At 39.0% G+C, this 72,089-nt stretch overlaps 1 protein-coding gene and 2 long non-coding RNA genes across 3 annotated transcripts; all 3 read left to right on the forward strand.

Moving 5' to 3' along the window:
* The first annotated feature begins 9,434 nt into the window (after positions 1 to 9,434).
* LOC110882638 lies at positions 9,435 to 12,082 on the forward strand. The gene is made up of 3 exons (XR_002560157.1): positions 9,435 to 9,558; positions 10,745 to 10,844; positions 12,052 to 12,082. It is a non-coding gene; the product is annotated as an uncharacterized LOC110882638 (long non-coding RNA).
* A 12,823-nt stretch (positions 12,083 to 24,905) lies between these two features.
* Positions 24,906 to 27,713, forward strand: LOC110882639. Its single transcript, XR_002560158.1, has 3 exons — positions 24,906 to 25,029; positions 26,216 to 26,315; positions 27,527 to 27,713. It is a non-coding gene; the product is annotated as an uncharacterized LOC110882639 (long non-coding RNA).
* Positions 27,714 to 37,331: 9,618 nt separating this feature from the next.
* Positions 37,332 to 38,195, forward strand: LOC110882597. The gene has a single exon (XM_022130581.1). It carries the CDS (start codon positions 37,332 to 37,334, stop codon positions 38,193 to 38,195), a length of 864 nt encoding a protein of 287 aa, XP_021986273.1.
* The last annotated feature ends 33,894 nt before the right edge of the window (positions 38,196 to 72,089 follow it).

The raw sequence follows: 72,089 nt of genomic DNA on the forward strand, positions 1-72,089 counted from the left end.
ATAACTCATTTTAACATTAGTAATACCCTCCCCGAGACGACATTCCAACGACTACGTCGGGCAGAACCACGACAGCCGTTACGGAACCCTAGATCAATCGGGCAGCGTATTTAATACGTATCCAGGGGTTATGATACTTACAACGGAGCAGAACTTCGTTATTTAGGGGGGTATTTTGCCCGGAAATTATGTTATCTATTCAGAAATTCATTAAGAGAGAAAAAGACTGAGCGATTTGGGACTGAAGCCCGAGCTCCCCATTTATAGGGCCTGAACACGGGTTTCTCGCGGCCCGCGTAGACCTAAGGGTCGTCTTACACGGCCCGCGTAGTAGGGGGTCTAGGACGTAGCTGATCCGAGTCACGAGTATAGGTCCAACACGTGCTGCCACGTGTCAACCCCCGGTGATGCCTCGTATTTGATCGCTCGTGGCCCGCGTAAGCAGTAGCCAAAGGCTACTCGCCCCGTGACAGCCTCAATTTTCTTGTTTTTATTTTATTTTTAATGCTATATCGTGTTTTGGGCTTGGTTTTCACATACGGGCAGGGGCGGACCCACATTGGTGCCACCGGGGTCCACGGACCCCAATCTTTTTAAAAAAATAGTAGATTCGGTATATTAAATTGTATATGGACCTCATAAATACAATTAGGTGGACACCATAGAAATAAAAGAAAGCTGGTGTAGTGGTAAATCTCCCTCTTTTCCACCAAGAGGTCATGGGTTCAATCCTTGATAAGCCCATTTTTCTTATTTTTTTTAAATCTAGTTCAAACCTCACTTTAACTCGACCCGAACGAGGACCGACCCGAAAATGGACCCCATTGAAATAAAATCCTGGGTCCGCCACTGCATACGGGGTGTATTTTAAGACATATTGGGGTATTTTAATATATTTTAGGGTGTCGAAATATTTAGGAGGTTGTTATATCCTCCCCACCTTGTTTTAGAGCTCGTCCTCGAGATCTACTGGAACAAGTGTGGATATTTTCTTTGTATTTCTGATTCAAGCTCCCATGTGTATTTTGGTCCTCTTTTGGAGTTCCATTTCACTTTGACCAGAACTAACCTCTTGTGCTTGAGGTTTTTGACTTTCCTGTCTTCAATCTGTAGAGGCCTTTCTATAAATTTAAGTTGTTCATTTACCTCTATATCCTTGAGAGGTACTACCAGTGATTCATCAGCTAAGCATTTCTTGAGATTAGATACATGAAATACATCATGTATTCCTGCCATTTCCTCTGCCAGTTGTAACTGATAAGCTACATGTCCTATTCTTCTAATAATCTCAAAAGGTCCAACATACCTGGGACTTAGCTTTCCCCTCTTGATGAATCTTACTACTCCTTTCCAAGGAGAGACTTTTAATAACACTTTATCTCCTACCTGAAATTCTAACGGCTTGCGTCTGTTATCAGCGTAGCTCTTTTGTCGATCACGTGCTGCTTTCCGTCGTTCCTTGACTTGAATAATCTTGTCGGTTGTCTCTTGTACTATTTCAGGTCCAGAGAGTTGCTTTTCCCCAATTTATGCCCAACAGACTAGGGTTCGGCACTTTCGTCCATAAAGTGCTTCGAATGGTGCAGCATTGATACTTGTGTTATAACTGTTATTATAAGAAAATTCTATTGATGGTAAGTGTTCATCCCAATTACCTCCGAAATCAATTACACAAGCTCTAAGCATGTCTTCCATTGTCTGGATTGTCCTTCTGCTTTGTCTGTCCGTTTGAGGATGATAAGTTGTGCTTAGATTCAACTTGGTTCCCATTGCCTTTTGGAAACTTGCCCAAAAATAAGAGGTAAAACGACTATCCCTATCAGAAACAATTGATAAAGGAATTCCATGTAATGAAACTATTTCATTTACATATAGCTTGGCTAATTGTTCCATACTGAAAGTTTCCTTCATTGGTAGGAAATGAGCCGACTTAGTTAGCCTGTCTACAATCACCCAGATTGTATCATTGCCTTTCCTTGTTTTGGGCAATTTGGTAACAAAATCCATTGTTATCAATTCCCGTTTCCATACGGGCATCTCTAACTGTTGTAGTAAACCTGAGGGTTTCTGATGTTCAGCTTTGACTTGTGAACAGGTTAAACACTTAGAAACATAAGCTGCTATATCCTTTTTCATTCCTATCCACCAAAAATTCTTTCTTAAATCCTGATACATCTTATCACTTCCAGGATGCATCATGTACTTAGACTTATGGGCTTCTTCTAATATACGGTGACGTAAGTTTCCTAATTTAGGTATCCACATTCTTTTCTTATGGAATCTCCAAATTCCATCGGTTCCTTTTTCTAATTCTTTAATCATTCCTTTTAGCTTTTTAGTATCCTCCTTGATTACTGATTCTTGTGCTTCTCTTATTTGATCATTTAAATCTACTTGCAGATTTAATTTAAGAGAACGTACCCTTTTTGGTTTTTCATGATACTTTCGGCTTAAAGCATCAGCCACTACATTTGCCTTTCCTGCATGATACTGGATATTACAATCATAATCGCCAAGAATTTCCATCCAGCGTCTCTGCTTCATATTCAGCTCTTTTTACCCAAAGACATACCTTAAACTCTTATGATCGGTAAAAATGGTAAACTTACTACCATAAAGGTAATGTCTCCAAATCTTAAGGGCAAAAATTATTGCTCCTAATTCTAGATCATGGGTTGAATAATTCTCTTCATGGTTCTTAAGTTGTCTAGATGCGTAAGCTATAACCTTTTGACGTTGCATCAATACACATCTATAACCTAACTTAGAAGCGTCACAATAGACTACAAAATCTTCAGTTCCTTCTGGTAACACTAGTATGGGTGCGTGGGTTAATCTTTGCTTAAGAATTCTAAAAGCTTCTTCCTGTTTCGGTCCCCATTCAAACTTAACAGATTTACAAGTTAGCTTAGTTAAGGGAATGGCTATTCTAGAAAAATCTCGAATAAACCTTCTATAATAATCGGCCAATCCTAAGAAACTTCTAACCTCGGTTGGTGACTCAGGGGTTTTCCATTTGGTAATTGCCTTGATTTTTGTGGGATCCACATGAATTCCTTCATGAGTGACTAAGTGTCCAAGAAATTGTACCAGTTCTAACCAAAATTTGCACTTTGAAAATTTAGCATAAAGCTTTTTCTTTCTTAATAAACTTAAAAGTGCGTGCAAATGCTTTGCATGATCATCTTTACTTTTAGAATAGATAAGAATATCATCTATAAAGACAATTATGAATTCATCTAAATATGGCTTACATATTCGGTTCATCATGTCCATAAATGCGGCTGGGGCATTGGTTAAACCAAATGGCATGACAGTAAATTCATAATGGCCATACCTTGTTCGGAACGCGGTCTTAGGAATGTCCTCTTCCTGTACCTTCAATTGATGATATCCTGACCTTAAATCGATTTTTGAGAAAAATCGAGCACCTTGCAATTGATCAAACAGATCATCGATTCTTGGTAATGGGTACCGATTTTTAATCGTGAACTTGTTCAATTCGCGGTAATCAATGCACATACGCATCGATCCTTCTATCTTTTCAACGAATAAAATCGGTGCTCCCCATGGCGATGAACTTGGTTGTATGAATCCTTTCTCCAACAATTCGTCTAACTGTTTCTTCAGTTCCTGCATTTCTGCGGGTGCCAATCGGTAGGGTGCTTTGGCAATTGGTGCTGTTCCGTAGCAGATGGATCCTGAATTCGACTTTTGGAAATACATCTGAAAACTGAGATACTACCGGAATATCTTTTAGTTCTTTTCCTTTAGTGTTAGTGATTATGGAAATCAAATATACTATAGATCATTTTCTCATACAACTTGCTGTTTTCATTACAGAGAGGAATTTCGTGGATCTAGAGGGTTTATCTCCTTTTATTGTGATCTTTTCACCCCTTGGTGAATTTACTTGGATTGACTTTTGATCACATAAAATATTGGCTTTATTGGCTATTAACCATTCCATTCCTAATACAACATCAAATCCTACCAGATTCATTGGGTAAAGGTTTGCAATAAATTTTTTGATTTAAAAATTCTATTCTTGCTCCCTGCAAGATTTCAGAAATCCTAATGGTTTCTCCATTCACTGTCTCTACTAGACATTCTTATGGGAGTTTAGTTAATGATTGATTTAGAAGTTTGCAAAATGAAGTATTAATAAAACTTTGGTTCGCACCAGAGTCGAATAATACTTTAGCAAAAACATCATTAACTAAAAACGTACCGGCTATCACGTCTGGAATCATTTTGGCTTCATCTGCAGTCAGAACAAATGCCCTAGCATTTTTAGTGTTCTTGTTGTTTGTAGCAGGAGCTAATTTCGGACAGTTTGGCTTGATGTGGCCTTGTTCTCCACAATTGTAGCATATCCTGTTGTTGGCTTTCTTCCTGCAGTCTTCTTCCTTGTGTCCCGATATTTTGCAGAAATTGCAATATATGGAGCATCTTCCAGAATGCTTTCTTTTGCAATACTTGTAATAAGGTGCAGATGTGGAACCTACATTTTTCCCACGGTTGGAATTTCTAGAACGGAATTCCTGGGTATGCCTCTGAGCTAGGTTCCTCTTTTGATCCTCTTCCCGTGTACGCACTAACTCATATGTCAAGGTATTTGCTAATTCTACGGCTTCTTCTATGGTTTGAGGTCTAGCTGCCTTGACTACATGCCTAATCTCCCCGATTAATCCCCAGATGTATCGGGAGATTAATACTGGTTCAGGTGAGGCAAGGGTTGGTACTATTCTAGCATATTCAAAGAATGTAGTAGTACAACCCTTACTATCTACCCCGGTCATTCTAAGGTTCAGGAATTTGTTTGCTATCTGTTCCTTTTCATTAGGAGGGCAGAATTTCCTTTCTACCATGTTCTTAAATTCTTCCCATTCCATATTGTAAACCCTGTCACTTCCTCTAGACTGGAGGATTGTGTTCCACCATTCTAAGGCTGAGTTCTTAAACAGATTAGAAGCACACATTATTTTATCCTCTTCAGCACATTTGCTTATTTTTAAAACAACCTCAGTCTTTTCTATCCAGCGTAAAGTTGCAATGGGTCCTTCAGTGCCCGAGAATTCTATTGGTTTGCAGGACCAGAATTCTTTGTAAGAACAACCATAAGGCATAGTTCTTCTTCTTTTGGGAATGGGTGCTTGAAGTATAGGCCCATTGTTTACGCTGTGTTCAGGTTCAGTTGGTCGTTTACTGCTATTGTGACTTTTATTTTCAGCTTCCTTAACTTTCTTAATAATAAATGGCATCGCATCTATTATTCCTTGTGCCACTATGTGTTGGATGGCACTATTATCCACTTGATTTCCATTGTTATTGTTGTTCGGATTATCATTATTCGAGTTATTGTCATTCTGGTTTTCCTGGTTCACTTCGTTTTCCATCTGAATTTTAAACATTTACCACATATTAATATCACAAAATAATAGTTGATACAACTATTCACACAACACGCATATTGGTCAAAAACGTCGATCATTGCGACTTACTCTTTTTATATCTATATATGCATCTACTACAAACCAACACTGGAAATTAAAATTACAATACAACTAAATGGAAATTATACTATTAGTAGTAGGCATCCGTAGTAGTTTTTTTTTCATAAACATATTATATATATATATATATATATTATTACTTCCTCCTCCATCACATTCACGGATATGGATTCATTCAGAAATCCATATTGCGCTCGTCGTACTTCCAGACGAGTCGCTCTCCCACCTGTCGCATCCTTTCGCTACTCTCTAAAATTTCCTCACCAAATGTCCTGAGTTCTTGTACATTTTCTGCACTCATTGGGAGTGCAGGTTCTAGGACTAGGTTTGGAATCTGGGGTGCGGGTTCCTGGTACGGGTAAGCATTCTCTAAGATCTCTCTAATGTACTGGTCACTATCGTAGTAGGGATCTAGATGGTCCAATCCTGGGTATGCTCCTAGATTCGGCATGGGCATGTCTTCTGGAATCGGGTAACGTTGCGCATAGTCCCTCTTATCGTCCCACCACGGGTCATAATTTGGGTCTAAGGGATTGGGTGTTGGTACCCTAGGTATCTCCTCCAGGTTAAAATCATGCATTTCTACTTGATTTTCAGGGTTTTCTATCTCCATGGGCTGGTTGGGAAATGGTGGCTATGGTTGGGGTGCTATCAGTTGCTCCAGGTTAGGGTCAGCTGCAGTGGTTGCTAAGATATGAAAGTTGGCTAAACCCCTATTAATCATATCCTGGGCATGGGCGTCTGTTTCTCTTTTGGAGGCTGCTAGGACTCTCTGTTCTTGTAACTTTTTCATTCGCTTCCTACGCTCATGTGCTCCCCTACTGAACCATCCTCTTTTTTCTGAGGGAATGGCTCTTCAGACTAAGCCTTAAACACGAATATTCCTTCTTCAGTATCAGCAGAATACCCTAAGAAGGCAGGTTGTGAAGAAGCGCCTTCGCTTCTAGGCGAACCAGACAACTGACGATACGCGTCGGATGGTCCTTGGTCGCTCATACTGTAAACTAATAAATAGTCAAATAACACATAACATAAAATACAATTATGCACATAGTTCCATAATTTATTTCCTAAAACTTTAGATACCTTTTGTGTCAGCAGAACACTTCTGTGGCTGAATCAGTGGCTTAGCTCTGATATCACCTTCTGTCGCAACCCCCGCCCCCTTATCTGTCCTGAGAACGGGCGGCCGTGAACTCAGTGTTGGTGGTATCGGTGTTTATTAATTTGGCAGCGGAAATTACATCAGGACCGTAGTTAGAAAATATTTTATCAGAGTAAAAGACCCCATTTTATATAAATAAATACATTGGGACAAAACCCAAGTTTTCATTACAAACTGATTTATAGGGATAAATCCCATTTTATTGAAATAAAACGTCTTCTTTATTTAGGTAACTTTTATAGCCACTTTTTTCAAGCCTTCAGTGCTGTCCAGCTGGCTTCTAATTGGCTTTCACATTGTGTTACCTGAAACGCGTTTAAAAATATTTTGTCAGTGGGAAATACTGGTGAGTGAATCCCAGTTCAATCAAGAAAAGTTTTATTAATTTAAACAGTATTGAGAGCGATTACAATGTTTACATCTACACAATTACTCATTCAGTACTGTTAATCCTGACTGGTGGGTCATATTACACATTGGCTAACTCTTTGTCCAATGGTAACGTGTTCCACATTTTATATATAAAACCCCAACATATCGGCAGTAATTGTAGAATTACAAAGACTCAATCACTGCTAAATTGCATTGTAAAACATTTAAGGTTTTGTAAAAACAATTTGTAAAAAGGAGATTACTCACAAAAAGGTTTACAAAAAGAAGGATTACTCACATTGTTGTCTTAGATTTTCTGTAAGGGTTTCTTGGGAATTATCTATAATTTACACAAATGCACACGTGTTAGTATAATAACCCATTTTAACATTAGTAATACCCTCCCCGAGACGGCATTCCAACGACTACGTCGGGCAGAACCACGACAGCCGTTACGGAACCCTAGATCAATCGAGCAGTGAATCTAATACGTATCCAGGGGTTATGATACTTACAACGGAGCAGAACTTCGTTATTTAGGGGGGGTATTTTGCCCGGAAATTATGTTATCTATTCAGAAATTCGTTGAGAGAGAAAGAGACTGAGCGATTTGGGACTAAAGCCCGAGCTCCCTATTTATAGGGCCTGAACAAGGGTTTCTCGCGGCCCACGTAGACCTAAGGGTCGTCTTACGCGGCCCGCGTAGTAGGGGGTCTAGGCCGTAGCTGATCCGGGTCACGAATATAGGTCCAACACGTGCTGCCACGTGTCAACACCGGTGATGCCTCGTATTTGATCGCTCGCGGCCCGCGTAAGCAGTAGCCAAAGGCTACGCGCCCCGCGACAGCCTCAATTTTCTTGTTTTTATTTTATTTTTAATGCTATATCGTATTTTGGGCTCGGTTTTCACATACGGAGTGTATTTTAAGACATATTGGGGTATTTTAATATATTTTAGGGTGTCGAAATATTTAGGAGGGTTGTTATAAATAGGGATCTGGATAATCATTCAACACTTAGAATCGTCGGAACTTAGTGAAACAATCTATTTCAGACAACAGGAAGTCCCCTCTCGCGCGAGAGGTTTATCCTCTCTGGCGAGTGCGCCATCATTTCGGACGACTGGAGATGTTTCAAGGTGAAATCAGTTTGGTTTTGGTTGAACTAATTACCTTCTCGGTTGGAATTGGCTCTAACATGAAACCACAGCTATTGACTTAGCTTGTGAGCTCAGAGATTCTCTAATTTGGCCAAGTTCAAAATAAAAAATTTGTTTGTCAAAAAGTTTGAAAGATTATCTACACTTCCAGCTTGGTCCTCAATGAATTGAGAGTTAGTATCTCTTTTCCATTGCAAATCTAAGAAACCAGGTGAAGGATTTGTGAAGAATCTTGTAAAAGTTTTTAAAATGTGGAAGAAGAAGAAGAAGAAGAAGAAGAAGAAGAGAGTGTTAATGAGTATCAAACTCACTTTGGAAGTGGCTAAGACAAGCTCCAAGAAATGCTCGAAGTCAGCTTTGAGAGAAAAGTTTGGAGTTGTGAAGGTTTGAAATGAAGGAAATGAGCTGGTATTTATAGTGAGGGACAAGTTTGGGACGACTGGGTATTTGGGACGACTGGGTCCTCTCGTGCGAGAAGGACTAGTCCCTTATGCTCGGATTTCAAATTTGCGTACTTTGTCAGTTTTAAGCGTTTTAAACATATATGTGCAATGTATAAGTGTAGCGCATAAATAAATGAATGTATAAACGAATTTTGCATGTATAACAAGTATGAATTTGCGTATAAATAGTATCAAGTATGTTTGTATCACGAATGTTTAACAAGTATTTATGAATAATGAATAACACAAGTGTATAAAAGATCGAATTTTCATTATAATTCAAGTCCCGAGTTAGAATGTTTGAAATGAGATACGATTACAAGGGAATACAAGTTTCTATAAATGGAAAATACAAACAAACTTGCTTAATAAGGAAAGTTACAAAAAGCGAGGCGTTACAGCCACTGACCTCCACTACAAGCTGCTTACGATTTCTGGCGAGGAAGAAGGGACTTTTTGCAGATATATTTCCACCAAAGATAGATCTCGCTTGTACTTCTCTCACTATTGTTTTCGCTTTAGTAGATTTCGCCTAGCTGTAACATCCCAAAACCCGAATGTTTATATTTGTTAAATGTTCTAATATGGTACATCAAGAAACACATAACTAGGTTATTTATCCTAGTTAAAAGTATGGTAGAAACAAATAAGGGATGAAAGTTGTGTCAACTTTAATTAAGTGACAAACTTGAGGGGCTATAGTGGGGCAAAATGAAAGTTGAAATTATAAAAAAAAAATAATATGCCTACATACACACACACAATCGTGTGTTCTGGAAGGAGATCGAGCTCCATGGGAGCCAAAACCCTAACAAGACTAAATCACCAAATTGAAGGGTTTATTATGGCTCAAATTCAAGAAAGAACATGGATTAATGATCACCTAAGTATTTCCTACATCAAGTAAGTTGAATTTTGCAATTTGGTGATGTTTGATTTAGTGGGTTTAGTATAATTCATGAATGTAATGATGAATCTAGTATGAGTGATGGTTGCCATAGATGTGTAAACATCAAGATATGTTGAATTTTGAATATGAACATGGATTTAAGCAAAACCCATTTGCATGTTAAGGAATGACTAGAAATTTTGAGATTTCTACTTGTTAATTAGTTGTTGTGGATGATTTTGTTATGACTAATTGATGTCACAATCATATGTTCCTAGTTAGAATGAAATATTGTTACAACTTGATTGATTGTGAATGAACTATGTGAAGAATTAGTAGGAATCACATTTTAAAAGCTTGTACATAATGCTTTGTTAGTAGTACACCCACCAAGTGTTCGATGAAATGCCCAAGAGAGCAAAATTTGTGAAATTGTATGAAGGCTATGGGTAATTGTGTATAGAAGGTGCTTATTGTGTAGCCGATAACAAATTAATAAGTTGAGTATGCTTATGGTGGTATCGTTATGAGAATTCGGATTTGAATGTATGGTTTGGTAAAATTATGCATTAGGAACTTGCACCTTAAGTTCCAATAATGTAGTGCTCGCCATGTACTTTATGCGTTTGATTCATGGTGATTAAGTGCAAATGTGTACGAATTTGAGATGCGTAGTTTATTGATAAGTGATAATGTTGGAATTATGTCATGTACATAGGTAAGATGATAATTTGATTGTGCGAATATTGAACAATGTGGTTGTTGAATGTAGAGTTATGAAAGCATAAGTAGGTGTATATTGTGTATGTGACTAGATGATCGTATGTTCGTATGTATTTTAGTATATGGGTATGAAATGTTTATGGTGTCATTGGTATAACGACCACATCGGAATGGATATATGTTCCTAAGTTGGAAGTTTGCATACTCAACCGTTAACCTTATGAAAAGTAAATAAATATTAGAATAGCATGGATAGATCATATTATATGATTGTAAGACTAGGAGGATTGAATGATGCATGATGAATCATTATGTTTCATACTTGATGGTATGTTAAAGTGTGTAAATTAGAATGATGCATTGCTATATTATGCCTTGTGCTTGTTGAAATTGACTATTGAAAGTCAAATGCGAGATATGAACTAGACATGATTAGTGACATGTAGATCTCGAATGCTAACAAGAATGTGAATGTAGTGAGGTGTAGATGATAAGCATCATGTCAAGAGGACGCAAGCACAAATGGCAATCGGGTCAAGAGGAGACAAGGAAACGGTCACGAATACGGACGCTTAAGGTAAGTGATTCCGACTCACTTCTTAGTATAAATGTAGAATCCTAATATTTTTATGTGTGGGTAAGAATGATGCAAGGGATATGTAATAATTGTGAGTTTTAAGTTAAGTGTTACTTATAACGAAGGAGTTGTTATAACAAAGGAAATTTTGATGGTACTAAACGGGTCGAATAATCATGTATATGTATAGTAGCAATGATGAAGTTTGTAAAAGATTAAGGACCCGGGGTAAGGATTCTTAGTATAAGATGTAGGGAAATGTTTTACGGACAATTAGAAACAAGTTCCAAGTGATTCGGACGCAAAACGAATGAATTACGCGAGTTTTAGTATTTTAAAGGAAGGCTGATACAGGGGCCACCGTAAGCTACGGTAGCCACCGTAGCTTACGGTGGGTGCTGGGAATGTTGTTTCTGCCGTAAGGCAGGTTAGGGCCGCCGTAAGGAATTGGAGGCCACCGTAAGCTACGGTAGCCACCGTAGCTTACGGTGGAGGTCTGATGTAATTGTTTTGTTTGTGTAGTTTCTTCGTTTTTCTTCAAACGCGGACCCCCGTGAACCCATTCCAAGCCTTGTTAAGCTCTATAATGATCCCTAACCCTACTAAATGGCTTGGTAGGTCATGGATGAGTATGAAGCTCATCTTTAAGATCCGAAAGATATTTTAAAAGCATTCGTGACATGTGATTTAGTTCGAAATATGTGATCGTGTACGCGGGGTAATGGATTAAGTATGTGAGTAGGTATGCTTGTAGGGATTAGGGCATGTATGTATGTATGTATGTAATCACCTAAGTAGGTAAGTCGTATGCCGTAATGTATGCATGTATGTAAGTATGTGAGCAGGTAAGTTTATATGTAGTAATGCGCGTATGTATGTAGGTAAGTATGCGAGTAGGTATTCTTGTATGAAGTAATATATGTATGAATGTGTGTAGGTATGTATGTACGTAGTTATGTATGTAATGCATACGTGGTTTTCAATACTCTTAAGTATTGACAATATTAACATCGTGCCTCGAGAACGAATTGTGGTGCAGGTTCTCCATCGAGGTTCGTTAAGGATTAAGCACCCGGAGGGAATGACTACATCTAGAAAGTTAACGGATGGAGAGAATATGTGGATAGAACGAATCTAGACCACGCAATTAAGAATCTTGTTTGCATGTAATGTGTGCTAATGTTTCGATTGTATGTGTTGGGTGCAGGTAGTACGAATCACAGATTTTTCATTCCAAGAATAGCGATCAAAGACCGAGTCACTAGTCGGATTGTACGGGAATACTTGATTATGTAAAATGATAGTTATAGTGTATGTTTCTGTTATGTAAATGAGTACAAAAGCTAGTCTTGTTGTAAGAAAGTATTTTATAATGAATTTGCAAGTAGGGCAAAAACGTGTTCATCGAAAGAAATTTTTATGGAACGATTTTTCCGCTGCGTCTTTTCAGTTATAACGTGTTAGGGTGTTACAAGTTGGTATCAGAGCCCTGGTTTGAGAGAATCAAGTAGAAGGAGGTAAATACTTGAACTCAAACCGGTGTGCTCTCGTGATTAAGGACCCGTACAACCTAAGACTCGATCAAGATCTAAGGAAAGAAGCCAAGGTAAGTATGTGTTTAAGTATGTATTTGAAGATAACTAACAGTATGTTATGTCTAAGGACAGTATGACTGCTTGGAAAGGATGATTCGTAAATGCGGTCTAGCGCCGGCACCAAAGTATGTAATATGACATATTGATCAAGGTACGTAAAATTAGCTTATGGGAGCATGAAATGGTATAATTGAGTAAGAGAAAGAAAATTTTAAATGAAATATAGTAATAATATGGTAAGGAAGTTTTGAAAATGTTACACGTGCCGAAACTTAAATCTGCGGACATAAGGTGGCGATTACGCGAAGGCACGAAACTAGTATGTGGATTGCGTACCTGGCCAGTACACAAGAAACATATGATGTTCGTGAGACCGTGATAATTGTTACAGGTACGTCCGTTAGAATTAGGTAGTAGGTGGACGTGAGGGGTGAATGAAAAGAAATGTAAGACTTTCAGGAATGAAAGTATGAACGATATGCTGCAATCCGCGAGGCGGACTCGAAGCATGAAAGGAATGAAGTATGAATGATCTGTTGAATCCGCGAGACGGAATCAACACGTGTAAGGAATGAAAAATATGAATGGAATGTTTGAATCCGCGAGACGGATTCAAGGAATGAAAGGCCCGAAGGGAATGTTTGAATCCACAAGACGGATTTGAAACGTATAAAAGGTAAAGTTTGCACACATCAGTATTGTGTCGATAATTGACCATAGTTATGTCAAACGAGTTCTATGAATAAATGTAAAGTAAATGAACAAAAGGATGATCATAATGGGCTCGCAAAGCTAAAATTAAAAATGAAAGAAAGAAGTTTTAAACCCGTTAGATGTTAAATCTGTTAGTAATCGATCCGTAATAGTTGTAATGTAGGGCGGACTATGACCCAGACAATAATGTAAGTATGAATGGAAAGGGTAAGCTTGGTCATGAGTATCGAAATAACGTAATGAATGATTTTGTAAGTAAGTATGAATGGAAGGAAGTACGAACATATACCTCGATGCATATACTACAAATAAGAAATGTTAGTTGGCCTCGAAAGATTAAATTATGAAGGTTGGTGAACTAAGTAACCAGAATGAAAAAGTTTCGTGTAAGAAATGAAAAGTACTAACTGTTAAATTTCTTGAAGGTAATGTTAAAATCCTTGGTGTGATGAAACCAACAGAATTGGTGAAGAGATGTGTTCGAATGGAGGCACATTACATGGATGAATGGAATCTAGCCTGGTCTGGCTAGTACTCGTGAAGAAGGTGGACAGATCTGATTTACAGATCGTTGTGGTATGGAATGAAAACGAGGTAAGTAAAGTGTTTTAATTTATGACGGATAAGTATAAAATGGTAAATTGAAATCGCCCAGCAAATTGAATGGTGAAAGAAGTATGGTATAGTATGTAATGGTTGATTCCTTTATAGTTAACATAAGGAGAGAACCATGTCATTAGGAATTACGTTTTATAAGTTATGAGCGAAATTTTTTGGGTATGGGATTAAACTCGCATATGAAGAACCTGTATCGTGCTCTTGTGTGGGCAACTTTAGCGATGTATGAATTGAGAAGGATAGTAATGTAGGACAAATGAGGTAAGTTGAAGGTAAAGTATGAGAAACATATACATATTAGTAAAGAATGGTGTTGAGATTATGTCAAATCTCTAGTTTTTGAACATAACTGCCAACTATAATCTGTTGTATATGTTAGTATGAGTGAATTGAAGATACATGTGCATATATATATAATTAGTTGATCATGTACTTATGTACATGCGTGTCTTTCGCCATGATTATGAAATGAAAGTGGTATCATTAGTATGGCCGACTAGGTTTAGATGAGTATATGATCATAGGTCGGAAGTATATGAGTAAGATGGTTGACTACTAACCTTGATGCTCGACATGTGGGCCATGTTCATTTGAGCAAGACATTGTAGAAAAGATACACATGGCATAAATAACAATAGTGACCATGAAAGTAATGTTTAGTCTTCATGTAAGTATAACAAGCGAGTTTTAAGGGGGTGATTTCGATTGTAAAAATAAGTCATAGGATGATTATTGTGACACCTCGGATCTTTCCGGATAACCTTTCGATGTATCAAACGTGTACGTAATCGACTAACAGTAAAAATGTATGAAAAACTATTTGTTATTATATGTCGATTTACTTATGTGTATATATATATATATATATATATATGTGTGTTATATATATGTAAACCGAAACCTCGACCTGACTCGAGACCACGGTCTCGAGTGAACAGTAGCAATGGGCCGGTTTAGGCCTTGTGACCGAGGGCCCAACCCGGAACACCCCTAGCCCAATTCGGAACCTTATATAAACCCAACCCCACCTCCCTTATCCATTTTTCACACTCTCCTCTCATCTTCTTCACTAAACCCTAAAACCCTAGCACAACACTACAATCCTTCTTCTTCTTCTTCTCGGGTTCAACCAAATCAAGAACATACTCGGCTTTAGCTCGGAACCACCAACCGGAAGCTCATCCATCGAACCCACACACCTTGAATCTCTACCGGTTAGTGTTTTGTTGATTTATATGGTTCTTGATTATTATTAGTGGTAGGTTAGATAGCATGGGTATTGGTTTGTGCTTGTTGATGTTGATGATTAGAAAGATGCTTGTTGTTTTGCAAATTATTGTTGATTCCGGTTTGTGTGTGTGTCTCAGTTTGTTAAGTAGTTTGGATAGATTGTGGTCATTATAAATGTATGTTTCGGATATGTGCTAATTGCTTGAATGATCATATTAAGGGCTTGATTATGAGGTTTTAAGTGCACAGTTTTGGGTTTTAGTAGTATGTCTTTGTTTGAATGATTTTCAGCTTATTAGGGGGATTGGTTATAGTTATTGCTTGAATATTATGTAAAATGATGATGATGAACATGAAGAACAATTTGAATGCCTTTGAAATATTTTTGAAATGTGTATATTTGATCTGTTTTGGCTATTGATCAGACAAACAAACATGTTTTAGTGGAAATGGTACGTATTGGTTTCATGAAAATGCATTTCTATTGGTTCGTACAAATGACAGGTTCTAGAAGGTCTTCATGCACACGTAACCACGGTTGCGAGTCGGAACCCCTGGTTGCGACTCGAAACCACAACAGGAATTGTCGAGACCTCCCGGTTGCGAGTCGCAATCAACGCGTATCGATCCGATTGCGAGTCGTAACCACAGCTGCTTTGTCGGAACCGCCGGTTGCGAGTCGGAATCTCTGATTACGAGTCGCAACCAAAGCATGACGAACCGAGACCTCGGTTGCGAGTCGCAACCTTGGTTGCGAGTCACCTCCGTCTCGACTGGGCTGTTATTGGGCCAATGTACTTGTTGGATTGTCTGTTAACTGGATTGCTTGTGTAACTGCTTAGGCCCAATAGCCCCACTGTTGTGTGTTGGACTCTCTGTTGACTGGGCTGCATGTATATCTGCTACTGTATGTATATATGTTACTGTTTGTATTTCTGCCTGTTAACTGTTTGTACACGTGCATGCTATACGTGTTTACTTGTACCCGACTTGACCCATACTTGGTAACCATGCTAGGACGTGGTGACCAACATACTTAACCAAGTAACGTATCATACCGAGCAACCCAATGTGAGTTCACAACTTAAAAGCATGCGTCCCGGTGGTTTGGGACACGAGACTAAAACAACCCTATCCCCTTGTAAAGGGGATACCGTCTACATTCCTTCCCTAGTTATTGGGAACAAACTTACTTTATCTTCCCTTGTATCGGGAAACCTTTTTAGTTAATTACTGTTTATACGGAATGCAATCAACGGCACTAAACGCAACTCTATCACTCAAGTCCCTACTACATAATACCGATTAGTCGCCGGTGCCAGGCGAACGGGTTATTAGTTGATAGCGCTATTTAGGTCTTACCAGCCTCACACCGTGCCATGGTATGGGATCGGTCGTGAACTAATGTACTCAGGCATCCGTCAATGATGATAGAACATTGACATCGGGGCATCCTGCGGAAACGCATTCGGTTACCTAGTGTTCGGTATTGGAAAAACAGTTTAGTTGCTAACTTTTGGGGTAGCTCCCCTTGGCATGTATAAACGGATAAATTAACTGGTGAAACAAGTTTTTGGTAATTAAAACTGGACAACTAGTGAACTCACTCAGCATTATTGTTGACCCCTTACTGCATGCTTTGCAGGTGGCCAGTGACTGGAGCAGCTGCTTGGGATGTGTAGTGGTCGTCTGCCCGTGTGTTGGGCATTTATTATGCTTACCTTATGAACACTGTTAAAACTATTTAATTGTGCTTCCGCTACTTGTTACTGTTTTAAACTTGAAACCCTAAACTCTGAACTTGATATTTGCTAATCTTATGGTTAGTAAGTATTACTTTAATATTAACCAATGCTTAGTATAATTGGTGGCTGGATCCTGGTCAGTCACGCCCTCAAAGCGGGTGTCATCCGCGGGTGGATTTTGGGGGTGTGACAGATTGGTATCAGAGCCATTGGTTATAGTGAACTTGGTTTTAAAAAAGGGGAAAAATCTTTTTGAGAAAAACCAGACTATAACCCGTGACTCGTGACGACACTACACTCCAAGTACAAGGCTCGACTTATCTGACCTCATAGCTCGGACCCATAGTCACTTGCTTAATTGTCTTATGCTTCCTGCTTTACTATACGTACTAGTTTGCCTGATTAGATAGATACATCTTCTCTCTTCTATCTTATTCTCGCTATGTTACGACATCGCACTCATACTATGTTTTCTGGTTATGAAGACAATGAGTGGACGCGGACGAGGAAACGTCAACATGACTCAGGCTCAGTTCACTAGCCTGCTCAACACTGTGGCTGCAGCTTTCGCAGCTCACCCTATAGGTCAGCCTGCACCTGTGCAACCACGTGTTTGTACCTTCAAGACCTTCATGGATTGCAAGCCTCTTCCGTTCAGTGGCACTGAGGGTGCCATAGGACTCCTACACTGGATCGAGAAGGTCGAAGCTGTTTTCGCTGTCTGCGAGTGTCCCCCTGCTAATTGGGTGAAGTTTGCTACTGGTACTCTTGAGGGAAGCGCACTTTCATGGTGGAAAGCGCAAATTCAAATGCTTGGTTTGGAGACTGCTAACGCTACTGCGTGGGAAGATTTCAAGAATATGATCAAGGAAGAGTACTGTCACAGGGATGACATCCACAAGCTGGAAAATGAGTACTATGAACTCAAGATGGTTGGGTCAGAGATTGAGACCTACACCAAGCTGTCCAACGACTATGCTGCTCTTTGTCCAAACATGTCTCGACCTATGTATCGAAGGATCGAACTGTACATCAAGGGTCTGGCTCCAGAAAGCCGAAGCCATGTAACTTCAGCCAACCACACTACCATTCAGCCAATCGTTCGACTTGCTCACAAACTCACTGATCAGGCTGTGGAAGAGGGCAGGTTGCCCAAAAGGATCAGTGCTGCGGAAGGAACTTCTAGTGATGGCAAACGAAAGTGGGATGGAAATCAGGGCAAGGATGCGAACCCTACCCAAGCCCCAGCTCAACAAAGGAAAACTGACAACAACAAGGGCACTCAGCAACAGGGTGGCTACCGGGGAAACTACCCTAAGTGCAACAAGTGTAACAGGCACCACAATGGGGCATGCAACAAGGGTCAGTGTCAGCGATGCCACAAGATGGGGCACGAAGCAAAGGATTGTAGAAGTCAGTTCCCGGCAAGACAGAATCAGCAACAACCCCAACAGCAACAGCAACAGGGAAACAACAGAGCATGTTTTAAATGTGGGGCAACAGGGCACATGCGAAAGGATTGCCCTGAACTGAATCAGAATCGCAACAACAATCAGGGAGCTGGGAACAATGAGCAGAACAACAATGCTGGGAATGCAAGAGGAAGAGCTTTCGTGATTGGAGCTGGAGAAGCAAGGAACGATCCCAACGTCGTGGCGGGTAAGTTCCTACTTGATGATCGTTATGTTTCTGTGTTATTTGATTCCGGTGCCGATGCCAGTTATGTATCCCTTCGCATTAGTAAGAAACTTAAGCACTCGCCTGCATTATTAAGTTCTAAGCACATCGTCGAGATAGCTAATGGTAAGAACATCGAGGCCACGCATGTGATCCACGGCTGCACCCTAGAATTGTCTGGCCACACGTTTAGTATCGATCTTTTCCCTGTTAAACTTGGAAGCTTCGACGTCGTCATTGGTATGGACTGGTTATCCAAACATCGCGCTGAAATCCTCTGTCAAGAGAAAGCAGTTCGTATACCTCGCCGTTCTGGTCAACCCCTCATCGTCCAAGGCAACAAAGGTGGAGAAGTCACAGGCATTATCTCGCTTTTAAAAGCCCAGAAGTGTTTACAGAAAGGGCACACCGCTATCTTAGCACTTGTCACCAACGCTCACGAAAAGGAAAAGAGGATTGAAGATTTTCCTGTAGTACGTGATTATCCCGAGGTATTTCCTGAGGAACTACCTGGACTCCCTCCTCACCGTCAGGTCGAATTTCAAATCGAGCTAGCTCCCGGAGCAGCACCCATAGCTCGTGCACCGTACCGTTTAGCCCCTGCAGAACTGAAGGAACTCTCGACGTAACTACAAGAACTATTGGATAAAGGATTTATCCGTCCTAGTTCATCACCCTGGGGAGCCCCAGTACTCTTTGTCAAGAAGAAGGATGGCACATTCCGAATGTGCATCGACTACCGTGAGTTGAACAAGGTTACCATCAAGAATCGTTACCCTCTCCCGCGTATCGACGACCTGTTCGATCAGTTGCAAGGATCGAGCTACTATTCAAAGATTGACCTGCGATCAGGCTATCATCAGCTGAGAGTTCGTAATGAAGATATCTCCAAGACTGCGTTCAGGACTCGTTATGGCCATTACGAGTTCCTCGTCATGCCGTTTGGAATGACTAACGCACCTGCAGTGTTCATGGATCTTATGAACCGCGTATGTAAGCCTTACCTCGACAAATTTGTGATTGTGTTCATCGACGACATTCTGATTTATTCGAAAAGTCGAGGGGAGCACGAACAGCACCTACGCCTCATCCTCGAACTCCTTCGCAACGAGCAACTGTACGCCAAATTCTCTAAATGTGACTTCTGGCTTCGAGAAGTCCATTTCCTCGGCCATGTAGTTAATAAGAACGGAATTCACGTCGACCCCGCTAAGATCGAATCGATAAAGAACTGGCCTACGCCTAAGACTCCCACTGAAGTTCGCCAATTCTTGGGTTTAGCAGGCTACTACCGCAGATTTATTCAGGGATTCTCCAAGATTGCACAACCTCTCACAACTCTTACTCAGAAAGGCGTCGCCTACAAGTGGAATGCAGCACAGGAATCTGCTTTTCAGAGGCTTAAGAATAACCTCTGTAGCGCTCCTATTCTCTCGTTACCTGAAGGCACTGACGACTTTGCGGTTTACTGCGATGCGTCTATTCATGGACTCGGTTGCGTGTTAATGCAACGCGAGAAAGTTATTGCCTACGCCTCTCGACAACTCAAGACGCATGAAAAGAACTACACGACGCACGACTTGGAACTAGGAGCAGTGGTTTTTGCTCTTAAGATATGGAGACATTACCTGTACGGTACCAGGTGCACCATTTACACCGATCACAGGAGTCTCGAGCATATCTTTAGGCAAAAGGAGTTGAACATGAGACAACGTCGATGGGTCGAACTCTTGAATGACTACGAATGCGCCATCAAATACCATCCGGGCAAAGCCAATGTCGTGGCAGACGCCCTCAGCCGAAAGGACACCGTACCAAAGCGCGTGCGAGCACTGCAACTTACCATCCAGTCTAACCTCCCTACCCAGATTCGAAATGCTCAAGTTGAAGCATTGAAGCCGGAAAACATCAGGGCTGAGGCTCTGCGAGGATCGAGACAGCAACTAGAACAGAAAGAAGATGGTGCTTACTATGTAACAGGGCGTATCTGGGTTCCTCTCTTTGGAGATTTACGTGAACTCGTGATGGACGAAGCCCACAAGTCCCGCTACTCAGTACATCCTGGTTCGGACAAGATGTACCACGACTTGAAGACTACATATTGGTGGCCTGGTATGAAGGCCCACATAGCAACATACGTCAGCAAATGCTTGACTTGCGCAAGAGTCAAGACAGAATACCAGAAGCCAGCAGGTCTACTCCAACAACCAGAAATCCCGAAATGGAAATGGGAGCAAATTTCCATGGATTTTGTTACAGGGTTACCTAGATCTCAACGCGGAAACGATGCTATTTGGGTAATAGTAGATCGATTGACCAAGTCCGCGCACTTTCTGGCTATTAAGGAAACAGACAAGTTTTCTACCTTGGCTGAGATTTACTTAAAGGAAGTAGTTTCGAGGCACGGAGTGCCAACCTCAATTATTTCCGACCGAGATGCTCGATTCACTTCGGAATTGTGGCAAGCTATGCACAAATGCTTTGGCTCACGTTTGGATATGAGCACTGCTTATCACCCGCAAACGGATGGACAATCCGAACGCACCATCCAAACTCTCGAAGACATGCTTAGAGCGTGTGTGATCGATTTTGGCAAGAACTGGGAGAAGCATCTACCGTTAGTAGATTCTCTTACAACAACAGCTACCACACCAGTATTCAGGCAGCAACTTTTGAGGCATTGTACGGTCGTAAATGCCGGTCACCTCTCTGCTGGGCGGAAATCGGTGATAGTCAAATCACGGGCCCAGAGATGGTGGTAGATACAACGGAAAAGATTGCCCAGATCAGACAACGCATGGCGGCAGCTCGTGACCGTCAGAAGAGCTACGCTGATAAGCGTAGGAAACCATTGGAATTCCAGGTCGGTGACCGGGTTCTACTTAAAGTCTCACCCTGGAAGGGTGTGGTTCGCTTTGGTAAACGGGGCAAGCTTAATCCGCGATATATCGGACCATTCGAAATTACCGAGAAGATCGGTAAGGTTGCTTATAGATTGAATCTGCCTGAAGAACTGAGTGCGGTACACAACGTTTTCCACGTATCTAACCTGAAGAAGTGTTTGTCGGATGAAACACTTGTAATTCCTTTTAAGGAATTGACTATTGACGAACAGCTACACTTTACTGAGGAACCGATTGAAATCACTGATCGAGAGATCAAAATCCTCAAACGTAGCCAGATACCTCTTGTACGAGTCCGTTGGAACTCGCGACGCGGCCCAGAGTATACCTGGGAGCGGGAAGACCAGATGAAGCACAAGTATCCCCAGCTGTTCCCTAACGAAAATCCCAGCACTGAAGCTACGAACGAATTTCGGGACGAAATTCCAAACTAACGGGGGGATGATGTGACACCCCGTTGAAACGCTTTCACTTACACAAGCTTGACAGTGGCTGCCTTAACTTTCGGGACGAAAGTTCCTAAAACTTGGGGATAATGTGACACCTCGGATCTTTCCGGATAACCTTTCGATGTATCAAACGTGTACGTAATCGACTAACAGTAAAAATGTATGAAAAACTATTTGTTATTATATGCCGATTTACTTATGTGTATATATATATATATATATGTGTTATATATATGTAAACCGAAACCTCGACCTGACTCGAGACCACGGTCTCGAGTGAACAGTAGCAATGGGCCGGTTTAGGCCTTGTGACCGAGGGCCCAACCCGGAACACCCCTAGCCCAATTCGGAACCTTATATAAACCCAACCCCACCTCCCTTATCCATTTTTCACACTCTCCTCTCATCTTCTTCACTAAACCCTAAAACCCTAGCACAACACTACAATCCTTCTTCTTCTTCTTCTCGGGTTCAACCAAATCAAGAACATACTCGGCTTTAGCTCGGAACCACCAACCGGAAGCTCATCCATCGAACCCACACACCTTGAATCTCTACCGGTTAGTGTTTTGTTGATTTATATGGTTCTTGATTATTATTAGTGGTAGGTTAGATAGCATGGGTATTGGTTTGTGCTTGTTGATGTTGATGATTAGAAAGATGCTTGTTGTTTTGCAAATTATTGTTGATTCCGGTTTGTGTGTGTGTCTCAGTTTGTTAAGTAGTTTGGATAGATTGTGGTCATTATAAATGTATGTTTCGGATATGTGCTAATTGCTTGAATGATCATATTAAGGGCTTGATTATGAGGTTTTAAGTGCACAGTTTTGGGTTTTAGTAGTATGTCTTTGTTTGAATGATTTTCAGCTTATTAGGGGGATTGGTTATAGTTATTGCTTGAATATTATGTAAAATGATGATGATGAACATGAAGAACAATTTGAATGCCTTTGAAATATTTTTGAAATGTGTATATTTGATCTGTTTTGGCTATTGATCAGACAAACAAACATGTTTTAGTGGAAATGGTACGTATTGGTTTCATGAAAATGCATTTCTATTGGTTCGTACAAATGACAGGTTCTAGAAGGTCTTCATGCACACGTAACCACGGTTGCGAGTCGGAACCCCTGGTTGCGACTCGAAACCACAACAGGATTTGTCGAGACCTCCCGGTTGCGAGTCGCAATCAACGCGTATCGATCCGATTGCGAGTCGTAACCACAGCTGCTTTGTCGGAACCGCCGGTTGCGAGTCGGAATCTCTGATTACGAGTCGCAACCAAAGCATGACGAACCGAGACCTCGGTTGCGAGTCGCAACCTTGGTTGCGAGTCACCTCCGTCTCGACTGGGCTGTTATTGGGCCAATGTACTTGTTGGATTGTCTGTTAACTGGATTGCTTGTGTAACTGCTTAGGCCCAATAGCCCCACTGTTGTGTGTTGGACTCTCTGTTGACTGGGCTGCATGTATATCTGCTACTGTATGTATATATGTTACTGTTTGTATTTCTGCCTGTTAACTGTTTGTACACGTGCATGCTATACGTGTTTACTTGTACCCGACTTGACCCATACTTGGTAACCATGCTAGGACGTGGTGACCAACATACTTAACCAAGTAACGTATCATACCGAGCAACCCAAGGTGAGTTCACAACTTAAAAGCATGCGTCCCGGTGGTTTGGGACACGAGACTAAAACAACCCTATCCCCTTGTAAAGGGGATACCGTCTACATTCCTTCCCTAGTTATTGGGAACAAACTTACTTTATCTTCCCTTGTATCGGGAAACCTTTTTAGTTAATTACTGTTTATACGGAATGCAATCAACGGCACTAAACGCAACTCTATCACTCAAGTCCCTACTACATAATACCGATTAGTCGCCGGTGCCAGGCGAACGGGTTATTAGTTGATAGCGCTATTTAGGTCTTACCAGCCTCACACCGTGCCATGGTATGGGATCGGTCGTGAACTAATGTACTCAGGCATCCGTCAATGATGATAGAACATTGACATCGGGGCATCCTGCGGAAACGCATTCGGTTACCTAGTGTTCGGTATTGGAAAAACAGTTTAGTTGCTAACTTTTGGGGTAGCTCCCCTTGGCATGTATAAACGGATAAATTAACTGGTGAAACAAGTTTTTGGTAATTAAAACTGGACAACTAGTGAACTCACTCAGCATTATTGTTGACCCCTTACTGCATGCTTTGCAGGTGGCCAGTGACTGGAGCAGCTGCTTGGGATGTGTAGTGGTCGTCTGCCCGTGTGTTGGGCATTTATTATGCTTACCTTATGAACACTGTTAAAACTATTTAATTGTGCTTCCGCTACTTGTTACTGTTTTAAACTTGAAACCCTAAACTCTGAACTTGATATTTGCTAATCTTATGGTTAGTAAGTATTACTTTAATATTAACCAATGCTTAGTATAATTGGTGGCTGGATCCTGGTCAGTCACGCCCTCAAAGCGGGTGTCATCCGCGGGTGGATTTTGGGGGTGTGACAATTATAATACGCGCATAATAATATATCAAACCCTCTTGAAGAGCTTAAAGGTAAACAGTAATAATTGTATACATTTGGAAAAGGGTTCACTGAATGAAATGTTAATTGATAGTATGTACTAGAAACTGGCAATGTAAAATGGAAGACACTAATAAGAGCTCTGGATCAGACCCTGATTTTCGTGTGATTATGGAAGTTAATTACTAATCTAAGAAGATCACAATGCGTACGATCGTAATTATTCATGGCTAAGACTTTTGCCAGAACCCCGCATGAATTATGTTGTAATGTGCCCATTAAATGAGAACGTTAGAAAGGTAAGAGAAGGAACGAGAAAGGTTTCGGGGACGAAACCTTCTTTAAGGGGGGTAGATTTGTAACATCCCAAAACCCGAATGTTTATATTTGTTAAATGTTCTAATATGGTACATCAAGAAACACATAACTAGGTTATTTATCCTAGTTAAAAGTATGGTAGAAACAAATAAGGGATGAAAGTTGTGTCAACTTTAATTAAGTGACAAACTTGAGGGGCTATAGTGGGGCAAAATGAAAGTTGAAATTATAAAAAAAAAATAATATGCCTACATACACACACACAATCGTGTGTTCTGGAAGGAGATCGAGCTCCATGGGAGCCAAAACCCTAACAAGACTAAATCACCAAATTGAAGGGTTTATTATGGCTCAAATTCAAGAAAGAACATGGATTAATGATCACCTAAGTATTTCCTACATCAAGTAAGTTGAATTTTGCAATTTGGTGATGTTTGATTTAGTAGGTTTAGTATAATTCATGAATGTAATGATGAATCTAGTATGAGTGATGGTTGCCATAGATGTGTAAACATCAAGATATGTTGAATTTTGAATATGAACATGGATTTAAGCAAAACCCATTTGCATGTTAAGGAATGACTAGAAATTTTGAGATTTCTACTTGTTAATTAGTTGTTGTGGATGATTTTGTTATGACTAATTGATGTCACAATCATATGTTCCTAGTTAGAATGAAATATTGTTACAACTTGATTGATTGTGAATGAACTATGTGAAGAATTAGTAGGAATCACATTTTAAAAGCTTGTACATAATGCTTTGTTAGTAGTACACCCACCAAGTGTTCGATGAAATGCCCAAGAGAGCAAAATTTGTGAAATTGTATGAAGGCTATGGGTAATTGTGTATAGAAGGTGCTTATTGTGTAGCCGATAACAAATTAATAAGTTGAGTATGCTTATGGTGGTATCGTTATGAGAATTCGGATTTGAATGTATGGTTTGGTAAAATTATGCATTAGGAACTTGCACCTTAAGTTCCAATAATGTAGTGCTCGCCATGTACTTTATGCTTTTGATTCATGGTGATTAAGTGCAAATGTGTACGAATTTGAGATGCGTAGTTTATTGATAAGTGATAATGTTGGAATTATGTCATGTACATAGGTAAGATGATAATTTGATTGTGCGAATATTGAACAATGTGGTTGTTGAATGTAGAGTTATGAAAGCATAAGTAGGTGTATATTGTGTATGTGACTAGATGATCGTATGTTCGTATGTATTTTAGTATATGGGTATGAAATGTTTATGGTGTCATTGGTATAACGACCACATCGGAATGGATATATGTTCCTAAGTTGGAAGTTTGCATACTCAACCGTTAACCTTATGAAAAGTAAATAAATATTAGAATAGCATGGATAGATCATATTATATGATTGTAAGACTAGGAGGATTGAATGATGCATGATGAATCATTATGTTTCATACTTGATGGTATGTTAAAGTGTGTAAATTAGAATGATGCATTGCTATATTATGCCTTGTGCTTGTTGAAATTGACTATTGAAAGTCAAATGCGAGATATGAACTAGACATGATTAGTGACATGTAGATCTCGAATGCTAACAAGAATGTGAATGTAGTGAGGTGTAGATGATAAGCATCATGTCAAGAGGACGCAAGCACAAATGGCAATCGGGTCAAGAGGAGACAAGGAAACGGTCACGAATACGGACGCTTAAGGTAAGTGATTCCGACTCACTTCTTAGTATAAATGTAGAATCCTAATATTTTTATGTGTGGGTAAGAATGATGCAAGGGATATGTAATAATTGTGAGTTTTAAGTTAAGTGTTACTTATAACGAAGGAGTTGTTATAACAAAGGAAATTTTGATGGTACTAAACGGGTCGAATAATCATGTATATGTATAGTAGCAATGATGAAGTTTGTAAAAGATTAAGGACCCGGGGTAAGGATTCTTAGTATAAGATGTAGGGAAATGTTTTACGGACAATTAGAAACAAGTTCCAAGTGATTCGGACGCAAAACGAATGAATTACGCAAGTTTTAGTATTTTAAAGGAAGGCTAATACAGGGGCCACCGTAAGCTACGGTAGCCACCGTAGCTTACGGTGGGTGCTGGGAATGTTGTTTCTGCCGTAAGGCAGGTTAGGGCCGCCGTAAGGAATTGGAGGCCACCGTAAGCTACGGTAGCCACCGTAGCTTACGGTGGAGGTCTGATGTAATTGTTTTGTTTGTGTAGTTTCTTCGTTTTTCTTCAAACGCGGACCCCCGTGAACCCATTCCAAGCCTTGTTAAGCTCTATAATGATCCCTAACCCTACTAAATGGCTTGGTAGGTCATGGATGAGTATGAAGCTCATCTTTAAGATCCGAAAGATATTTTAAAAGCATTCGTGACATGTGATTTAGTTCGAAATATGTGATCGTGTACGCGGGGTAATGGATTAAGTATGTGAGTAGGTATGCTTGTAGGGATTAGGGCATGTATGTATGTATGTATGTATGTAATCACCTAAGTAGGTAAGTCGTATGCCGTAATGTATGCATGTATGTAAGTATGTGAGCAGGTAAGTTTATATGTAGTAATGCGCGTATGTATGTAGGTAAGTATGCGAGTAGGTATTCTTGTATGAAGTAATATATGTATGAATGTGTGTAGGTATGTATGTACGTAGTTATGTATGTAATGCATACGTGGTTTTCAATACTCTTAAGTATTGACAATATTAACATCGTGCCTCGAGAACGAATTGTGGTGCAGGTTCTCCATCGAGGTTCGTTAAGGATTAAGCACCCGGAGGGAATGACTACATCTAGAAAGTTAACGGATGGAGAGAATATGTGGATAGAACGAATCTAGACCACGCAATTAAGAATCTTGTTTGCATGTAATGTGTGCTAATGTTTCGATTGTATGTGTTGGGTGCAGGTAGTACGAATCACAGATTTTTCATTCCAAGAGTAGCGATCAAAGACCGAGTCACTAGTCGGATTGTACGGGAATACTTGATTATGTAAAATGATAGTTATAGTGTATGTTTCTGTTATGTAAATGAGTACAAAAGCTAGTCTTGTTGTAAGAAAGTATTTTATAATGAATTTGCAAGTAGGGCAAAAACGTGTTCATCGAAAGAAATTTTTATGGAACGATTTTTCCGCTGCGTCTTTTCAGTTATAACGTGTTAGGGTGTTACACTAGCCTTACAAATAATTACTTTACGTGCGAATAATTAATGAAATGTATGTATGGAAAGTTGATGCATGCGACTTGTGTAGTATAACTATATATTTATTTGTGAGAAGGGCTGGACCGATAGGCTTAGCATTTTAGGCGAAGGCTAGGGCCTTCAAAACATAGGGGCCTCCGAATTATTATTTTTTGTTTATATATTACATGTGTATGTGTATTTATACGAAATGAACAAACATATTGGCAAAGATATAATGACCCAAACAAATAAAATGTCTACACCCAGAACTCAAAACGTGAAGGATTATTGGCCAAATCCCCTTTTTTCTTGAATCCACAAGTTACCAGGTCCCTTTTTAATGCAATTATGCAACCTCCGCCGACAGTGCCGATAGGGGAGAAATTAGGGGTAATCGATTGTTGTTGATGGTGGGGATTTGCGGTTGACCAGTAACCATTAAAAAATTGTGATATGATATTCACGATTTTATAACTTAGTTTTATGATTCGTTATTGCCAATTGATGTTATTTTTAGGTTCAATTCTCACAGGGGCCTTGACTTTGTAATTCACTTAGAGCCTCTAAAATCGTTGAGCCGGCCCAGTTTTATGAGCAAAAACTTTGTCCACGCAAAAGGGCACCTTTCGCATGAGATGAATATACATGAATACCCTACGTTTCGCACAAATGAATAGTGCGAAAAGTTGACACATTTCACATGCGGATTTTTAACCTACTTTACCTAGCTTCCAAAGGGTCAAGATCAGACAACAAGTTAAGTGTAGATGCAATCGTTCAAGTGAGTTTCCAGAATCCCCTTACTAAAATGTTTTGGGTCTTAAAGAACCTTAAGTAAAGTGTGCTTTAACAAAAAAAAAAGAAGTTTCAGTTGTTAGCCGTAACGATTAAGAGTAGTGTTTTCTAATGATCAATGTAATGATTTAATGAAAGTATTAATAAAGTTCAAACGTAAATTATGTAATTGTAACCGTAACGGTAACGTACATAATGTTCACGTGAATGAACGGGAATTAGTGACATGTGTCTTACGGGCTGTAATGCCGCATGCACTCCTTTATCTTCACACCGTATAACTAGACGCCAACATGTCCATGGTTTAGCCATTATAGGCCATAATGGGTTTGTCTTCTGGTCCTTAATCGACCTATAATAGTTCAGCGATAGGGAGGCTGCTGCAAGTGTCGTGGCTGTCGATTCTATGTTGTGCCACCATGATTTCTCCATGACTAATTACTCCTTCGAAATCTGATCAATGTTGGTGCAGTTGTCTGTCGACTACATCTTCGTTCGAGTCTTAGGTTAGGGCTGATTGTATCATGCATGGAAATCGAGAAATCATGTTTTAATGATGGTTTCGCTTATATGTCAAACATGTAGGTTTGCTTATATGGTCATTGAAGGTTTCGCTCATATGGCAGTGTACATTGGAGCGAAACCTCAACCCTATATAAAGGGGTCACATGAGCGAAACCATATAGAAGTTAGGGTTGTGATCTTGTATGGTACGGCGAAGCCCTGCCGGTTTGTCTCCAGCGCTTGTACATTGTTAACAGATCAATAAAAGAGACGTTAAATAGTGAAATCAAGCTAAACAAAGACTGAATCAATGAATTCCGCCTCTGATTCAGTCTAAGCACTCTTCTGATCGACTCGTTAGGTCGTCTCGCGATCCTACAAGTGGTATCAGAGCTCAGGAAGAAGGGTTCTTACCGTTTAGCTCGTTTTCGCTCAAAATTCTGATTTCTACACTTTCTTTCATCATTTCAAGAAGTTTTAACGGTCAAAATTGGATCAAAATTTCACAGACTGTGTGTTATTGGACATTAACAAACCCTGGAAAGTTTCAAACCAAAATACGGACTAGAAATGGGTCAAACTACCTTCGGACTAGGTTTCGCTTATACGGACTTTGTATAGTTTCGCTTATTTGATCACCTAGTTTCGCTCCAGTGTCACATCATTTGGTAGTTTCGCTCCAAAAGTCACATAGTTCCGCTCTTGTGTCACCAAAATCCAGGGGTTTCGCTCGAAAGGTTTCGCTCCAAAGGTCTTCAGGAGGTTTCGCTCTTGTGAACAGAGTAGTTTCGCTCTTGTGGACTTAACTTGTTTCGCTCATTTTGACTTGACTAGTTTCGCTTTTGTGGACTTGACTAGTTTCGCTCTTGTGGACTTGACTGGTTTCGCTCATTTGAACTTGATTAGTTTCGCTCATTTGGACATTACCTGTTTCGCTTTTGTGAGCAACTAAGTTTTGTCGGGATTATTTGAAAGATGGTAGAAATGTTTGATAACTAGGAAAACAATGATCTTAAAAGGTTAAATGATTAGTATCGAGGATATTTCAGTAGTTCTTATCAGAAATTGCGCAAAGAGGTTTAGAGTAAATGTTTCGAATACTTTCTGTGTAAGAAAGATGAAAAATTGGTTGATTTGGAGAAGCGTTTTGATCGTTTGATTGACTATTTGAAAGAAAATCAAATAGTAATATCAGAAGCTGAAATGGTATCAAAGTTTGCTAATGGATTACCAGCTGAATGGAATGATTTTTTGAAAAATCTGAAAGAAAATTCTAGTTTTTCAAAATTACCTCTGAATAAATTCATCAGCAAACTTAAAAATCATGATTATGAACTTTATCAAAAGAAGAGAGATGTGTTGGATAAAATAAAAATGAATTTGGATGGTTTGAATTTAGATGTGATAAATGAAATAAACAAAAGAATCAATGTTTGTTGGGCAGCAAAAAGAAATTTGATATATGATATGAAAAGGGGTTGTTATATAGATGATAATAGAAATCCTCTTGATTTTGTTACAATCTTTGGTGCAGGTACATATAAGATAGAGAAAGGGCAAGTCCCAAAGAATGAAGAATCTGTGAAGAATGAATTCTCAAGTTCTGAATCAGTGTGCTTCAAATGTGACAACTTTAAGACTGACAATGACAAACTCGTGAAAGATGCGGAAAGTTTGGCATTGGAGATCAAGAAGTTGAACGATGAGAAACAAGCTGATAATAAGCAGATTTGTATTTTGAAAGGAAATTGTGAGAAGTTGAAAACTGAAAATGACAAACTGTTGGGTAGTTTGAACAGTTGGACATCAGAAAAGAAGAGGGAGAAAGAAAAGGCAAAAGTTTTTGAAGAAAAGATTAAAAGTTTTGAAATTGAAAAATCAAGAATTGAAAAAGAATTTCAAAATCAAATAAAAAATTTTGAAGATGGGAGAAATGTTTTTAGTCAAAACAATATTGAAAAGCAAAAAATGATAAATTCCCATCTTCAGAAAATTATTAAACTTGAAAAGGAAAGTGAATGTGCTCGAAAGAAAATCGAAGAATTAGAAAAAGACTTTGAAAGCAAAAAGAAATCTTCAGAAAATGAAGATTTCTGGATAAAGCTTGAGAACAAAAACTTGAAAGCAAATGAAACGAAATTTCAAGAACAGATAAAAGTTTTGGAACATGAAAAGTCTGTTCTTGAAAACATGAAGAATGAGAATGAAAAATCAGTCAAGTCTCATCTTGGAAAGAATATCTCAGCTTGAAAATGAAGCTGAAAATTCAAGAAACAAAATTGATGAACTTGAAAAGAAATTGATAGGTTTTGTGACTGCATTAGACAATTTGAATTTTCCCTGTCCGAAACCGATCAATTTAGTTCCAATAAGTGACGATGTCACAAACTTTGACAATGTCAAAGTTGAAGATTGCTATGAGGAATCTGATGATGAAAATGAAAAAATTGAAAAACAAAAATTGTTTTTGAAATTAAAGGAAAAGTTTCAGAAAACTGTTCTGCAATCAACTGAAAAAGGTGAATGCTCTAAGCAAAAACCTTTGAAGAAGAAAGTGGAACAGAAACAAAAAATTAAAAATGAGAAAAATGTTCAAAAAGAAAATAAAAGCTCATCAGATCGATTATCCAATCGAAATCAAAAACCACAAAAATTGAAAAATGAAAACTCAAAAATTGTCGGTAATAAGTGGTGCAGGTCGGACCACAGTGCTCAAAAGCCAAATCCAGCAAACATGAGGAAGGACTATCACCAAGCCAAACAATGCTATGATCTGAGTGTTTGGTGTGAAGGTGGTACATGGTACGATAATAGAGTGTGTTACCGATGCGGTTATCAGGGACACATTGCTGTTAACTGCCAAAGCTGGAATTATGAGACGAGAAGATGCTATAATTGTCAAATCAAAGGTCATATTGCCAGAGATTGCCCAAGGAGATCAAATGACAGATTGAGGGCTAAGTCTCAGAAATTGTAAAAGATTCCAGTCAAAGTCAAGCCCCATGAACATAAGGTTTTAAAACCTAAAGTTCAAGAACAGACAATTCAAGAAAAGAAAGTTAAACATTCACAGGGGCAGAAAGACAGACTGAGAAAAAAGAGGAAGAAGGCAAGAGAGTATCTCGAGAAGATTTTGTCCTCGGGTTCATCTGTTGGTAAAAATAAGAGTTCTGATGAATCGACTCCCTCAATTGCAAAGTCAAGCAAGACGAATTCATCGGATACAAATCTGAGGACGAAAGAAGAGAAGAAGAAGAAGAAAATGGTCGGCGATGAATCTGACAGGTCAAAGTCAGACAAGCCATGTGAAGGCAATGATTCTGGTTCGTCAAAGCCAGAAGAGCCATTGGTTGAGGTAAAAATGGAGAATTCAGGTTTAACAAAGGATGATGCAAATTTTCCACCATTGTTGAACAAGAATTCAAAATCACCCAAGGATCGTCAGGCTTGGGTGAATCTATTCAAATAGAAAAACCTGACTTGCCGGAGTTCCCAGGTTGGTAAGCGTGGAATATGAATCGGCACATTTCTTGAGAAATTTCACTTTGGTGATTTTTCGCCTTACATGTGGTAAATCAGGGACATTAAATTGTACTTGATTTTCTGCAAGTGATGTTTGAGAACTAAAACTGAAATTGTAAAATCTGTCATGTGGATGAAGAAAACAATGTGATGAAGTGACCCCGAACCTACAAATGATTGGTAAACAAACTAATTTTTCCAGAAAAACCATTTTGATTAAAACAAACTTAAGTGTTTTGAGATCATAATGGGAAAATAATTTGTTGTAAGGGGGAGTTCTGATTGTTTACGCCAAGTGGATGGCGAATTGAAGTGATTTAATATCAAGTTGTCAAGTTTGTACAGTTTCTTTCAAATTTTACCAGAAAATCAAAATTGAAACATATTTTGATTTTAGGGGGAGAAAAATTTTAAAAAATTAGAAAATTTGAAAATGTCAAAAACATCGGAAAAAAATTAAAAATGAGTTTTTGATTGCATATAAGAGGAAATGATAATGTACATCAGTAGAATATCACGACATGCTAAAGAAATGTAAAGATAAAATGTGATAAACAATCTTACTGTGGATATGTCAGTAGGTTTTCGCACATTTAGTAAACTGAGACGAGATATAAACCTGAATTCAAACTTGCTTATTCTGTGGGTTAACAAAACTGCTTGGATATATAGGTAACCCCTGAAATCTTGTTTGAAAGGTCCCTTATTCTGAGATACTAGGTCTTTATACTCAGTGATATCTGGGGTATTATCCCGGGACTTCTGCTGTATGGAAATACAAACCTAGTCCCCGGATAATGCTTTCTGCAAAAGCTTGAAACATAGCTTCGCCCTCAGCATGCTGATGAAACAATAAAATTGATAGTCGTTGCTGTTGAAATCTAAAAGATCCTCTAAAGGGGACCCACCGTAAAGTCGAAGCCGTCATCTCTCTGCGTATACAGAAGTATCGACCTGAGCTCTCATGGCCCTCGCACATAACCCCTTTACAGATATCATCTGTGGTATACTCACCTGTAAGACTGAATATTAGGATCTGGATACGGGAGTATATTCAAGTAGTGGGACACACAAATAAGTTTAAGTATTTAAGACACTAATTGCGTATTTCGAAACAGTTGAACGTTGTGTGAAAATTTAAGTGGACCAACATACTGACAATCTAGGTAAATTGTTTAAAACTTAAAATGTAATCAAGCTTAACGGTGTTGGTGATATGCTTCATAAACTGATATGATCCTCTTGCACGAACTCACAAAAATAATGTTTGTACATATTTCATTTCTGCATTTAATTTTTGTTATTGTTTTTATGTTTCATATTTTGAAAAATCCAAAAATATTTTCGACAACTGATATTGGAAAGCTGATATTCAAAATCTCAAAGGCTAAATGTGATGAACAGATGGTTTGGTTAATTGTTTTAAAATGTTGAATCAGAGTTTGAAATGTTTCAAATTTTGATAAATTTTAAATGTGAAAAATTCTCGAATGTTTAGTTGATTCATTAAGTTGAATCACAACTTTGTTGGTTTGTAATAGAGTGTTTGAGTTGTGTAGGTTTCTGATCCTGTTGCTATGGAAAGCCAGGAGATACATCAGAATCTGAGAAGAGTTTAAACTGATAAAGCCAGGATTTGATTTCAATGGTGATAACAAATTCCAGACGGCGATCCCAGCTTGATGATAGGGGGAGTCTGATGAGAGTTAGAGCCAGAGAAAGATCCGGGTATATGATTCCAAGAAGAGTTCCTGAAGAAGACCGATCAAGATTTAAGAGTTGTCATGTCTGAAGACTCTCACTGAAGATTCCGTCAACATTCAAGGGGGAGTCTGTTGGTGTAGTTGTCTGTCGACTACATCTTCGTTCGAGTCTTAGGTTAGGGCTGATTGTATCATGCACGGAAATCGAGAAGTCATGTTTTAATGATGGTTTCACTTATATGTCAAACATGTAGGTTCGCTTATATGTTCATTGAAGGTTTCGCTCATATGGCAGTGTACATTAGAGCGAAACCTCAACCCTATATAAAGGGGTCACATGAGCGAAACCATATAGAAATTAGGGTTGTGATCTTGTATGGTACGACGAAGCCCTCCGGTTTGTCTCCAGCGCTTGTACATTGTTAACAGATCAATAAAAGAGACGTTAAATAGTGAAATCAAGCTAAACAAAGACTGAATCAATGAATTCCGCCTCTGATTCAGTCTAAGCACTCTTCTGATCGACTCGTTAGGTCGTCTCGCGATCCTACAATCAAGTTCTCAGTTCAATGCACTCAAATTCATTAATCAAGCAAGTTTGTGTATTCTTGTTCTCGTGGTTTGAAACTCAATTTCAACTCTACTTTGGTAACAATTGTTGTAACAAGAAGCTTTAACAAGCTATAAACATTCAATATTATTAATCTCAGTTGGTAATTTGGATCCTAGCTTATTCTATATGTTTAATTTAATTTTATATGTTAGGGTTTATTACTAATCGCGTTGGAAATTCACCTCTGGACACCAACATTTATTGTCTCTATTAATGTATACCCTATTAGTTCATTCATTGTTCGTCAAATCAATCTAGTTAATTGATACGCTTCAAATAAGAAGTTAATATGCTGGTTTAACATTGGTTTACGGACCATAACGTATATATCTTTACCGTTGGTACTCAAACTAACTTGTTCAAGGGAATAGAAAAACTCTCTCTCTTCTCTCTAAGCCGGTGGCATGGCTGCTCGACGATAATGTTTTAATTCAGATTAGCGTGGGGGGGTATTTCGATCTGCTCTGAGTGGCAATCTTGAATAATCCGTTCACTCTAATAGGTTTAGAGCTTATCCATTCGCTCCTTGAACCGGTCTTAGATCTCGTTCCGTCAATATGAACGTGGGGGAAGACGGAGGGGTTTGGCATGATGTTCCAAGCAAGAAAGGTCTTAAGAAGAAGGAAGGTGCTCGCGATAAGTTTAACAAAGAAAGTATCACAAAGTTTTTTATCACTAATCTTCCTCCTGGATGTAACCCGTGGGATGTGGCGGATTTCGTTAGAGTGTTTAGAGAAGTGTCTGGTGTTTATATTGCAAGGAAAGCGGATAAACTTGGCAGGAAATTTGGTTTTGTTAGTTTTTCCAACGTCCGGGATGTTAAAGATATGGAACGAGCACTTAATGGTACTAAGATGGGGGGCTTCAAACTTCATGCAAACCTTGCCAGATTTGCGAAAGAAAATCAAGGAATGATGGAAGGTCACAATTTTAATGGAGGTGCAGCCGGAAAAGGTAAGAAGGTGCAGGTTCCACTTCAGAATAATATAGGTAAACCTCAACAAAACTCTTCTCGGAATCTTAACTGTGGCGTCAACACACCCTACACTCCGGGGAATGGGAGGTTGTTTAGTGATTTGTTCAAGGATGATTCTAGGAAGCCTTTTAATGCCAGTGGCCCAGTTTCGGGGGAAGGGCTGGTTATCAAAATTTCTGATGAAACTGTGGTGTTAAACGAATTGATCGGGAAAGCATTGGTAGGTAGATGTAAAAATCTTACTGTGCTGAGAAAACTCAACTCTTTGCTCTTGGAATCTGGATCGTCGGGATTATCGTTAAGTTACATGGGTGGATTGTCGATGTTACTGAATTTTGCGGAAGAAGAGCTGTGTGCTAAGTTTTTATTGGATCATCACACATGGAAGGACTGGTTTACCAGTTTAGACCACTGGAACTGCCAATCCCTTCCGTTCGAACGTCTGGCATGGGTCAAGATTCAGGGGGTCCCTATGCATTTGGCGGCAAACGATGTCCTTAACAATATTGCAGAGCACTTTGGGAAGATTGTACATGGTTCGCAGCTGGAAGTGGGTGATAATAACTTATCGGTAAGTTGGATTGGTCTGTTGGTCGGTGACGGGAACAGGATACAGGGTCATGTAACGCTGAAATGGAAGAACATGCAATTCCGAGTTTAGGTGGAGGAAGGATCCAGTGATTGGGTCCCGGACTCTGTTGGTCCAGTTGAATTTTCGGATGTCAGCCGGCCAGGAAGAAAACCGGGTTCCGACCCGGAGCCGTTCAATGTTTCGGAGGAAGAAGATGGATCGGTAGGGGAATTTAATGTGGGGGAAACTCAAGAGTTTGATAATCAAGACATTACCACAAGCGTGGGTGACGTTTCAATCCCCAAGGGTGCTGATCCGCCACACTTTTGTGATGGGGCCATAGACAAGTCGACCAAGGAAGGTTCTAACGATAAAGACATTTATTATTTTAATTCTAGGGATTCTGGGAGGCCCACTAAAGAAGGATTGAAATTAGGCCCAGGAGTAAGAGAACTGGGACTAAAGAAAAATTAAGCCCATCATCAGACATTAGGCCCAAAAATAGGTTGAGGGACGAAGGTGAATTTGTGTTCGATCTAAATCTGCAAGCAGAGGATGTCCAGCAAGATCTTTCAAATGGGAATATTACAGAGGTGGAACCGGTTCACAACGACGATCAGCAACATCAGGAACGTCAAGAAGGAGCGGACTCAGGTGATCCGGTCAACAGGATCGAAGAGAATGAAGTCAATCGAGAGGACCTGGTCGGCGAATTTTATGGTGACAAAATCAATGACGAAATCAGGGCCACTATGGAAATTGGGAATTTGGTTGGTGTCGATCTTAGCAACCACAATATCCTCGTCGAAGAAGCAATCAAAGGTAATAATGTTGTTGATCAATGAATTTTATGTCATATAACATCAGAGGCATTCTAGGGGAGGGTAAGGCGTCTCAGGTTAGAGAGATAAGGTTTGCCAATAAAATCTCTGCTTTAGCTTTGCAAGAGACTAAGGTTTCTATGATTTCGAATTTGGCTGCTTTTAATTTTTGGGGAAACAGAAACTGTGAACATGCGTTTTCGGCTTCGGAAGGTCTTTCAGGAGGGTTGGTTTGGATTTGGGACCCTAAGGTCTTCAAAGCCAATACTGTTATCCAGAAGAGGTATTATTTGGTGGTTAAAGGTATCATTGTGGGTTGTGGTGAACCAATTAACTTGGTTAATATATACGCCCCTCAAAACACTTCGGCTAAGCTGGCTTTATGGGATGAGCTTTCCTCGGTGATCGACCAAGCTATCGGAAAGTGGGTTTTAGTCGGGGATTTCAATGCGGTTCGATCTCAGGAGGAGAGGAGGAATTCGAAGTTTAAACCGGCGTGTTCTGAAAACTTTAATAATTTTATTTTTAATAACGGTTTGCTAGAGTATCTGATGCAGGGTAGGAAGTTTACTTGTATAAGGGATAACGGAAAAAATTTGAGTAAGCTTGACCGGTTTCTCGTCTGTCCGGAATTCTTTAATAAGTGGCCTTCGGTTTGTGTAAGAGTATTGCCTCCTCGGCATTCTGATCATTGTCCAATTATTTTGGAGACAGTGGAATTGAATTTTGGTCCTCGTCCGTTCCGGGTATACAACTCTTGGATTGGGAAACTGGGGTTTGAGGAATCTGTGAGGAAGGCGGTAGAGGGCTTTCAATATTTTGATCCTCCGGACCTTTGTCTTTCTTCTAAATTCGCTTGTATCAGATCGGCCATTAAGAACTAGAGAGATGAATTTTTGTCCATCGAGAAAGAATCCGAAAACTTGGCCTTGTCGGAATTTGAGGAGATAGAGTTAGAAATGGAAATAAGGGACTTATCGGAAGAGGAAGAATGGTCGATTGGGGAAAATAGAAAAATTCTGAAAGACATTGAAGATAGGAAGATTTTGGATGTTAAACAGAGATCTCGTATTAAGTGGGCGGTAGAGAGTGATGAGAACTCAAAATTTTTTCATGCTCTTGTTAAAAACAGGAAAGCAGCGAATACCATTCATGGCCTTACAATTGACGGGGAGTGGTGTAGCAAACCGACGAACATAAAAAAACAGGTTTTCGCTTTCTTTCGTGACAAGTTCAAAGATCCTCACAAGATCAGGCCGAATCTCCATTGTCCCAATATTAAAAGGATTTCGGATGGGGATTCGAATTTGTTAGTAGAGCCTTTCTCGGAGTTAGAGCCAGAGAAAGATCCGGGTATATGATTCCAAGAAGAGTTTCTGAAGAAGACCGATCAAGATTGAAGAGTTGTCATGTTTGAAGACTCTCACTGAAGATTCCGTCAACATTCAAGGGGGAGTCTGTTGGTGTAGTTGTCTGTCGACTACATCTTCGTTCGAGTCTTAGGTTAGGGCTGATTGTATCATGCACGGAAATCGAGAAGTCATGTTTTAATGATGGTTTCGCTTATATGTCAAACATGTAGGTTCGCTTATATGTTCATTGATGGTTTCGCTCATATGGCAGTGTACATTGGAGCGAAACCTCAACCCTATATAAAGGGGTCACATGAGCGAAACCATATAGAAATTAGGGTTGTGATCTTGTATGGTACGACGAAGCCCTGCCGGTTTGTCTCCAGCGCTTGTACATTGTTAACAGATCAATAAAAGAGACGTTAAATAGTGAAATCAAGCTAAACAAAGACTGAATCAATGAATTCCGCCTCTGATTCAGTCTAAGCACTCTTCTGATCGACTCGTTAGGTCGTCTCGCGATCCTACAATCAAGTTCTCAGTTCAATGCACTCAAATTCATTAATCAAGCAAGTTTGTGTATTCTTGTTCTTGTGGTTTGAAACTCAATTTCAACTCTACTTTGGTAACAATTGTTGTAACAAGAAGCTTTAACAAGCTATAAACATTCAATATTATTAATCTCAGTTGGTAATTTGGATCCTAGCTTATTCTATATGTTTAATTTAATTTTATATGTTAGGGTTTATTACTAATCGCGTTGGAAATTCACCTCTGGACCCCAACATTTATTGTCTCTATTAATGTATACCCTATTAGTTCATTCATTGTTCGTCAAATCAATCTAGTTAATTGATACGCTTCAAATAAGAAGTTGATATGCTGGTTTAACATTGGTTTACGGACCATAACGTATATATCTTTACCGTTGGTACTCAAACTAACTTGTTCAAGGGAATAGAAAAACTCTCTCTCTTCTCTCTAAGCTGGTGGCCTGGCTGCTCGACGATAATGTTTTAATTCAGATTAGCGTGGGGGGGTATTTCGATCTGCTCTGAGTGGCAATCTTGAATAATCCGTTCACTCTAATAGGTTTAGAGCTTATCCATTCGCTCCTTGAACCGGTCTTAGATCTCGTTCCGTCAATATGAACGTGGGGGAAGACGGAGGGGTTTGGCATGATGTTCCAAGCAAGAAAGGTCTTAAGAAGAAGGAAGGTGCTCGCGATAAGTTTAAGAAAGAAAGTATCACAAAGTTTTTTATCACTAATCTTCCTCCTGGATGTAACCCGTGGGATGTGGCGGATTTCGTTAGAGTGTTTAGAGAAGTGTCTGGTGTTTATATTGCAAGGAAAGCGGATAAACTTGGCAGGAAATTTGGTTTTGTTAGTTTTTCCAACGTCCGGGATGTTAAAGATATGGAACGAGCACTTAATGGTACTAAGATGGGGGGCTTCAAACTTCATGCAAACCTTGCCAGATTTGCGAAAGAAAATCAAGGAATGATGGAAGGTCACAATTTTAATGGAGGTGCAGCCGGAAAAGGTAAGAAGGTGCAGGTTCCACTTCAGAATAATATAGGTAAACCTCAACAAAACTCTTCTCGGAATCTTAACTGTGGCGTCAACACACCCTACACTCCGGGGAATGGGAGGTTGTTTAGTGATTTGTTCAAGGATGATTCTAGGAAGCCTTTTAATGCCAGTGGCCCAGTTTCGGGGGAAGGGCTGGTTATCAAAATTTCTGATGAAACTGTGGTGTTAAACGAATTGATCGGGAAAGCATTGGTAGGTAGATGTAAAAATCTTACTGTGCTGAGAAAACTCAACTCTTTGCTCTTGGAATCTGGATCGTCGGGATTATGGTTAAGTTACATGGGTGGATTGTCGATGTTACTGAATTTTGCGAAAGAAGAGCTGTGTGCTAAGTTTTTATTGGATCATCACACATGGAAGGACTGGTTTACCAGTTTAGACCACTGGAACTGCCAATCCCTTCCGTTCGAACGTCTGGCATGGGTCAAGATTCAGGGGGTCCCTATGCATTTGGCGGCAAACGATGTCCTTAACAATATTGCAGAGCACTTTGGTAAGATTGTGCATGGTTCGCAGCTGGAAGTGGGTGATAATAACTTATCGGTAAGTTGGATTGGTCTGTTGGTCGGTGACGGGAACAGGATACAGGGTCATGTAACGCTGAAATGGAAGAACATGCAATTCCGAGTTTGGGTGGAGGAAGGATCCAGTGATTGGGTCCCGGACTCTGTTGGTCCAGTTGAATTTTCGGATGTCAGCCGGCCAGGAAGAAAACCGGGTTCCGACCCGGAGCCGTTCAATGTTTCGGAGGAAGAAGATGGATCGGTAGGGGAATTTAATTTGGGGGAAACTCAAGAGTTTGATAATCAAGACATTACCACAAGCGTGGGTGACGTTTCAATCCCCAAGGGTGCTGATCCGCCACACTTTTGTGATGGGGCCATAGACAAGTCGACCAAGGAAGGTTCTAACGATAAAGACATTTATTATTTTAATTCTAGGGATTCTGGGAGGCCCACTAAAGAAGGATTGAAATTAGGCCCAGGAGTAAGAGAACTGGGACTAAAGAAAAATTAAGCCCATCATCAGACATTAGGCCCAAAAATAGGTTGAGGGACGAAGGTGAATTTGTGTTCGATCTAAATCTGCAAGCAGAGGATGTCCAACAAGATCTTTCAAATGGGAATATTACAGAGGTGGAACCGGTTCACAACGACGATCAGCAACATCAGGAACGTCAAGAAGGAGCGGACTCAGGTGATCCGGTCAACAGGATCGAAGAGAATGAAGTCAATCGAGAGGACCTGGTCGGCGAATTTTATGGTGACAAAATCAATGACGAAATCAGGGCCACTATAGAAATTGGGAATTTGGTTGGTGTCGATCTTAGCAACCACAATATCCTCGTCGAAGAAGCAATCAAAGGTAACAATGTTGTTGATCAATGAATTTTATGTCATATAACATCAGAGGCATTCTAGGGGAGGGTAAGGCGTCTCAGGTTAGAGAGATAAGGTTTGCCAATAAAATCTCTGCTTTAGCTTTGCAAGAGACTAAGGTTTCTATGATTTCGAATTTGGCTGCTTTTAATTTTTGGGGAAACAGAAACTGTGAACATGCGTTTTCGGCTTCGGAAGGTCTTTCAGGAGGGTTGGTTTGGATTTGGGACCCTAAGGTCTTCAAAGCCAATACTGTTATCCAGAAGAGGTATTATTTGGTGGTTAAAGGTATCATTGTGGGTTGTGGTGAACCAATTAACTTGGTTAATATATACGCCCCTCAAAACACTTCGGCTAAGCTGGCTTTATGGGATGAGCTTTCCTCGGTGATCGACCAAGCTATCGGAAAGTGGGTTTTAGTCGGGGATTTCAATGCGGTTCGATCTCAGGAGGAGAGGAGGAATTCGAAGTTTAAACCGGCGTGTTCTGAAAACTTTAATAATTTTATTTTTAATAACGGTTTGCTAGAGTATCCGATGCAGGGTAGGAAGTTTACTTGTATAAGGGATAACGGAAAAAATTTGAGTAAGCTTGACCGGTTTCTCGTCTGTCCGGAATTCTTTAATAAGTGGCCTTCGGTTTGTGTGAGAGTATTGCCTCCTCGGCATTCTGATCATTGTCCAATTATTTTGGAGAGAGTGGAATTGAATTTTGGTCCTCGTCCGTTCCGGGTATACAACTCTTGGATTGGGAAACTGGGGTTTGAGGAATCTGTGAGGAAGGCGGTAGAGGGCTTTCAATATTTTGATCCTCCGGACCTTTGTCTTTCTTCTAAATTCGCTTGTATCAGATCGGCCATTAAGAACTGGAGAGATGAATTTTTGTCCATCGAGAAAGAATCCGAAAACTTGGCCTTGTCGGAATTTGAGGAGATAGAGTTAGAAATGGAAATAAGGGACTTATCGGAAGAGGAAGAATGGTCGATTGGGGAAAATAGAAAAATTCTGAAAGACATTGAAGATAGGAAGATTTTGGATGTTAAACAGAGATCTCGTATTAAGTGGGCGGTAGAGAGTGATGAGAACTCAAAAATTTTTCATGCTCTTGTTAACAACAGGAAAGCAGCGAATACCATTCATGGCCTTACAATTGACGGGGAGTGGTGTAGCAAACCGACGAACATAAAAAAACAGGTTTTCGCTTTCTTTCGTGACAAGTTCAAAGATCCTTACAAGATCAGGCCGAATCTCCATTGTCCCAATATTATAAGGATTTCGGATGGGGATTCGAATTTGTTAGTAGAGCCTTTCTCGGAGTTAGAGATAAAAAAACGCAGTTTTTGAGTGTGGAGATGATCGGTCGCCTGGCCCCGATGGTTTTAACTTTAGATTTATAAAGCATTTTTGGGAGTTTTTTTAAAGAAGATTTTTCGAGAATTTTCGTCGGGTTTCATAATAACGGTAAGATCAGTGATGGCAGTGGGGCTTCTTTCATTGCACTTATTCCTAAAATTCACGATCCGGTTTCTCTAAATAATTATAGGCCAATTAATTTGGTGGGGGTCATTAGTAAGACAATATCAAAAGTGTTGGCTAATCGAATAAGAAAAGTTTTGGATGGAGTGATTTCTGATTCTCAGTCGGCTTTTCTTAATGGTAGATTTATCTTAGATGGTCCTCTCATGGTGAATGAGATTATCTCCTGGATAAAAAAAGGAAATCGAAAGCTTTTTTTTCTCAAAAATGACTTCGAAAAGGCATATGATAACGTGAACCTGAGGTTTGTGACTGATATTGTCTCTCAAATGGGATTCCCTCATAAGTGGTGCGATTGGATGATGGGTGTTCTTTCCTCAGCGAGCTCCTCGGTCATGGTGAACGGGGCTCCGACTTTCAAATTTAAATGTGAGAAAGGTATGAGGCAAGGAGATCCGCTTTCCCCTTTTCTGTTCTTGATAGTCATGGAAGCTTTATCCTGCATGCTTAATAGTGCTAAAGAGGCGGGAGTGACTAAAGGCATCGTCACTCCTAACAATGGGCCTGTCATTAGTCATCTCTTGTACGCAGACGATGCTATCGTTATGGGCGAATGGTCCAAAAATGAAGTTGTTAATATCGTGTGGATTCTTAGATGCTTTTATTTGTGTTCGGGTCTCAAGATTAACATTGAGAAATAGAATTTATATGGCATAGGGGTTGGCATGGAAGAAATTGGGGATATGGCTAACGAAGTGGGTTGTAAACTGGATATGCCTCCTTTTAATTATCTCGGTTTAATTGTGGGTGCTAACATGAATCGGATAAGCAACTGGCAATCGGTGTATAGGGGTGCAAACGAGCCGAGCCGAGCCCGAGCTTGACCAGGCTCGAGCTCGATTAACTTATGTGAGCTCGGCTCGATTCGAGATTTGGTTTCAAGGCTCGAGCTCGGCTCGTTTGTATTTTCTCAAGCGCGAGCTCGGCTCTTTTATTATCTATTAATTAATATATTAAATAAGAATAATATAAATAATAGACTTTTTAGGCTCGCGAGCTCGATAAGTGAAGCTCGGGCTCGGGCTCGTTTACTAAATAAGCTTATTTTTAGGTTCGAGGTCGGCTTGTAAACAATTTGAATAAGCTCGGCTCGACTCGTCTCGTTTACACTAAGGCTTGATAAGGCTCGACGAGCCTAACGAGCTTCACATGCGTGGCTCGAGCTCGATAAACAAACGAGCTTTATTTGAGGCTCAAGCTCGGCTCGGGCTCGATAAGGCTCGGCTCGTTTTGAGCTTTTTCTCGAGCCGATCTCGAGTAGCTCGCGAGCCGCTCAGCTCGTTTGCACCCCTAGGTGGTTATCATAAAGTCGGTCATGGAAAGCCTTCCTAATTATTATTTTTCTTTATACAAAGCCCCGAAAAAGGTGATTTTGGATTTGGAAGCTATGATTGAAAAATTTTTATGGGGAGGTTCGATAGAGGAAAGAAAAATGCACTGGGTGGCATGGGATCGGGTTGCTCGTCATAAGAAGGATGGTGGCTTAGGCTTGAACAAACTCAGTGAGGTGAATACGGCCCTTTTAACTAAGTGGGGATGGCGGTACAAATTTGAAGAAAACAACTTGTGGAAAAAAACAATTGATGCGATTCATTTTTGTCGGGTCAGGTGGGAATGTATTCCTTTTAAGAAATCTTTAAGTAGAGTCTGGTCCAATATTGCCAAGGTGTTTATCAACACTAAGGTTAACGGGATTCCACTTCGAGCATTCTTGAAAGGAGAGGTTGGCGATGGTAACAATATTTCCTTCTGGCTTGACGTTTGGGCCGCTGATGTGCCGCTTAAACAGAAGTTCCCGAATCTTTTCAGACTTGAAGCTGAGAAGTGATGTCTCGTGTCTAAGCGGATCAAGAGAACCGGAGAAGAGATCGAGTTTCAATGGAACTGGAAGTCTACACTGTCTGATCCGGAGCTCATTTCTGAACATCAGCAGCTTCGGGACATGCTGATTTCGGTTCAGATGTCGGAAAATGGTGATAAGTGGAAATGGACTTTTGATTCGGAAGGTATTTTTTCAGTTAAGAGTGTGAAAAGGCTCCTTTATTCTGATATCCCGAGAGGTAACATATCTGCTTATAATTGGTGTAAATGGGTTCCCGCGAAGTGTAATATTCTGGCGTGGAGATTGGGTATGGATCGGATCGCCACCGCTTTAGCCTTAAGGAATAGAAATGTTCACGTCGGAGATATTACGTGTCGGCTGTGCCAATCAGATGAGGAATCAGCTGATCATTTGTTTCTGGCTTGTTCGGTTACGTCTAATGTGTGGCAAGGTATTAGTTCATGGTGCAAAATCCCTCAAATCTTCGCTTTTGAAGTCAAGGATTTGTTTGGCATTTTTAAGGACATCGGGGCCTCGGAAAGGAAGAAAGATGCGGTTCAAGGTATCATTATTATTACGTGCGGGAGTTTGTGGCGTGCTAGGAACAATTTGGTCTTCTCTAATTCTCCGGTTAGGATAGATAGAATTCTTAGTGAAGTCAAAGCGATCGGTTTCTTGTGGTTTGTAAATAGGTCTAAACATAAAGCGATAGGTTGGGAGGATTGGTGCTCTTTTGTAAATATGTAATTTTGTTGTTGTGTTGGCCGGCCCGGTTTGGGCTGGCTCGGTGTTAATGAAGTTTACTTTTCAAAAAAAAAAAAACCTAACTTGTTCAAACCCTAATATTTGGGTTACGGATCGTAACGCTATAACAATATGCTCCTTAATGCTAGAACATTGACCAGAACATTAAATTTGGGTCTGTAAATTTGGGTCACAGATCATGATGTGTATATCTAGTTAAGTCCTAGCAAATCACCAATGTACGTAATTTGAATGTATAAACAATAAATCTGGTAAATTATAATACTTAGCTCTTGGAAAATTTATTATTTTAAAAATGATTTTGTTAACTATATTTATCATTGCTTATGTATTTTAAGGGGGCGTTTGGTTCATGTATTTCAAAGGAATTAGAATTGCAATTGAAAAACATTCCATTAAAAATCATATTTGGTTAGTTTTTAATAAAAATGAAATTGAAAAACATTCCACTAAACATTCTTTCTATTTGAGAAGGAATTCTAAACATTCCATTAGAATGTTTTTTATTACCAAAATATCCTCATATTTCCATATTCTTTACTACTTCAAATAAAAGAAATGATGACACATTTGTTAGAATTACTCACGTGTACCCCATACCAAACTCAATATAAAATTATATTGGAATTAATTCTAATTCCATCAAAGTTCAATTCACATTATGACTTCCAATTCCTTTAGACTCAGGTGCTCGTTAAGGTAGCGACTGGAATGATCCGGTTCAAGTTGTCTTCGGAATTTGCAACGATAGCACTCAAGAGTCTTTTAGGAAGCTTTTATACTTTTGACCTTTTTTTTTGGCATTGTTTAGCCTTAGTCTAAGCCTTATGTATTTTTATTTTGACTATGTAAACTTTGTTGACTTTAATAATTTAAACCTTCCACTTCATATAAATTTTGTTACAATCACTCACGTGTACCCCATACCAGGTCCACCGAAATTGAGGTGTGACATGTGTTATGATATGTTATTTGTTACAGTTTTTGTTTGTAAATATTAGAACTCACTTAGCATAGTTGACTCTGTTCATATAAATATTTGGTTAAAGTTTAAGGCATGTTAGATAATGGGGTGGCATGGATGGCAAGAGCTAAGACCTCCAATTTAAAGAAGTGCTAAGGACCTACAATTTAAAGAAGTTTATTATCAAGAAAATTGTTATGTTTTGTTAAGACTATTATAGTGTTTGGATTAGCTTATTTTGAAGCAACTTATATCTTATTGACTTATAAAAGTTAATAAGTTGTTTTTATAGTGTTTGGATTAGCTTATTTAAGATGGTTTTATGTCGTGAGAAGTTGTTTTTGAGAAGTTAGTATTTGTAACTTCTCACTTATGACTTATATAAGTTAATAAGTCCTTTTGAGAAGGAATCCCAAAGACCCCCTATGTTTGATGTTTCAAACAATTATGACATGTATGAAATGTTTCTGTTACATGTTAAAAGGAATTTATTCATCTTAATGTGAACCTAACCATTGAGACACCAATTTTAGGGGAATTCAAGTCGGTATCAGAGCATAATTTTGAGAGATTTAGGGATTCCATGATGCATGGACTTAAACTGTGAATTGGAGGAAGAAAGGATGTCGGTATGGGTAGCTTGATGCCATGGTAGGATAGATGAGAGTTAGTGTGTAGTATGCCTATGTAATATGATAGAGGCCTGGGTACTGATGTTTTTAATGGCAGGGAACGTTTAGAACTAGAAAGAAAATTTGAAACTTTAATAGCAACTGGCCACTAGTATTAGCTACTTACTTTACTCGTATCGTTCTGAATTATTACCAAACATGATAACATTAGTGTTCCACTTTCACAAGAGTTTTAGCATGGCTAGTCGAAGGGGTGGTAGCCAAGGTGATGGTTGCATGAGGTATGGTGGTTGGCCGACGAGCAATAGAAGACAAGCTGAAGAAGTGAATGATAGCACAATTAATCTAAAAAACGATAATGAGAACAATGTTCATGAGAACAGTAAGACTCCAACGATGGAGGAGCGTGGCGATCCAATCAATCTGAAGTCGGATATCAGGGAGACAATTGTTGATGAGGTTGCTTTTTTAAAATCATATATTTATTAGACTATGAGCCCACGGGCTTAGTTAGTTTTCTAGGGTTACTCATAATCCCTATATATTGTAACTTACTCATTCAATCAATTCAGAAAATTACACCGTATCAGAACCCCAAAGATCCTAAAACCCTAAGCCGCCGTCGCCGACTCTCTCCTTCCCTTCACCTTGCGCCGACGTGATCATGACTGGAAAAGACAAAGAAGATTCAGGATCCAAATCGGTTACGACCGATCAGAAGGCTCTTCACCCGGTTTATTCGGTGACGAATATTCAAAACAAAGTTCGAACCCTAACGGTGTCAAGGTTACATACACTTCGTGGTTAAAGTTGTTCAAGCTTCATGCTAAAGGCTATGAAGTGCTCGACCACATCGACGGTACGGAACCCCCATCAAAAGATGATGAGAGTTACGACTCTTGGATCAAGATCGACGCGATTGTGTTGCAGTGGATCTATGGTACGTTGTCCGATGATCTTTTGGTTCGAATCCTCGACTATGAAACCACAGCCCAGCAAGCTTGGAACAAGATTCAAACGATTTTTCAAAACAATAAAAACTCACGGGCATCGTCTCTTATGCATGCATTTACAACAACCACGTTGGCCTCCTGTTCGTCGCTAAATGATTACTTTCAAAAGCTCAAAGACATCGCTGAACAACTCGGCGATGTAGACCAACCCGTCACAGAATCAAGACTTATGCTTCAGATGGTTCAAGGCCATCCACCGGAGTTTGATACCACTGCCCAGTTCATCAATCAGTCCAACACTACGTGGGATAATGCTCGGGATATGATCGATCGGGAACAGCGCAGACAAGCGGCTCGACAACAACACTCTGCTTTCGCCGCTCCACGCATGGGTCAGACACCAAGTACTACCACTGCCCCTCCTCCGCCGCCTCCTGTTGACGGTATCGCCGCCCCTCTTCCGCCGGTTCACTCAAGTCAGCAGTTTGAACCATATGGCTATCGTCAAAACACCAGGGGGCGCGGACGTGGTGGTCGTGGTTACCGTGGTGGCCGTGGTCGCGGTCGTTACAATCAAGGAGGATACCAGCAATGGCAGTAGCCGCAGGCAACGTATCAGCAAGACCCTACGGCCCAGCCGCAGGCAGCGGGCTCCTCGCCGGGCTATGGCTGGTGGCCCACACCGTCACCTTGCCATTACCCGGCCCAATCCTTTTGGCACTCCAACTGGGCCAGACCTGCTGCCCTGGCCCAACCGAACCAGCCTCCTGCTTACGGCCCTTATACCCCTCAACCGAACCAGTCACCAGCTGCTCCCGGATATGGTCTAGTAGCCCAACAACAACAGCAGGCTCCTTATGCCCCTCCATATGGGCCACCTCCGGTCGACCCACTCAATCCCACTGCACTTGGAGCTGCTCTTAGCACGCTTTCTCTAAATCAGTATTGATACTCAATGGACTATGGACACCGGCGCCTCATCTCATGTCACACCGGACTCGGGTAAAATCATTGCTCACTCGCCTCGTTCCATTAATGCTAATATATTTGTTGGTAATGGCCAAACGTTGCCAATCACGGGTTCGGGTAACGGCACTCACACTTTGCCTAACAAAACCTTTAAACTTAACAACATACTCCTTGCACCCACTGTTATCAAAAATTTACTTTATGTTCGCAAATTTACTAGTAATAACCAACTTTCTATTGTATTTGACCCTTACTGTTTTACTTTGAAGGATCTCAAGAGTGGACAACCCCTTTCCCGCCATGATAGCACCGGTGATCTCTACCCATTTACCGCACCAACTCAAATTCACCTCATCTTCTGGCAAGTGGCACAATCGTCTGGGACACCCTGGCACCCAAGTTTTACAATTGCTTTCTAGTCGTCAATTAATTTCTTGCAATAAAGACTGTTTTGATTTTTGCAATTCTTGTCATTTATCGAATAGTAAAAGACTTCCTTTTGTTGAATCTAATTCGTTTACTTATGCTCCTTTCGATATTATTCATTGCGATTTATGGACATCTCCCGTCTTAAGCAAAACGTTGTATAAATATTATATGGTGTTGATTGACAACTTTTCTCATTTTGTTTGGATGTACCCCTTAAAATTTAAATCCGAAGTATTTTCCACATTTGTTAAATTTCATAAACTTGTTCAAACACAATTTCACAAACACATCAAAGCTTTCCAATGCGATCTAGGGGAAGAATTCGATAACCACGCTTTTCATAACTTCGCCTCCACTAACGGGCTTGTTTTCCGTTTCTCATGCCCTCAAACATCCTCACAAAACGGTAGGTCCAAGCGTATGATACGCCGCCTTAATGATATTATACGGGCCCTACTTATTCATGCTCACTTACCACCCACTCTTTGGGTGGAAGCCCTTCACACTGCAGCCTATTTGCATAATATTTTGCCCACTAAGAGACTAAACTATAACACCCCCACCTATGTCTTATATTGGTGCCATCCTACCTATGACCACTTACGTGTATTTGGGTGTGCATGTTACCCCAACATGTCAGCTACCCAACCCCACAAATTACACACCCGGTCGACCCGATGCATCTTTCTTGGCTACCCCGAAAACTTTCGTGGGTACCGTTGCCTGGAACCCATCACTGGCCGGGTATATATCTCTCGCCATGTGGATTTCGATGAATCCGCATTCCCTTTCGCCCACCCGATGCCATCCACTACCTACGACTTCCTAACCACTGATGACCAATTGCCTACCACATCATTCCAATTCCCTCATACACACCCGTGTTCTTACAGTCTCTTACCACAAAGATGATGTTATGGCTCATCCTGTTGATTTCGCATCTCCATCAAGCCACCCCTTGTCGCCGTGCCGCCGCCGCTTATTAGACTACGGTATTCGCCGTGCCGCCTGCAGGATTACGATCTGCAGCCGCGCCGTTACCAGCCGCCGTTGCATTGTCGTATTGGCTTCCTCTTATAGGATTACGAGATTATTCAAAACTGTGTATCGAAGATTATGGATTGAAGATTGCAAGATTATGGAACTTTGACCGAAATTGAAGATAGTTTTTTAGGGTTTATTATTGTTCTTTTTTTCAGTCTAAGCTTCTAGTTCCATCCGCTACGACTGCGGGGGAGTATTAGACTATGAGCCCACGGGCTTAGTTAGGTTTCTAGGGTTACTCGTAATCCCTATATATTTTAACCTACTCATTCAATCAGTTCAGAAAATTACAATATTTCCTTTACTATACGAGGAAGTCGGAGATCAGGGATCAAGATGTTGCTTCACTCTCGTTCGTGTCCAAAGCTTAATTCTAGTGGAGACTATCAAACAGACCATACCAGATTGACAACTTAAGGAGATGAAGTGGTATTATTCAAGAAACCTAGAAGTTTTACACCCGAAAATGAAATGGATCGTGTAGAAACTGATGGCACCAAAAAGAGAGGGGATGGTGACCCATGCAATCAGTGGCATCAAATGTTTATCATCATCAAAGTGGTGCAAAATGGGTATTATATGGATTTATAAAGTAAATTTTAAAGTGATGTGTGTTTACCATTAAAAAATATCTCCAGTGGTTTTTTTGGGAACAAGATTTCTAGAGTCTCCTTTTATTTTTATTTTTACTTTTACTTTTTAACAACAGAAGAATGATATAAAAAGATCAAAAACCTAGTAAGGGGCTAGATAACAAGTGGGTGACATAAAATGAAATAAAAATAAAACAATACATCGACACCCACGACCAACCCCTATGTTTTATCCACAAATAAGAGGACGCCTTTATTATTTGACTATTTGAGCGCATCAGGACTTTTGTTATTAAATTGTTTCCCATTCCCATTTCTTTCCTTCCTTTTCTTAAAATGATTCTGACTTTTCAATATCACACTATTATTATGTATTATATATATATATATATATATATTGTTATCGAAGGAACATGAATATTAGCTCTATTTTTATAATAATAATATATAGCTTCTTTATTTAATATTATATATATATATATATAGAGAGAGAGAGAGAGAGTAGGGTTCCTGCGCAAAGTATGTTTTTTTAGAAAGTGTAGAAAGCGATCTGAGCCATCTGATGAGTGTGTTTAATGGTTGAGATCAAGTCAGTGGTATTTTTGTAATATTTATGTGTCATTAATTAATTGTCATAATAGGTTAGGGGTAGTCTTGTCATTTTACGTGTTTTAAATCAATCAAATAACTGTCATAAATAACACACCCCCAACAATCTCGTGATTTTCCCTCTCTCTCTAAAACCAATTATAGAAAACCCTCTTTCATACAAAAATAGGTAGAATAACGGATGAAGATAACATATTCGGATTGAAATATAAGCACGATTGATACCATGTTTATCATTCAATTCACAATTCATCATCTTCTTCTAAAGCACATTCAATTCGTATTTCATCTGGTTCGTCACATTGTGTTTTATCACTAAAACACACTACTATGAAACACATATTGTGTCCAACTTCAAGTGTAATAAAACACAACACTATGATAAAATACAATGTGAAGAAACTAGAAACTGATAAAACACAGCGTCAAGGCAGTGTATTTCATCTGGTTCGTTACATTGTATTTTATCTGGTAAAACATGTCAATGTTTCTCAGTGAACTGCGTTTATTAACTGTTAACTACTAAAACACAATACAAATATCTCTCAGTGAGCTGCGTTTCAATAACTAAAACAACATTTAATACCAAGGGAATTATAACACATTAACTTTAATCTTTTAACCGGTAAAACACATCGTCAAGAACTTGTTGAAGAAGCCATTATTTTTTATCAGGCAATTGAATTACGAAGAAGATATGAAAATCGCATGAAATGATAACCTCCTGTAATTTTGATAACCTCGAATATGAAATGAAGGAGATATTAAGTTTCCATAAAATTCTCATGAGTTAGTTAATAATAAAATAAATTCCATAAATAAAATAATTATCAAATTACCTTAATGCGTTTTTTATTAAAAAAACACTAATTGTCACATGTCACTCTCCTATGACTTCCTACACTTTGTAGGAAATATTGGTTGTTGCTAAAGAAACATGAATAGTAACTCTATTTTTATAATAATACTAGTAGTACGACCCGTGTGCAAACACGGGTGGCTTTTAGAAACCATGCATAACATATATAAATGGTGAATGCGGTTATAGTTATAAATAGATAAGTCAGTCGGTAAATACTTAAAGCGTAGAGTATAAAAAATACAAAAATATACGATTTATTAATGTTTGTGAACGAAATATCATGAACGATGTACCCATAAGATAAGATCTGATGTGGCTCCGATGAGAAGGAAAAGCTCTCCGTACGAAATCCCTAGCATCATTTATTGTTATTATTGAAGCTTTTTGGAGGTGAAAATAGAGGTTTGATACGGAATTGCTATAGATTGAATGTTGGATTTGGAGAGAGAGAGAAAGAGTATTAAAACTTACCTGGTTCTTTTCAATAGTTGTTGTAGATATATTTAGGGTTAGATAACTCCAATGGAAGCTCTGAGTTTGAGAGAGATGAATTGAAAGTGTGGTTTAAATTTTGAATGTGGAGCCGGAATGATTTATCTTATATATGTGGAGCCAGAATTTTGAATTTTGCACGTTACAGAGGTTTTGAATTTTGTATGTGGGCAGAGCTTTGCCCTTTTGTATGTGGGCAGACCTTTGGCCTTTTGTATGTGGACAGACCTTCAAAATTTGAATGTGGGGCAGAGCATTGAATTTTAATGTGATTTTATATATTAAGACTTATAATGCAATAATGACATAAGAAAAGTATCGTTGGACAGCCTCTATGGCTGTCACATCAGCTTTTCTTATGTCAGTGGGATTTCTCCTTTTATAGAAAGTATAGATATAGCTTCTTTTTTTAATATATTATAATAGTTTATTATTATATTAACTTTTAATAACATTTTTTTCCTTTTTTAAAATTATATTTCCTTTATTATTTTTTAAATAATTCTTTTTTTCTTTAGAATATATATTGATTTATCAATTAATTTGATACTTCTTTAATAATTTACGTTTATAACTTTTTTCTAAAAACTTAAGTACGTAGTTGTGTTTGATTTTTTTCCCTTGACTTTCTGTTGTAAGTTTTGTTAAAAAGGAAGTTGTACTCAAAATAAAGTATTTATTTGGTATCATAAAACGGCACGATAATAAACTAAACCATTTTAATGGTTTGGCTTTCTAAACAACATGTTTTATTTTCAAATCACGTTTGCTTTACATTATAATTTGCTCGACTTCGCCGCAACGCGCGACGCCAAAAAAACTAGTTCACCTTTATATACCAACGATGTTTAATTGTTTAGTTTGTATACCACAATGTTCGAGTTTAGAGAGAGAAAGACCGATAGATACATAGATTAGTTTTAATTTATTTTTAGCGTTAAACTATCCATATACCTTTTGCGCCTATCTGCACACTTTTGCAGCCTTATATGCCTCGTAAAGACCTCTACGTGTCGTATAGGGTTACATCAAACTCAGCGTCAGACACATATTTTGAGGTTGTCTATACGCATGGTATAGGGCTATACGATGCGTATAGATGAATTTTTTAAATCTAAACTTGGGTATAAGCCTATACGAGGGTTGTACGAAGCAAATCTTTTTTATTTAGAGTTAATTACTGTTTTCGTCCCTGTGGTTTGTCAAAAATCACTATTTCAGTCCATTAGTTTAAAAATTGCGATTTCAGCTAGTCCCTGTTGTTTCACTTTCAAAACCATTTCAGTCCCTTTGGTTTCACTTTCGTAACCATTTCAATCCATTTATTCTATTACTACAGGGACTAAAATGGTTTTGAGGGGTTACGAAAGTGAAACTACAGGGACTGAAATCGCAATTTTTAAACTAATGGACTGAAATAGTGATTTTTGACAAACCACATGGACGAAAACAGTAATTAACTCTTTTATATATAAACTTTTGTCCGCTTTGAACTTTCAATATATAAAGTTATATCGATTATACCATTTCAATATTGTTGTTTCAACATATTTTGTCATTTCTATATTTGGCGTTTAAACATATTATATAATTTCAAATATTATATCGTTTCAACATTATGACGTTCCAATGTTACCGTTTCAAACATTATATCTTTCAACGTTATATGGTTTCACATATTATATCATCTCAACATTATATACTTTCAAATATTATATTGTTTTCAACATTATGTTGTTTCTGTATTACCATTTCAACATTATATCGTTTCAACATTATGTAATACAAACAGACATCATGTAACCGAACAAGTTAAATAGAACTATATATGATATATATAACATAAGGTTGTACATATGTATGTAGGGGAATGTTCATTTAAGAAGAAATTTAATGTGAGAAGAAAAAGAAGAAAGGGCATATTAGTAAAATACTATTTCATTTATAAGTTATATCATTGATTTTTAAGTCTTTAATTAATTAGTCAACTAATAATTAATTATCCTACATATAATCTACAAAACCTACACATATCAAAATTTTCCTACATATATCGTACACATTATAAAATTTTATACTACACAGTCGAAATTTATCCTACACACTTCGAAATATATATACTATACAACTCGTAATTTATCCTACACAAGTAGTAATTTATTTTACACTTTAAATTAAGTTGTTTTTTAAATTTGAAAAAAGTACATATTTTGAAAAGCAGTTACAAATTTAACTTAGTTAGTTATTAAAGGGGAAGAATACAAATTAATGATTTTTGTAAGTTTACCAATATACCCTTATATTAAAATTAAATGCAAATATTAAATGAAGTAAAATGAAGCATTCGTATTGGTTGAAACTTCTTTTTTTTTTGTTTTTACAAAAAAATTCTTCTCATTTGAACCCTCCACTATGTAACAGAACTATAACTGAATACCAAATACAAAAAAAAAAAAGAATAACCGACTAGTCTATGGTTGCGGATTCGGATCTAGATGTGGGTTCCTCTTCTTCAGTCGTACCCGAGGCGGTGGGAGCAGTATGGCAGGTAAATGGTCAGGCTCTCGTGGTTCCTGTGTGTCCTAAACAAACCACCTCACCAAAGCATTAACCGAGCTGACCATATCAGTAAGCATGTCAACATTCACTACGTCAAAAGTGGGCTACGACCACACTTTTAGAAAAACTGCCATGTCACACATTTGAAAAATTGTGTGGCTAAAGGTCATTTATAACATTTTAAAACACTTTTAGCCACACATTTTACTATTAATGTGACAATTCTATACCAATTTAAAACATTTAGCCACACTTTTAGAAAATTACGTGACATTTATTAGCCACAACTCGAAATGTGTGGCCAAATGTGATCCATAGCTACATATTTTTGTGTCATGTGACCAAAAGTACATGTATTTGACACCTTTAGTCACACTTTAAGAAAAAAAAAACTATGACAATTATTAGCCACGCTAGCAAAGTGTGGCCAAATACGATCACAATATTTGTTTTCATGTGACCAATAACACATGTATTCAAAACATTTAGGCACACTTTAAGGAAAAAACTGTGACTTTTATTAGGTAGACTAGTAATGTGTGGCCAAATGTGATCTACGACCACAATATTTGTTTCATGTGACTAAAAACAGATGTATTCGAAACATTTAGCCACACGTTAAGAAAAAACAGTCACACTAGAAAAGTGTAATCTACGGCCGTAGTACATGTTTGATAATGTGGATAAAAACTAATACAAATGACCACATATATTATTGTGTGTGACCAAAGATAGACAATAGCCACACTTAAAATTACAAAATTTCATGTAGCTTTACATAAACATTCGTCACACCATAATCACTTTCTTTACTGTGTGTGACGAAATAATATCAAATGTCATGGAAAAAAAGTGTGATCAAATGTTAAACTTACTACATCTTTAAAAATTTCCCCCAAAATATTTCATCCTAAAATTTAAACTTCCCCCCTAAAATATTTCATTATAAAACTTCCCTAAAATATTTCATCCTAAAATTTCCTCTCAAAATATTTCATACTAAAACTTCCCTCTCAAATAATATTCTCATTTAAAAAATTACATTATTTATTTAGTAGTAAAAAAAAAAATCTTACTACGTATTTAAAAATTCAAACTATTATTAAATAATATATATTTTAAACCATATTTTTATTACTCGTTTTCTTCTAAATAATACATTAATATGCATATTAGTACCTGTACTGAATTTCCCGTACAAAATGTTTTCGGTACCGATTCGGTTCACATTTTGGTGTTTTCGGTACAGGTAGTTTTAGTTCGATACGGTATCGGTATTTTACGGAATTTTACTTTCAAATACTCGTACCATCTCGGTACCTGTATCGTGTATATCGAACATTTTTGGTACCTAACGTATCCCTAATCATAGTGAATCGTATATTTCTAATGAACTAGATTGGGCCTTAATGGATCACAATGAACAATACTAGAACATACATGTGATCTTAAAGGAGCTCAATGAATTATAGTAGATCATACATGTGTTAATGGACCATATTGGGCCTTAATGGATCACAGTGGCTAGATCATGTATCTGTTAATGGACCATATTGGGTCTTAATGGATTACGATGAACAATAATATATCGTATATGTGTTAAGGGGCCATATTGGGCAAAAATAGATCACAATGGCCAATTGTGGATCATACATGTCTGACTATATTGGGCCTAAATGAATCACGATGAACAATAGTAGATCATACATGTTTTAATAGACCATATTGGACCTTAATAGATCACAATGGACAATCGTAGATCATACACGTGTTAATAGACCATATTGGGCCTTAATGGATCACAGTGCACAATAGTAGATCAAAATATCTCAATGGACTATATTGGACCTTAATGGATCATAATGAACAAGGTTAGATCATACATATCTTAATGGATCACAATGAACAGTAGTAGATCATACATTTCTTAATGGAGATATTGGGCCTTAATGGATCAAGATGAACAGTAGTAGACCATACATCTCTTAATGGAGAATATCGGGGCTTAATGGATCACGATGAATAATAGTAGATCATACATATGTTAATGGACCATATTGGGACTTAATGGATCACAATGAACAATAGTAGAACAAACATGTCTTAATGGACGATATTCGGCTTTAATGGATCACAATGGACAATGTTAGATCATACATATCTTAATGGATCACAATGAACAATAGTAGATCATACATGTCTTATGGACAATATTAGGTCTTAATGGATCGGCTCATAACTGTTGATTTGTTGCCACTCCCGGGCCAGCACTTGGATCAATGTGTCGTAGAAACTTAGGCGGCTCGGGTTATGGTGGCGGCTGTGGTGGCTTTGGAATGTCAATATCGATCAGATGCTCCTACACGGCGCCTGGCAGGGGTGGCGATAGACTGTTGCGAAGTCTATCAACAACTGAACCGACGCGAAGAGTTGTCCGCCTCGAGTGCGGAACCGCTCGTCGAGGACGGGGTACTTCTTAATAAGTTTTATCCCCCACATCGAGCACTTCCCCAACCTCGCTCGCTCTATCACCGGCTAAAAAAGTGCTTCACCATTTGGGAAATGGAAAAACGAACGAACAATCACAATGAAGTATGCGCACCCGTACAAGTGTATCTTTAACAGATGAAATGACCATTATAGCCTTTGTCTAGCTATAATAATGGTAATTTGGTTTTAGGTTTAAAAATCCTTTTCTAGTTTGGGATGGGGGTGAATGCCAACCCGACATGTACACATGATATAGCTTTGTACGATGCGTATATAAAATTACTAAATGACCAATTTAGCCCTAAATTGGGGTTGTACGTGTGGCAATCTAGAGCTATAATGGTAATTATGTTTTCACAGACGCCTCTTACAGGTCTATACGCGGCGTATACTTGTGTTTTTTTAAGGCTTTTATTGGTTAACTTTTATAATAATAATAATAATATTAATAGCAATAACAAATTTCTTTTTAATCAATATAGTTTACACTCTGGTGTGGGTCTGGTTCGGGATTCATTATGGATGCATACCATTCTAGAAGCAACCTATACATATCTTCCCATTGTTCCGCAATCTTTTTTCGGTGCATCAACCATAGATTATTCGCTGAAAGCATGGGATAGTCCTCTTCCAACTTAACATGTATGAAGTGTTCCCATTAACATGTACGAGGGTTATCACTTGAGGTTACGTATCATCAAGACGATCCAATATCTGGAAGAAAGTAGAACTCCCAATGATGGTTAACTCGTGAATGACGACAACAAACTTTTGGGCAATAAGAACCCCTACGTGGGGCATGTCCATCTAGTGATTTGGCGGATAAGATTATACTGATTGCCAAGTTAGTCTCCTACGTAGCCGGTAAAACTGTCCGGTGCTCCATGAAGTCGTTGTTACACAACATGGTTTCCAGTGTCTACTATCTGAATGGGAGTCTTTTCGTCTCTCTATGAGGCTCTAATCTTCTGCACCGCATTTTTTACGTCTTTCTGAATATGGAAGCTGTTGGGGTCATGCTTCCTTATTTTTTGAAAAAATATTGCGTGGCTCCATGTTTTGAGTTGTCTGCTACTCCATCAACTTGTATTTGCTGAAAGAAATCTTTGCACAAACGTGTGCCCAGACAGATGCTCAACAAGTTCATGGTTATGTTCCAAGTTTCCCACTACTATCACCCAAATGTCATGCGCGTGTCTTCCCACACCGCGATCACTGAAAACGGGCAATTGATTTTTTTTGCTTCCAGCTTTTCTAACCTTGGCTGTACTACAGTGCTCACCACCACGGTCGCATACAAGCCATACCCTCCCGACACTATCGCTAACTTTATTCGATCGATCGCCCAATATAACGAAACCATTCTTATTTTCCCTTTTTGTATCCATTACTTCCGCTCTTTTAGAAACATGAAAAGCTGAAACACTGATACGGGTAACTAATTTTATCATATAACATTAAACTAAGAAATATACGCATATCACTGTCTCACGTAACTAAATGAATAGTATTAGGCCACGCGTGCGGATCTATTCTTGTCGTAAAACGTAGCGAAATCGATCAGTGACGAGGTGCGGAATCCCTCGTCACCGTCTGAGAATCACGAACAATAGTTTCAACGCTTAACATGTCTGATTTCATTGAATGATGGTGAAAATACAGAAGTTCCGGTAGAAAGTCAGACAGACAGAGCTTTGCTACAATGATCAGCCAAAAGGTTCTAAACAACTACCACTAGCCTACTATTTATAGGCAATCAGGGAAGGGAGAAGTGTCACCCGGTCGGATGGTCATCCGATCGGATGGCCATCCGTTCGGATGGCCATCCGTTCGGATGGCCATCCGTTCGGATGGCCATCCGTTCGAATGATACTAGTCGTCCGACGGATTTCATTTTAACAATTACGCGCCGTTCCCTGAATTGTCTAGACACAAACATACATATACATACATATACAAAATACATACACAGCACAAAATACATAAGACTCGATGCAGACGGAAGCTACAGACATATGTACTAACAGACTCCCCCTTGGATGTAGCTGTAGTTCCTACCTGCATATTCTTCAATCCGTCTTCCTGCTGCGTCTTCTCGCCTTAGCTTTCGGTCTTCTCTTTTCATCATGTTCCGCAATCATCTTTCGCCTAAGAGGCCTACCAACTTCATTCCACCACTTTCTATATTCAGGATCACTGTCTCGCTTTCTATCCCATCTTGGGATCTTGTTCTCTTCCTTTTCGATCGGTGTCTGGTCTGTTGGTGGAGCTCTCATCAGCTTATATCTTCCAAGCTTTCCAGCTCTATCAGAAATCTCTTTAAATCTTTCACTGCGCTTATACTTCTTTAAGAACTCATCAATCTCCAAATCTCTGAACTTTGACTTCCAGTATCTGCCTGAGTTGATGTCTTTTGCATAGCACAAGTTCACTAACTTCTGATATTGTTGAGCTTGAACTTTGTCTGGATTTTTATACACAATCTTGTTGTAAAATAGACAATCAATATCTTTCTTGGAGTAGTTTACTAGCCACATCGGATCCAACACACTGATCCTCCTCAATTCTCCAGTTTTCTTGTCATATAAAGAAATTACCGCTTCCGCTGTGCTCTGGTTGTATATCCAACCTTGAAAGTCTTCATAGAAATCTTGCTCCATAGCACGTAGCGGCATGTTTTTCAAACATCTCGGTGGCTTTATATTCAAAGTGATGTCTTTCTCCCCTGTGACTGGATCAATCTTTATATCTTGTTCTGAAAATTGTGGCTTCCAGTCTGGAAATCTCTCCTTTGCCTGCAACTTTATGTAGTTCCACAAATGTTGATCATGCTGCTTCACATCTAACCCATGATAAAATTGCTTGATGTTCTTCGTCTGAACTAACTCCTCAACATCCCACCACGAGAGTGTTTTAATGTCTTATAAGAACTCAAAGTACTGTACTCCCTGTTCACGACGAATAGCATACACTTTCAAATCTTCAAGATAGCCCCATGAGAGAATATCTCCCAAAGATAAATCAGCATTATGCGTGAAGTACTGAAGAGGTCTCCTAAACTTCCTCTCCTTGGGCATGACTTTGAACCATTTCTTTCTTTCTTCTGCCAATGTTTCTCATGGAATTGTTCTCGGAATACCTTCTGTGCTTATTTTCTCCACAACTTTCCTTCTAATCTCATCTTCATTCAATTCCTTGAACATTTCAGCAAGAGTTGGAAATGACTCATTAATTCCTGAGTAATGGAATGGAGTATCTTCCTCAGAACTATCTGAACAATCTTCAACTTCGACATGATGAAAATTATCAGCTTCATGTGCATATTTGAACTCATACTCCTTTTCTTGTGATGAAAGAATCTCATCCTCAATATCAAATTTAAACTTCCCATCATCTAACCCCAATTTTTCCAATATCTCAGCCCTAGACCTAGGTACTTCCATCTCCCCCTCAAATGGAGCATTCAAATATATAACAGTTGGTTGTGTGAGGAATACCTGGTCAGCATGTTGTTTCCAGAAGTAGAAGACTCCTGGTGTTGATCCTACTCTTGCTCGTTGATCTCATCATTCATAAAATCATCCAACGATTGTTGGACTGAGGGCATAACAATCAACACTCCTGTCGACCCTTGATCATCATCATCATCATCATAATCATTCGTTGGATCAAAGATGTCGATGTCATCAAAGATATCTTTTAACTCTTCATCATCTGTCTTTTCTTCTTCCTCTACTTCTTTCACTTCTGGTTCTCTCGCCTTTCGTTTACGTTGTTCTACTCTCACTAAATGAATAATATCATCAAAGCTATAAGAGAGAGAGGGTGATTCATCAACCAGAACAAAACTTTGAGGATCCACTTCAGCATCTACCATTTCAACTTCATCACTTGCAGGTTGACTCGAAGACCCACCAGCTTCTTGACTTCCTATAATCAATTCTTTCTTCTTTTGGGTTGCTGCCTTAGCCAACTCCTTTTCTCTTTGAGCTCTTCTTTCTTCAGCCCTTTGGATCTCCAAGTTGTTGTAAATAGCTTGAACATCAATGCCAAGATGATGTTCCATCACAGTGTACAACATGTTAAGTTGCTCATCTTTTACTGCCTTATCAGCCCTAAGTGCTTCAATTTCCAGCTTCAACACTTTGATTTCGCTTGCAGACGCTTCATGAAGATCACTTAACATTTGATGTAGTGTCTGATTTGTTTCATTCAAGTTCTTATTCTTCACATGTAGATCAGAAATCTCTACTGATAGTTGCTCAAATAACTTTGCATTATCATCCACATCTTCTTCCAAAGTCTTTATCTTCTTCGCATGTTTGATCATAATAGACTTTATTTCTTCATTCACTTTAATAATCTCTTCAAGCTGCTTCTTCAATTCATCACGATCAGCTTCAGCTTTTGCCTTTTCTTTCTCTAGAATACTTACTTTCCTTTTTAGATCTTTGACTGTTGCATCATGAAACATATCATATTCTTCATCAAGAATAATATCATCTTTGAATTCACCTTGAATGTTTGGAAAACCTTCAAATTGATCAGGAAGAACAATTTTCTTCGGATTTGACGTTTCTGGATTTTCTAGTGGTGGTGGTGGTGCTGTAGAAACCTTTTCATCAGTAATAACAACATCATCATCATCATCACCTGCTTTCTTCTCAACATTTTGAACCTTAACTTCAGGAATACTTTGAGTTTGAACTTCTGGAGCTTGAATATGTTGATCTTTTACAACTTCAGGACCCTTTTAAGATATCACATGCTTTTCACATTTGCCGCTTTTGGATTCTGGCATAGTAGCACCTCCTTTCTTCGCCCTGACATTTCTTGGAATAACGGTAGTTTGAACTACTTTGCACTTTATTCGTAGTTTCTTTTTCTCTTCAGCTGTTGGAGTATAAGTAGAATCCTCTTCATCAGAACCCTTGACTTTCTTTTTCTAAGGTTTCTTCTTCAACTGAACCTTCCCAACACCTATCTTTTCAATCTATGATTCTGTTTCTTTTGATTCATCATCAGCATCACTAGAATCAGTATGTGCAACACCTTTTAGTTCCTTTTCTTTAACACTTTCAGCTTGAACAACCAACCTTGGTGGTGATTGCTTTGAAGGCCCTGCAAAACAAGCATTGAACATTCATTAGCATAATATAACATTAATGATCTAACTTCTCCTATGACTCCCCCTTTCAACTATACCTTTAACAACTATCTTCGGTGTAGAACCTTTAGGAGCAGTCACATTTGGAGAGGCCTTTGGTGTTCTCTTCCTCTTATCGTCCTTCAAAAACCAGTATCTTAACTTCTTTTCATGCATGTCCCTTAGACTATTTGTTTCATCTTCGGAATTACTATTTTCGTGTCTCCAAACATCATTTTTAGGTGCCACATATCCTGGATTAGCAATCTTACAGATCATATGCTTGGCCCTTGGCTCTGTTTCATCTTTCTTCATCTTATATTGACCTAATCTGCTCAAGGTCTCGACTTTCATGTTCTGTAAATTCATTACATCAGCAGGATCCTTTGGAAGATCTGTCACTTGATCGTCTATCATCATTTGTATAAACCCGGGGTACATTGTCACACCCCAACCGATGGCAGAATCATCGGGACATGGCACTGAGCAAAACAGATTGTCCAGAAGTTTCCATAACAATTATTATTACTATTCAATTTATATAATACGTCCCATACCGTACCTTAAATAGCAAACAAATTATTACAGATAACATCAAGTCAAATATTCTATTCCGACGACTCAGATTTAAATATAAGAATTGTTCAAATCCTTCTAGAGACTCGATCTGCAAGATCTACAGACAACTATGCTCTAGACGCTTATTCTAAGCTCGCCTTCCTAGCAGATAAGCATCCTAATTGCCTGTCACGTACGTTAAAGTAAATTCAATACATAAAATGTAAAGGTGAGCATACAAGTTTGATAATAACATAATAGAGTTCGAAATAGTTTACGCATAACCAGCACGTACACAGAGGAAAACAAAGCATGTTAATTATCGACATGGATCTATCAATACCAATGACTGCGGGTTGACTGCCCGAGGCAGTTCGCAATACATGATTACCACCGTAATCCATGCAAGTAATTGTCATTAACAACCCCTGTGTGAACAGGTGCTGAGTCCAAACTATAGTACTATCGTCGTTAAGGCAGGTAGACAGCATTTCACGTGTAAACATAACAACAAGCATTCATTTAGTCACGTAATACATGCGTTAACGGTTAGCGCTTGAAACAATTGAGTAGTATGTTCGATTGTGATTTAGAATAAGGAACGTAAGTAACACCCAAAAGTGCTAAAGCAAAAAGGGTTCGAGTATACTCACAGTGATTGATGGATTGAAGGGGGCACTTGAGAGTAGGGTTAGCCTGAATAGTTCGATAGTATAACGATAAGCAACGCGTAAAACGTAAACAAGTATTGGAGGGTCGGACAGTCTGGTTGATCAGACGACTTGATCGTTCGGTTAACCAGTCCGTTCGGACAGTCTGTCCGGTCGGTCAGTAGGCCGATCGGATGGACTGTTCGAGTGGATTGTTTCTTCCATTAAGAAGGATGTGTTTGTGTATGATGGCTTGCCCTTTTGAGGTTTTCGTTGTAGTATTTGAAAACATTGAAGTATCCTTACCTTTCAGGTCAATCGATCGAACGGACCGTTCGGTTGGTCGGCTTAACCGATCGGTTAGGTACTTCAACAACAACTTCTTATCAGGGTGTCACCTGGTCGGTCGGCTCGACCGATCGGGTGGCACTCCAACGTGTTGAACAATTTGAAAATCGATCAAGTGTTGAAGCATAGTATCTCATGATCCGAAGAGTAATTCAAATCAGACCGTAATCCGATCGAACATCATTTCGTTCAATACTAGGCTTCATGAAATTGTCAATGTGTGGGGCCATGTGCTAGCCGATCGGTTGGCCTGGTCGATCGGCTGGCTTATCCGATCGGCTGGGCTGTCCGTTCGGACAGTCAGCCCGATCGGTCAGCTTCCTGACCTGGTTGACTTGTTCGTCTAACACTTGGCTGTTTTGATTGTTTGACGTTATATCAAGGTACTTTGACAACGAGTTGAACCATAGAACCCTCGTTCTTACTTGTTTCTCCTGCTCGGACAGGAATCACCCAAGTCCGGCCGGTCCACTGTTCGGAACGGAGCTTTAACGTTTAACCCAAAATCGGTGAACCTCGTGGATAGAACCCGAATCTTGAACCGCACAACTACTAGGATGATAAGTGAGTCGGTTCAAACTCCGTTTCTACCGGTTTGAAGGCATTGAGTGTAAAAGAGTTGAAAGAAAGTTGGAAAAACATTCTTTCAATCCTTTTCACCGTGTAAAGGTTTAGATCTGTTGGGATTGAAACCTAACAGAGAAATAAATAATGTAAAGCCAAAACCGGATCTCATCAGTGGACCATCAATAAGCATCAGTTTATCCTATGCTCTCCCCTTGACAGTGGTTATCTAACAGCTGATGGATCTTAAGCGCTGCTCAACTACAACAACTGATAAACCAAACTCTGATGATTATCCAATGACTGCTGAAGACAAACACTGATGCTCTATCTACTGCTGTTTCCTAAGTACTGCTGAAGACTCAAGCACTGCTCTCTCAAAGACTTATCACCTTTGAAGAATGCACTGAAGATTCAACATCTGTGCTCAGGCTACAACAGTGGAACGTGAAGCAGTAGTTTTCCCTAGTTTTGCTTTTTACTACTTATCAGATGTTACATGTCAGTAGTTTGTATAGAACAGTGTTTATAGTTTGTTAGGTCGTTAGATGTCACTATCATGGTAACGTCAGCTGAAGCTCATCAGTAGTTTGGTTTGCCTATAAATATGACAGTATTTTGTACTGTTATACTTGATTCGTTTTGAGTGAGTTCGCCTCCTCAATTCAATCCTTTCATCTTGTGCAACCAACTCTGGTGTATCAGGCTGAGGGGGAGTTTACATTGTAAGCTTGCATTGTAATCTTTTGCTTTTATGTAAATCTTTTGACTCAATGGAAAACAATTGTTTATCAATCTATACTTTCCTTTGATTGTGTTTACAAAGTTTGCTACTCATTTCCGCTGCACTTAATCGTTTTATGCAAACAAACACAATCATGATGGCCCCAGATCCCAACAATTGGTATCAGATTGGACAGTCAAATTCGATCTAACAATCAATTTGACATAACAGTTCAGCTCAAAAGTTATTGATACTAAAGGATTGGTTGTATTCAGTTGAAAAACAGAGTAACGAGTAAATCATGGTCAAAATGGTTATTCAAAATCTCTGTAAATCAACCAAGATGTCATATGACACACAAATCTCACACAACAAGTGTTTTCATGCATATGTCACTCATAGTTTTCAGATCTGTAAAATATCTGATAAACTATGGGATCGTTCGATGTTTTCAAAATTGATTTCAATTGTTGTTTTGATATTCGTGATGTTTTCAATAAACACTAAAGTATGGACCTCAGTTCAGCAAAATTTGTGTTCATCTAAAACACTAGAATACTGCTGACATAGAAAAGAGGGAATAAAACTTTAGTCAAAATCTCTCATGTGCTCAAACGCAAGTTGAGTACCTTCAAAAGGACCAAATCGACTTTGTCTAAAACACATTGAGAAAATAAGGTGTCAAAACTGTCCTAATCATCGGCAATATGAGATCTGTAATAAAACATGATCGAATATGGTCAGATCTCTCAAAACATTGCTTCAAAGTGATTATGGACAAAGTATGTTCAAAATATAATCTCCTAGTGAGTATTTCTGAACATATGAATAAAAAGGGTAAAACGGGAAAAAGAAAATGAGCAAATCTCAAAGTGTGGCTATCTCAAAACTTTTGAAATCAAAAGAAAAGAGTATAAGCATAAAACACTGTTAAGGTTAAAATTAGATCATCAGTGGTCATCATTATGCAACTATGTGCATTCATCAATACAGGAATTGTTCTGGTAACAATGGCATCTCCAGTGATTGTGCTTAAAATGAATTTTCAATCAATTGACAAGAAAATGACCCAAACAATGGTCAAAATAACTTGAGAATAATATGATCTTGAATTTACTGGAAAATTGTCGGATCCTTTTGATTATTTTCAAAACTTCCTTTGATTTTTGTTAAGGTGTTTTCCTCTAAAATAAAAACCAGATGTATTTTATTTTTTTTAAAATATATTATGATCTTTTACTCATTTTTTATAGTAAAAGTTCATATCTGGTCTGGATGTAATTACCTTATTTTTGTGTGTAATTACTATCCCTAAAACTGGTCAAAAGGAAATGACACACATATCAAGGTCATGTTAAGCTCAAGTTTAGTAGTAATAGATTAAAAATTGATTGCAAATTAATTTTGAACTACAGAGACACTCATGTTCTAGTTCAAGTAATTAGAAGCAAAATGAGTTGTTTAGTAGTAAAAATGACTCATCATCTGGGATGCTAAACCATTGTCTGAATAATGGACACTTGGCAAAACCTTGAACAAAATTCCTGTAGATAACTGCTGGCAATTTAATCTTGATAATTTACATCTAAAATGTATTTTGTTAAGAATAGCATCTCAAATGCTCAACAGATGTTAGATAAGATACTGTGCCTTCACAAAGCAAAATCAAGTTCTACATCTGAACAAGCAGATGCTAAGATTGTTTGTCAAAAGTTGAAATACTGTTGCACTATCAGTTGTTGAAACAATTTTATTTTTTATCCACTGTTGTATCTAAAATGCTGTTGTGCCTTAACATCTGCTCTCTAAAGTCTGTCCACTGCTAAAGTGCCAACCTCTGTTCTTCAAAAACACTGATGTTTAAAATCATTGTTTCATCCACTGATACATCCACTGTTTCATTTTTTTTACCGTTGTAACTACTGATGCTTGATCCATCAGTAGTTGTTAAAAAAACTGTCTTCCATCATTTACCATTTCATCAGGTGTTTGACACGTGGTCAGTTTTTAGCCTTCAGATCAAAATAACCGCTGCCACATCAGCAATCACTTTTTCCCTAAATAAAACCCTGATTAAATCCAAACAGAGGATTACACTGTCGAATTGAATTCCAAACATTCTCTTCACAAAGCAGTTTCCCTCTCATAACTCCAAAAATCTTCTTCGATCTTCTTCATAATAATGACGAAACCAAAATCGAAGCCATCTGCAAAATCAAAATCAAAACCATCATCGTCTTCCACAACAGCAGAGGCCACTCAAATGGCTGCTGTAACCACGGAGATTCGTTACAAAGCTCCACACAACTATGTAGGTATTCTCACAAAACCTACCGATAACCACACTTTCGACTCCATCCTTGACATCCTTTCTGCATCAAAGTACAAAACTTTGATAACAGCAGACGCTCCAATTTACCTTGATACCCAGAGAGAGTTCTGGAAAAATGCCACCCTTGAAAAACAAGGAGATATCATCGCTGCCATCAACTCCTCGATACAGGGTAAGAAGGTACAAATCTCACCAAAATCCATTTCTAAAACTTTTAAACTCAATGATTTGAAAGGAAAAACCTCATTTACTAAAGACGAGTTGGTAAAGGATTTCATGAACAGGGGCTATGCAGAACAACCAAATAGGGATACCCTACAAAAGGGTTACTTCCCTTCTGCACCCAGATTTTTATTCCACACACTGCTCATGTGTGTATCTAATAAAACAGCGTCTTTTAATGAGATACCAACAAAAATCCAATGCCTGGGGTATGCTATTTTAAACGATAAAAACTATAACTACTCCCAGGAAATATTTGATGATTTGGTAAAGAACGTTGATAATAAAGCATTTCTGCTCTTTCCAAGATTTCTAAGCTACTATTTTGAACAAAAATTTGTAGAGAAAGATGCAGAATTGCCCAAACAAGGTGTCTTATTCAAAATAAACTGTTTAACAATTGAAACATTTTCAAGAATGATGGCACCAATAAAATTAAAAACAAAGGAGGCTGAGCAGGTTCTAGAAACTGCTACTGATCCTCAAGCAACCACTACTGAGCCCACTGCTCCAGGTGATCAAAGTAGCACACCCACTGCTTTGAAACCAACACCTGCCACCAAAAAGACCAAAAGAAAAACATCCAGAAAACCCACCAAACCCACATCAAAGGCAACTCTGGAAGATGAGATCCCAGAGTCAATGCCAGTGACAACACAAAAGTCACAAGAAACCACTGCTGCTACTTCCTCACAGCAGTTGGAAGAAAGATCTCAACCCCAACCTAAAACTCCTCCTGCATCCTCCCAAAAGGATCAGGTTGTAAGCACAGGGACACCAAATTATGAAGCTCTGTATCCACTCGGATCCATCTTCCACAGTCCTGATCCCAAGGACATGTCTCTTTCAACACCCATACCCTCACCAATCATATTGCCACAATCAATAATACCCCTGTTGCATGTAGTTGATATGGCACAGACACAAACCAGTTCCTCTCTATCACCTATTACTGAGAGTATACCTCCACAAGTGACTGGGTCTGATGCTCATACCTCTGCTAACCCAGCAACAGCTGAGGAGGTTACACCCCCTGAGTTACAAGTAACTCTTGGTGGTAGTTCAAGTAGAGCAGCAACTACAACTGATGGATCAACAGATCTTCAGTTGGACAGTTGTTACATTACTAAGACTCCCTTGAAGGCAATTTCTTCCATGGCAACATCGGTAACCACCAGTGAGTTATCTTTAACTGCTGGTAACATCAAAGGATTATCGAGTGCTGAAGAAAGAAGTCCCCAGCACCAAGAAAAAGGGGCATCAATGGATGACTTTTGGGCCATAGTTCCTAAGTCACACATTGATACAACCACTGCTGGTGGGGATTCAGATGATCCTGCTAATTCAGGTGATGATTCAAAATACAACGAATTGACGGCCAGAGTTGAAAATCTGGAATCTTCAGTTGCAGAAATAAAAGATATGGTGCAGCAGCTGTTAGAAGCTCAAAAAGCCCAATCATCTGCCCCTCCTGCTGAAGCACCTGCTCCACAAGCATTTGCTGCAAATGAGCTTTGGAATATCTTCCAGCCCATGCTTGAACAACAGCAACAAATGGCTGCTAAAAAGCATGCTAATCAAGTAAAAATGCTGACCAACATGGTGGAATCTAGGTTCAAGGACACTCAAGCTGATATCAAGGCTATAAAGGCTAGCATACAACAGAATGCTCAAAGTGAGAAAGTTCCATCTGCCATTTTCTTCATGGATACACCCCTGGCAGATAATGCCAAAAAGGGGGAGAAAATCAAGCTGAAAAAGAAAGGTATAGAAGATGGGTTGTACATTGAACCAGAGAAACCCAAAACCACAAAAACTTCAACTTCAACAGCTGATACAACAGTAGTTACAAAAACTGCTGTCAGTAGCCAAACAGCTGCCATTACATCAACACACACACCTCCAACACACACAACTACTGTTCCAACACACTCCACCACAACTACTGCTCCACCACCACCACCACCTGTGTCTACAACACAAAAAACACCACTACCATCACAAACAGCCAAACCTTCATCGCCCCCTGCTAAAAGGCAGAAGACAACAGATGTTATAACATCTGTTGTAATGACAACAAGAGTTGAAGCACCAGTTGGTTCAACATCTGTTAGTCAACCACTGATCACCCTTCAAACAACTGCCACAATAACCCCTGCTCAAAAGCAGAAGACATCTGCTGATACATCAGCAGTTAATGACAACAGCAGTTGAGACACCAGTTGTTTCAACAGTTGTTAGTCAACCAACCACCACTACTCTATCCTTTCCTATATCTCAACCTAAGCTCTTTAGCAGAAAAAGAAAGCCAATTACTGCCGATGAAGGGATACATGATCCAAATGCTGAAAAGTATCCACTAGAGCTTGAAGCCATCAAAAATGAGATGAGGCAGTTTTATACAGAACCAGATCCCTCAAAAAGAAAATTCTCCTCACTCATAGGCTATATAGCTCCAGAAGATATAAATGATTATCTCAAGATAAAAGCAAGGTAAGCTAAAGTTAAAGCTAAGATTGACAGTGAAAATGAAAGGCTAAGCGAAGAAGGCATTGCTAATAGACTGGAGTTCTACCTTGCAAAGGTTAAGCAGATGGAAGAATTTGCACAAGAACTAGACAAAGAAAAGGCTGATCAAAAGAAGAAGTTGAGAGAACAACTTCTAGCCTTCATCATGAAAGAAAAGTTCTATCCTGCTGAAGAACAACAGTTTAAAGAATCGCCTTTAGTAGCTTTAAAGCATGAGGCTGAAAGGATCCAAAGAATCAAGAATGATCCTTCAAAGAAAAAGAATGCTCCAAACTGGAGTAAGTACAAAAAGCTCATTGCTGACCTCACTGCTGAATATAAAGGAAAGAAAAAGGAGCTAGTGGATGCTAAGGTGGACACTGCTGAAGCCATATCAAAATGGTCTAGGCAGCAAACTGATGAAGCCTATGAGAGGTTGAAGAAAAGGAAGAAGAGAGAACAAATGATGAAGCTGGAACAACAAATTGAAAGCCTCAAAACAATGCTAAAATCAGCAGACAACCTTACTCTTGTAACAAACCAAGAAGAAGGTAAACAGCTGTCTGACAAGGAGGTCAAAGAAAAGGAAGCAGAGTATCTCAAAGACACCGTCATGAAAATGGGTCTAAAAGAAGATAGCTCAGCAAGAACTCAAAACCTTTTTAAGAAGGTATTAAACAGTC

The sequence above is a fragment of the Helianthus annuus genome, chromosome 10, assembly GCF_002127325.2.
Source record: "Helianthus annuus cultivar XRQ/B chromosome 10, HanXRQr2.0-SUNRISE, whole genome shotgun sequence".
NCBI lineage: Eukaryota > Viridiplantae > Streptophyta > Magnoliopsida > Asterales > Asteraceae > Helianthus > Helianthus annuus.

Excerpts from the sequence above, each read along its gene's own strand:
- LOC110882597 (XM_022130581.1), top strand. The coding sequence starts at position 37,332 with ATGAATTTTATGTCATATAACATCAGAGGCATTCTAGGGGAGGGTAAG.